The sequence below is a fragment of the Aegilops tauschii genome, chromosome 1 (genome assembly GCF_002575655.3).
Source record: "Aegilops tauschii subsp. strangulata cultivar AL8/78 chromosome 1, Aet v6.0, whole genome shotgun sequence".
NCBI classification, from domain to species: domain Eukaryota; kingdom Viridiplantae; phylum Streptophyta; class Magnoliopsida; order Poales; family Poaceae; genus Aegilops; species Aegilops tauschii.
This window is the reverse complement of record NC_053035.3, coordinates 144,098,875-144,170,963: the sequence shown is the minus strand read 5'-3', so window position 1 is coordinate 144,170,963 and position 72,089 is coordinate 144,098,875.

The following is a 72,089-nucleotide window of genomic DNA, read 5'->3' as shown; positions in this document are numbered from 1 at the left end:
ATGCATTCACTCCGACGCAGGCCCAGTTCTTTTTCTCCCATAATATCGACTCTCCACCCAGCTTCTCTCAGAATCTTGAACCCATATATTTTTACAATCCTAACTAGTTAAGGATATGAACAGCTAGGATTGTAAAAAAAATGGATACAAGATTCTGAGAGAAGCTGGGTGGAGGGTCGATTCTCAAGATTCTTGGAGAATCGCCCAAAAGAACTGGGCTCTAATAGGCCACCTGCATTCACACGCGGGTGCATGGTGTGTGTGTGTGTGTGGGGGGGGGGGGGGGTAGATGGGGTGGGTGGGGTTATCTACGGAAAAGCCTACACCAGTTGCCCTGTTGAAGCTTCGCTGGTCTGCTTGCCCCATCTATTTAAAGTTGGCCGGCCTGCGACGCAAACCCTATCCTGTCACTTCTCCCTCAAAGCCGCTCACACCACCACACCTTCACCACCGGCAGCTAGACCAAAGGTCTGACGTAGTGAAGTGGGCGCTTGACTCCGGATTCGCGGGGGAGGGGGGGAGGGGGCTTCGGTTCCAGTTGGCACCGCCGCCCACAGTTTTTTGGGGCCACCATCATCCACGACTCCGTCCGCCATCAAGGTGAAGCCAATTTGCTCGGATGGTGAGGAGCATAACTCGCCCCTTCTTGTTGTCGCGGCCGTGGCAGACAACGAGTCTATGTAAAGATGGAGATCGTGTTGTGCCGGTCATTGATTGACCACAGTCCGGCGCTGCCGTTCCGACCGCACAATCTCGTCATCAAAATTGGGCGTCCCATGAAGGAGGAGTTGCCCTCCCCACAAGTGGGGCTACCGGTGGCGCTCGATCGTCGTCGCGAAGGAGGAATCCTCCCGGTCGTCTGATGTCGCTTGAAGCTACGTCGGTATTTCCCCAAAGAGGAAGGAATCATGCAGCACAACGGCGGTAGGTATTTCCCTCAGAAATGAAACCAAGGTTATCGAACCAGTAGGAGAACCAAGCAACACAACGTAAACAACCTCTGCACACAAATAACAACACCTCGCAACCCGACGTGTTAACGGGGTTCTCAATCCCTTTCGGGTGCGGCGCCAGAAACGGTGCGTGGACGGGATAAAGTTGTAATAGATTGAAATAATAGATCGCAAATAAAATAAAGTGCAGTAAAGTATTTTTAGATTTTTGGTTTAATACATCTGAAAATAAATGCAAGGAAAAAGTAGATCGCAAAGGCAAATATATGAGAAATAAGACCCAGGGGCCGTAGGTTTCACTAGTGGCTTCTCTCGAGAAAAATAGAAAACGGTGGATAAACAAATTACTGTTGGGGAATTGATAGAACTTCAAATAATTATGACGATATCCAGGCAATGATCATTATATAGGCATCACGTCCAAGATTAGTAGACCGACTCCTGCCTACATCTACTACTATTACTCCACACATCGACCGTTATCCAGCATGCATCTAGTGTATTAAGTTCATGAAAAAACGGAGTAATGCAATAAGAATGATGACATGATGTAGAGATGATCTATCTATGTAGAGATAGACCCCATCGTTTTATCCTTAGTAGCAACGATACATACGTGTCGGTTCCCTTTCTGTCACTGGGATCAAGCACCGTAAGATCGAACCCACTACCGGACACCTCTTCCCATTGCAAGATAAATAGATCGAGTTGGCCAAACAAAACCCAAATATCGAAGAAGAAATACGAGGCTATAATCATGCATATAAGAGATCAAAGAAACTCAAATAACTTTCATGGATATAAAAAGATATGACTGATCATAAACTCGAAGTTCATCAGATCCCAACAAACACACCGCAAAATAGTTACATCATATGGATCTCCAAGAGACCATTGTATTGAGAATTCAGCGAGAGAGAGAAAGCCATCTAGCTACTAACTACGGACCCGAAGGTCTACAAAGAACTACTCACGCATCATCGGAGAGGCACCAATGGAGGTGGTGAACCCCATCCGAGATGGTGTCTAGATTGGATCTGGTGGTTTTGGACTCTGCGGCGGCTGGATGAATATTTCGTCGACACTTCTAGGGTTTCTGGAATATTGTGGTATTTATAGAGCAAATAGGCGGTCCAGGGGGGCACCCGAGGTGGGCACAACCCACTAGGGTGCGCCTGGGCCTCCTGGCGTGCCCTGGTGGGTTGTCCCCTCCTCGGGACTCCCCCAGGTGCAACCAGGGCCCAATATCTTCCTTCTGGTCTAGAAAAAATCTCCGTGAAGTTTCGTGGCATTTGGACTCCGTCTGATATTGATTTCCTGCGATGTAAAAAACATGGAAAAAACAGCAACTAGCACTTGGCACTATGTCAATAGGTTAGTACCAAAAAATGATATGAAATGACTATAAAATGATTATAAAACATCCATGATTGATAATATAACAGCATGGAACAATAAAAAATTATAGATATGTTGGAGATGTATCAGCATCCCCAAGCTTAACTCCTACTCGTCCTCGAGTAGGTAAGTGATAAAAGCAGAATTTTTGATGTGTAATGCTGCCTATCATGTCATATCATATTCTTTTCTTTATAGCATGGACATTTGGACTTTTATGTGATTCAAAGTAATAGTCTAGTTTTGACATAATAATTTAGATACTCAAGCATATCAACAAGCAACCATGTCTTTCAAAATATCAATGCTAAAATAAGTTAACCCTAGCCCATCATGCTCAACCATTGATCCATTCATGAAACACACTCGAATATTAGCTACACCCAATACTTAAGTACGATCATATTGCCTCCTAGTTGGTGCTTTTTATGAGAGAAGATGGAGACTCAAATTCAAAATAAAAATTGCATAAAGTAAAAGAAAGGCCCTTCGCAGAGGGAAGTAGGGATTTGTAGAGGTGCCAGAGCTCAAAGCGAAAAAATTAGAGATAAAAACATTTTGGGAGGTGCATCCATCCCACCAACAAAAACGACTTAGAGTTCCCAACACTTTCCATGTTAGATATGCCCCGGGCGGTTCCTAAACAGAAAAAAAGTTTATTCTTTTTTCCACCATACTTTCACTTTCCATGGCTAACCGTATCCACGGGTGCCCTCCATACCAAGACTTTCCAAGAAATTTATTATTTGACAACATAAAGTAAATTCATTTTTGCATTTCGGGACTGGGCATCCCTAAGACCTTTGCCTTACTCTCGTGCAATGACAAGTGAATAAACACTCATCGTGAGAATAACACATCCAGCATGGAAAATATTAGCTCCGCGAGCGAAACAAACACACAAAAGAGAAGTTTATTTTGAAAATTAGAGATGGCACATGCAAATTTGTTTAGAACGGCAAAAGAATACCGCATATAGGTAGATATAGTGGACTCATGTGGCAAAACTGGTTTAAAGGTTTTTGGATGCACAAGTAGAGGTCATACTTGGTGCAAAGTGAAGGCTAGCAAACGATTGAGAAGCGACCAACCGAGAAACGGATAATCTCATAAGCAAGCATTAAGCATAAATAACACCAAATAATGCACCACAAGTAGGATATAATTTTCATTGCATGACTATTGACTTTCGTACTTGCATAGGGAATCAAAAACCTTAACACCAATATTCTTACTAAAGCATAATTACTCATCAACATAACTCACATATCACATCATCATATCTCAAAACTATTACTAAGAATCAAGTTTATTTTGTCCAATGATCTTCATGAAAGTTTTTATTATATCCTTCTTGGATATCTATCACTTTGATACTAATTTTCATGTGTTGCTTTTCATAAGCTCAAACAAATATGAGTGAAGATCATGAGCATAATTTTTTTTCTTTCTCTCAAAATAATTTAAGCGAAGTAAGAGAGAATTTCTTGAAAATTTTACTAACTCTCAAATAAATCTAAGTGAAGCAAGAGAGCATTTCTTCAAAAAATACTAAGCACACCGTGCTAAAAAAGATATAAGTGAAGCACTAGAGCAAGTCCATTGCTCATAAAAATTTAAGTGAAGCATAGAAAGCAATTCTAACAAGTCATGACATAAATTTGGCTCTCACAAATTGGTGTGTCCAGAAAGGATTGATGACTTAAAACACAAAATAAAACAAGCAAAGACTCATATCATACAAGACGCTCCAAGCAAAACACATATCATGTGACGAATAAAAATATAGTTTCAAGTAAAATACCGATAGTTGTTGGAAGAAAGCGGGGATGCCACTCGGGGGCATCCCCAAGCTTAGTTGGTTGCTCATTTTTGGATAATAGCTTGGGATGCCGGGGCATCCCCAAGCTTAGGGTCTTCCATCCTCCCTTCATCCATCATAAGATAACCCAAAACTTGAAAACTTCAATGACACAAAACTCAGCAAAACCTTCGTGAGATCCGTTAGTGTGAGAAAAATAAATCACTACTATAAGTGATGTATCAAACCAATTCTTATTTTGTTTTTGTATTATATCTAATGTATTCCAACTTTTCTATGGCGAAAACTCATCAAAGAAAACCATAGAGCCATCAAAATAAGCACACAACACAAAGAAAACAGAATCTGTCAAAACAGAACAGTCTGTAGAAATCTGATTTGTTCGAATACTTCTGGAACTCCATAAATTCTGAAAAACTAGGACGACCTGGGTAATTTTTAAATTTATATTCTTCAAAAAGAATTGGCATTTTATCACGTTCTGGTGATTTTTAACAATTATTTTCGTGAGCACAAAGTTTCTATCTTTTTCAGCAAGATCAAACGACTATCACCCAAGAAGATCCTATTGGTTCTACTTGGCACAAACACTAATTAAAACACAAAAAACACAATCATAACAGTAGCATAATTGTGTAAATACTCAAGAACAGAAAGCAAAAAGCAAAAATATAATTTATTCATTGGGTTGCCTCCCAACAAGCGCTATAGTTTTACACCCTTAGCTAGGCATAAAGCAAGGATCTAAGTTTTGTCATCTTTCTTCTTAACTTTCTTAGAGGTATTTTCATCATGAGGCTTTGTAAACACAACATAAAATATGTTTTCCATACAAGCCTTATCAATCCTAAGTTGGTTTTCATCATACCCCTTTTGATTTCCCGCAACAATCCAAGAGTAATGTTGATTAACATTATTGAAAACTTGTTGGATTATATCTAAAACTGGGACTTCCTTTTTAAGATTCTCATCAAAGATTTTATTGTCCCCAAGCAAATGTCTCAAAGCATAGTCACTATTGTAAAGAATTTCATCTATCATAGGTTTTTCACGATTCATACCATAAAAATCAAAGATTTCCCTAGCTTCCCGAATTATGTAGTCAAACTCATTCATGAGAAGGAGAGTGGCCAACTTTTTAGCCCTAGGGTTCTTTATTTCGGGAAGCTCAAAAAATAATCTTTGCAAAGTAGGTTGAGTACGAATAAATTTACTCTCAAGTTTCAGAATTAGTGCTGAAATAGCATCCACATAAGATCTAATAGTTTTAAGTATAGGAGCATCATCACGACTTAGATTCCCAACACAATTGAAAAATTCTTGGATACGTTCTTTTCCCATAACGTCCCCCTCCCCCAAGATAAAAGTTTTAGCATCCAGATTGCCCGTACATCCAATCTTAGGAGTTAGGCCATCATCTGTTGGTGCCATACCGAAATCAATCATGATTGCAAGCAAAGGATAGATCTAACAAGAAGACGGCGAACGGAAAAAGAGAGGCGAATAAAACGGCAAATTTTGTGAAGTGGGGGAGAGGAAAGCGAGAGACAAATGGCGAATAATGTAAATTGCAAGGAGATGAGATTTGTGATTAGGAACCTGGTATATGTTGAAGATCCTCCCCGGCAACGGCGCCAGAAATTCCTTTTGATGTTGTTTGAAGCTACGTCGGTATTTCCCAAAGAGGAAGGGATGATGCAGCATAGTGGCGGTAGGTATTTCCCTCAGAAATGAAACCAAGGTTATCGAACTAGTAGGAGAACCAAGCAACACAACGTAAACAACCCCTGCACACAAATAACAACACTTCGCAACCCGACGTGTTAAAGGGGTTGTCAATCCCTTTCGGGGTACGGCGCCAGAAACGGTGCGTGGACGGGATAAAGTTGTAATAGATTGAAATAATAGATCACAAATAAAATAAAGTGCAGCAAAGTATTTTTGGATTTTTGGTCTAATAGATCTGAAAATAAATGCAAGGAAAAAGTAGATCGCAAAGGCAAATATATGAGAAATAAGACTCGGGGGCCGTAGGTTTCACTAGTGGCTTCTCTCGAGAAAAATAGCAAACGGTGGGTAAAAAAATTACTGTTGGGCAATTGATAGAACTTAATATAGTTATGATGATATCTAGGCAATGATCATTATATAGGCATCGCGTCCAAGATTAGTAGACCGACTCCTGCCTGCATCTACTACTATTACTCCTGTGACGCCCGGATAATCAAGCTACAGTAACCGTCTCCTAATGATGCCACGTCACCACGATTACTGATGTTAATCTCACGGTGATTCAAATCCTGCTCGAATTTAAATTCAAAATCATGTCAAACCGTAAAGTTTTCAGATGACAAAACTAAAATGTTTTGGATGTGACAAATAATTCATAAGTAATATTAGTGGAGAAACCAACCTCTTTGAAAGTGTTTGATTGTCCTAAAGTAAACAAAACTGTAGGAAAACAATTAATTAAATATCTTTCCAATTAATAAAATGTTAAACTACTTTATCTAGTTGCCCAAGTTTTTGTGGCATTAGAATATGTAGTAACACTATTTTAGAAACTAATTATATATTTTGTAAAACTATAGTAAATAGAAAATAAAGTAAACAATAAAAAGAAAATAAATAAAAAGAGTAGACAAAACAGAAAAGTAAAAAAAGGTAAACCCCTAGCCCAACAAGGCTTTAGCCTAGCCGACCCACCCGCGCCCCTGGCCTATATGGCCTGCGGTGCCCAACCCTAACTCGACCGACACCCCACAACCCCCCACTCCACCCCGCTCTCTTCCTCCCGATCTGGATCGAGATCGGGGGCTCGCCTTGGCGCTCGATGCCGCCGCAGCCCGGATCGCCACCTCGCCGGACACCATCATCGCCTCCTCCCCTACGTCGAACCGTCCCCGTCGTCCTCCCCACGCCCCACTGCCCAGTCCCCTACGAACCCCCGTGAGGCCCCCATCCTTCTCTTCCCCGCACCGCTGCTGCATCGTCGACGCTGCGGCCGCCGCACTCCGCCCCGACCGCGACCGCCTCCACCGCACTGCGCTCGTCCCGCTCTCACCCTCCCGCGGCCGTACCGGAGCTCTGCTCCCCCGTGCTCCGGCCACCCCCCATTGCTGCCGCTTGTCCTGTTGGATGCGCACGAGCGCCAGCGCTTGAACGTCCCCTTCAGCGTGCCAATCCATCGCCGGACGGCGAGTCCCGACCCCATCCGCCCGCTCACCGCCGACCCCTGCCGCTGCTCCCTACCGCCGTCGTCGTGCCCAGCCACCACTGCCACAGCCCCGCGACGCCGTTACCCCTGTAGCTTGCCGCAACCCGCTGTTGCTGCTGCGCTCGTCGCGCTCGCCGCACTTCTGGCGCCCTCGTGCCGGCGCACCCGCGCCCGCGCCCCATCTCCAGCCGCCACGGCCGACCGCCACGCCCGCTCGCGCCCCGGCCATCCTTGGTTGCGTGCACCCGCCCGGCGCTCCTCCCGAACCCCCCTCGCTGGCTGCCTCTTTGCCGCGCCCTGCCAGTGGCTCGGGCCGCCGGCGCCGATGTGCGTCATGCGTGCCCAGCGCCCTCTCGGGCTCGTGCCCGTTCCGGCGCCCATGCCACTGTCCGCTAACGTCCGCCCCGCTAGGCCCCGATGTGCCACTGCCAGGGGGGCCCACGCCCCTTTTGATTAAAATGAAAATGAAAAACAATAATAATAAATAACAATAATTAAATTAGTGAATTAATTAACGTAATTAAAACTGTTATGTTAACACTAATAGTCTGTTAGTTAAACAGAGTCAATGACGACCGGGCCCCACATGTCAGGGTTGACCAGGTCAATCTGTGGACCTGCTGACATCATGCTGATGTCACGCTGGCACAATAATTGCATTTTCTAATTTAATTAATTTTGTTAATTCTAAAAATGAAATAAAACTTTTAAAATTAATATAAAATAATCCGTAGCTCGGATGAAAATACTTTGTACATGAAAGTTGCTCAGAACGACAAGACGAACCCGAATACACAGCCCGTTCGTCTGCCACACATCCCTAGCATAGCAAACACGCAACTTTCCCCCTCCGTTTCATCTGTCCGAAAACGCAGAACACCGGGGATACTTTCCCGGATGTTTCACCCCTTCACCGATATCACCTCCTACTGCGTTAGGGCACGCTTGGCACCGTTACTTGTCAGGTCATGCATCGATATGCATCTGTTTGCATTGTATTCATTGTTTCTTCCCCCTCTTCTCTCTGGTAGACTACGAGACCGACGCCGCTGCTACCCAGTACGACTACCGTGTTGACGACCCCTCCTTCTTCCCAGAGCAACCAGGCAAGCCCCCCCTTGATCACCAGATATTGCCTATTCCTTCTCTCTACTGCTTGCATTAGAGTAGTGTAGCATGTTATTGCTTTCGGTTAATCCTATTCTGCTGCATAGCCTGTCATTGTTGCTACAGTTGTTACCCTTACCTGCAATCATAAATGCTTAGTATAGGATGCTAGTATTCCATCAGTGGCCCTACATTCTTGTCCGTCTACCATGCTATACTACCGGGCCGTGATCACTCGGGAGATGATCACAGGTATATACTTACATACATATTATATGATACATGTGGTGACTAAAGTCGGGTCGGCTCGTAGAGTACCCGCAAGTGATTCCGATGTGGGGGCTAAAAGGACAGGTGGCTCCATCCCGGTAGAGGTGGGCCTGGGTTCCCGACGGCCCCCTACTATTACTTTGTGGCGGAGCGACATGGCAGGTTGAGACCACCTAGGTGAGAGGTGGGCCTGGCCCTGGTCGGCGTCCGCGGTTACTTCATAATAACACGCTTAACAAGATCTTGGTATTTGATCTGAGTTGGGTCATTGACCTTATACGCACTAACCGCCACGTGGGACAAGATATGGGCAACCGGCATCGTGGTATCAGCCGAAGCTCTTTTTGACGTCAGCGACTGAGCGGCGCGCGCCGGATTGGACCGTAAGCCCGCGCTTGTATTAAGGGGGATAGGTCTGCTTCCGGCCGCGTACGCAACATGCAGTTGTGCAATGGGCGATGGGCCCAGACCCCTGCGCGCTTAGGATTTAGACCGGCGTGCTGACCTCTCTGTTGAGCCTAGGTAGGGCTGCGACGTGTTGATCTCCCGAGGCCGGACATGACCCAGGAAAGTGTGCCCGGCCAGAGGGATCGAGCGTGTCGGGTAATGTGGTGCACCCCTGCAGGGAAGTTGATCTATTCGAATAGCCGTGTCCACGGTAACAGGCGACCCGGAGTTGTACTTCGACCTTATGACAACTAGAACCGGATACTTAATAAAACACACCCTTTCAAGTGCTAGATACAACCCGGTGATCGCTCTCTCACTGGGCGACGAGGAGAGGATCGCCAGGTAGGATTATGCTATGCGATGATACTTGGTGAACTTACCATGTACTCTCTTCTACATGCTGCAAGATGGAGGCTGCCAGAAGCGTAGTCTTCGACAGGACTAGCTATCCCCCTCTTATTCTGGCATTCTGCAGTTCAGTCCACCGATATTGCCCCTTTACGCTGATACCCATGCATATGTAGTGTAGGTCCTTGCTTGCAAGTACTTTGAATGAGTACTCATGGTTGCTTTTCCCCCGCTTTTCCCCCTTTCCATTTTCTCGGTTGTCGCAACCAGATGCTGGAGCCCAGGAGTCAGACGCCACCTTCGACGACTCCTACTACACTGTGGGTGCCTACTACTACGTGCAGGCCGCCGCCGATGACCAGGAGTAGTTTAGGAGGATCCCAGGCAGGAGGCCTGCGCCTCTTTCGTTCTATATCCCAGTTTGTGCTAGCCATCTTATGGCAACTTGTTTAACTTATGTCTGTACTCAGATATTGTTGCTTCCGCTGACTCGTCTATGATCGAGCACTTGTATTCGAGCCCTTGAGGCCCCTGGCTTGTATTATGATGCTTGTATGACTTATTTTATTTTAGAGTTGTGTTGTGATATCTTCCCGTGAGTCCCTGATCTTGATCGTACACGTTTGCGTATATGATTAGTGTATGATTGAATCGGGGGTGTCACAAGTTGGTATCAGAGCCGACTGCCTGTAGGAATCTCCCTTCCACACTCCTTGGCCGAAGTCGTGTCTAGACATTACAAAACTTTTAATAACATGGCTGTGTGTATTATGGGCCCACGTCGCCGTTTGGGTGGTATTAGGATCTTTTGTTCCTCGTCTTTACTCTGGGATTCTGATCTCTCTTGTATTCGGGTTAAATGATTTTTCTAAAATCTAACTTTTGGTTCTCGAGAATATTTCTCCCGGAGAGCCCCTTCAGTCCAGATGATCGCCTGCTGCACCAGAAAATATTGAAGATACTCTCCGATGTTTCCCCGAGACCCTTGTGCCCTTCGGCGTTGCAATTCCATACCACCGATAAATCCCTATGGAAAGCTACATACACTTGTCGTTCATAACTTCATTTCCAATTGTTCTTGTTATTACAAGATACCCTAGAATACTTCGGATATTTCGAGAATCCTTTGTGTCTGCTGCCTTGCACCTGCTTTTCCTCATGAATACAAGTATGAATAATTCCTCACACTTACTGGGGATTCGTTCATCCCTAGTTGTTCAGGTGTTTCATAAAATTCTTTGAAATGCCATTCGATCTTCCGAAATCCTCAGTAACCTATTGCTCTTGATTTTCTTTACTTGCTTGCATAATGGTTACTTCTATATGTCTAGCAAAATTCATTAAAATACTTTGTGATCGACATTCTGATCATGTTGATTCAACATGTGTGTGTATGCACACAATCATCAGTTATTCCCTGAAAATTATCCTTCCGGCTCGGACATCATTTTGAACATGAGCTGGTTGTCGACCAATCAAATTGCCACCGTTTGTGCCACTAAGTCTATTCAACTTACTTATCTTTTGATCAGAGCATCTGCTTCTGATCCCCCAATTTGGAAATCACAATTCCTTGTATTTAAGCTCTCGAATTATCCAGATTTTTCTATAATCCGATGCCTTTGCATTATTTATTCTTCTGGTTGAACATATATACTCACATCAGATTCTTTGCGGTCCGCCATATCCTTTGGTGGATTATTATCCGACCGTTCCTGCGTATTCTCAAAACCTTGAGTTCTTCCCCTGATACACAATGCCTTTGGTAAATTGTATCCCCTGCGTTTGTCAACCATGCTCTGTTTTCAAGCTTGTGTTAGTTACTCCTAAAGTTCGTGGTATATGTTTCTAAGATGCCCTGATGGGTTGAGCCTATACCTTCCCTAAAATCATATGCACCCGAAAGTTTACACAAGTCATACCATTCTAGTGTTTTACCAGATAATTTTCTGCTCTACAACTTCTTCGAAGACGAGAAGTAAATGATAGGTTAGGCATTGAAGTAGTGGGAGTCGACCCTGAACCGTTGTGTTCATGCCCATGGAACCGATGTGTAACTTGTCGTGGAAGCTTCGTGCAAAACATTTAATCAGTTGGATAATTCTTTCGGTGTCATTAAATTGGATCCCTTGCAGCTATGGTTTCGGCCATATTGATATTACTTGATTCCTTTTCTCGGACAAGTTAAAGTACTCGTCTTCTATAGATAAATACACTTGTCAACTCTCTATTTTGCTCTACCTCCGAGTATTACCCTCTGGTATCTCGATAATATCACCGAACCATGTTGCTTATTATGAGCCTTCATCAAGTATTATTCCTCATCGATTCCAATTCTTCCCGGGTTCCGAGTTGTTAGTCACTCGAGGACACCAATAAGTAAATCGGGTCCGCATCACGATTAAACAACTCTTAGTAATCCCCTTTACTAACGAGTTTGTACTCGACCATGTTATTCCTGGCTTGATCGGCTATATCATTATCGTGTCAATTTTATTTGTGCTACCTATTCCTTACTCCTGGAGCACAACTTTCGACGATGAGCTAAGCTTACGCTGATTTTTCCTCGTCATATCATTTCGACCTGAATAGCAAGCTTGATTTTGAGTTTGTGTCGTACCCGTGGTTCCCATAACCTTTAACTTCACCATTCCTTTTGCTTGATACCGTCATTGATTGATTACATCTTCATGAAACATCTCGACTAATGTGTCGTGATCATCATCAACATTCTGAGCTCTCCTAGCATGATGACTTCATGATGAGAAATACCATCCTTGCCCTCGATGATTTCTGTTATCATTGACAACCTTATTTCCTTCCCTCCAACACAAACTTGTTCATGTAAAGGAGCTCCTTGCTATCCAGCTTATGTTATGTTCTACCTTGGAGTATTACCGTCTTTTATGTCAAGATTGTAGCGAGAATTTCACCACCTCTTATGAATTCTTGACACAAGTAATACTTCTCACCATCTCTGTTCATTCCTTGGTCCCCGTGTTGATTCTAACATGGATATCAACAAGTGAACGGTGGTGCTTGGATTCAGTACTTCTAGCAACCCTATTGCTTTGAAGTTAATGGTCGATATTTCATTCTTAGACCATTGGCTATCCAATCACCATTCTAACTTTGATCAAGCTACCTAAGCCCATATTTCGGGTGCACCTTTCAATCAATGTTAATTGCGTATGTTTTCCTCAAGCATACCTCATTATATCATTTGGTCTGACAAATGTTATCTCCTTGTTCACATAATGTGGAAATCCATCCTTTGGAAATCTCGATGAATTGTTGCTGAGTCCATCAGCCACCTCCTCATCCTCTCCTTGGTTTATTGAAGAACTCTTGTTTTGGAACTCGCTTCCATAGTTCATTTCCCGAGAGTCTTACAGTGCAATCTCGTCAATTTGTGTTGCACCTTTTTCTTCTTAGGCATCCTGAGTCTGAGGTATCCTAACCCATCAAATCCGAATCTCGGTCAGATATGATGTGTCGGTGTACAAAAAGAGGGGCACGCTTTTGTACCCCTTTACCTGTGCACGGGCAGTCAGAGCCGCGCCCACGGCCACACCAAGCAGAACGGGGGAGGTGAGCCAAGGTAAGACCGAAGCCCAAGATAATTAGAGCAACGCCAAGGCCAAGACCACAAAGAGCAGAGGGACGAAGCAGGCTCCCCCGGCAAGATCCTTGCCGGGACAGCTCGCCCCACACCAACAGAGCGAGCCACCCTTGAGCCCATGGTCCCCAACACCATCATCGACGTGGGGCCAGGGCTCTGGAAGGCACCTCTGTGGTGTCATGCAGATCTTTGTGAAGACATATTCAAGATCAGATGAGGATTAGAAGACGACGATTCTCGGCAAGATCCTTGCCGAGGAAGGCCACCAGACCCCCGGCAAGGCCCTTGCCAGGGACGACAGCGCGCCACGGCAAGACCCTTGCCGGGCCACCCGGCAAGGCCCTCGCCAAGGACGCCAGCGGGGCCACCGCCAGGCCCGCGCCAACCAAGCTTCCACCACCGTTCACATGCAGCTGCCAGCCCAACCAGCTGGGTGAGCGTCTGCGTGGCAACATGCAGCTCCCAGGCCAATTCATCGAGCGCCTGCGTGGCGGCATGCAGATCTTTGTGAAGGCTCCGCCACCTCAGCTGTCTGCCTGCCTACATGGCACCACGCACCTCACTGGCCAGGGCGCGTGTCAAGGCGAGGAGGAGCGGCGACGGACGGGACGGGCCTCGCCCCCGTCCCCAATAAAGCAAGGGGACACCTAAGCTACGCATTAAATGCGTCTTGTCCTGTAATACGAACGATAAGCTCAGGGCACTGTACGCCTTTCCACCTCCTGTGTGCCACTGTGGCAGCCCCTTTCGACTATAAAAGGAGGCCCATGGCATACTGGAGAAGGATTCGGCTCTTTCGAACCACGCCCTGACCACAGCTAGTTCGAGAGCTCAAGAACTCTCTGAAATACACCCACCAAAGCAGTACTAGGGTTTTACGCATCCTCGCGGCCCGAACCTGGGTAAACGATTCTTGTGCTGGCTACTGATCCTGCTCTTCTTGCAACCCTGCGCCCCGGCAACCGTAGTAGGGATTCTTGTGATCCCATAGGTGTCGTTCCACACCGACATCTTTGGCGCGCCAGGTAGGGGGCGCAATTGTGAGAATCTGGTCTGGTAGTTAGCCTAGCAGTTCTTCGTCGCCATGGCTCCGAAGAAGAAGACGGCCACGGTGATCAGCTCGTTGGGAGACGAACGGCCCGTGCTGGTGCGGACGAGCAGCGGACCGGTCACAGACAGGACCCGGGCTGCGGCCCGCGAGCACCAGCATCGCCCAGGCAGTCGGAGCCTGGCGAGCGGCATCGTTCGCGCGCCAGACAACCGGCTACACGTCGCCGGATCCAAAGACGGAGCTAGCCCCCCGCAGGCGGCGCGGGGCCCTCCAGGAGTGTTGCCGTGCCACCCCCGGGCGGCGCAGCGACCTCCAGGACGCCCACACCGGCAACCACCGTGCGCTCTTCCCATGGTGTGTGCGCCGAGCAGCGTCACCACGTCGGTGACCCTGGGCACCGCCGTGGGAAGAGCCCTGTGCGTCATCCGCAAGATGAAGGGGTTCAGCACGCTCACCGAAGCGCTGGCAAAAATGGCACGCAGCCGCTGGGTCGTAACGGAGCTCCTTCTAACATAGTTAGAAGTCGAAGCACGCCGCGATCCACGCAGCTGTCGCCGCCGCCCACACCAGCGGAAGCTTTGGCGCGCGCGCAGCTGCTCCTCGACTTCCCTCCTGCTGCGGAGAAGCTCGACGAGTGGAGGGCCACCATCCGGAGCCTCGTCGCAATCGCCAACAAAGACGATCTGCGACCGGCGAAGCCCTCGGGTCGGCGCTCCACCGAGCCACCACATGCTGGCGCTGGGAGGACCGGGGGAGCTGCGGCCACGGTGCACTCTCCTCCTCCTCGCCAGCCGCTGCGGGCGTCGGCCCGTCGTGACGACGCTTGTGATAACATCTCCATAGCGTCGTCCGACCCGCGGACCCTCCGTGACCAGCGCCAGGTCCTTCGGGAACGAGCTCACGAAGACGCTCGAACCACCGTCAAGCGTCGGCGCGAAACGCGCCGCCAGTCGGACAAGCAGGCGGGACCCGCTATGGACCACCCGGCACCGGGGGGCTCCGACGGCCTACCTTACGAGGTGGGCTGCCCGGCCTTTACCCGTGAGCTGCGGCAGTTCCAGTGGCCATCCCACCGCACGTTCAAGCCCGACGTCGGCGAGAAGTACACTGGCAAGACCCATTCGTCCGAGTTCCTCATCATCTACACCATCACGATGCAGGCTGCTGGGGCTCGCGGCGACAAGGTGCTTGCCAACTATTTCCCGCTGGCGCTGAAGCCCAATGTGATGTCTTGGTTGATGCACTTGCCGGTGGATTCCATTTCTTCTTGGTGGGATCTGTGCCATGAGTTCGTTGGCGCATTCATAGGAGGCCACCAAGCTCATGGCCAGGCCAGTGATCTGCATATCATTCCCCAGAAGGAAGGGGAGACCCTGCGCAAGTACATCCAGAGATTCAGCCGGGTGCAGTACAACATCCCCGACGTTCATCCTGCCGCTGTGATTAGCGCGTTCCACCAGAATGTGCGCAATCGCAAGATGCGCGAAGAGCTGGCGATGAACAAAGTTAAGGATGTGGCCGAGCTCTACGTTCTGGCCGATAGGTGCGCCCGGGCTGAAGAGGGAAGGAAGTACCCCGGCGAAGACGCCGACGCGGAAACCGACTCTACCGATGAAGACGCCGCTACCCCGATGAAGAAGGGCCGGCGTCGCAACAGGAAACGCAAAGGCAAGGACGTGCTTGCTGTTGAGGGATGTGACGACACCGGTGTCGGCAAGAAGGTCAAGGCAGACGCCCCCAGCAAGGAGATTGCCGGGTGCGCCGCCTGCCGGGCCTTGGCGGCTACCGACAAGCCAGGAAGCTCCGGCAAGCAATATTGCAAGATCCACCGCACCAAGGGCCACGACCTCCAGAACTGCCGGCAAGTCGAGCTGCTTGCTGAGAAGCAAAAGGCTGAGTACGAGAGGCGGGACAAGGAGTGAAGGAAATATGCCCTAGAGGCAATAATAAAGTATTATATATTTCCTTATATCATGATAAATGTTTATTATTCATGCTAGAATTGTATTAACCGGAAACATAATACATGTGTGAATACATAGACAAACAGAGTGTCACTAGTATGCCTCTACTTGACTAGCTTAATCAAAGATGGTTATGTTTCCTAGCCATTGACATGAGTTGTCATTTGATTAACGGGATCACCTCATTACGAGAATGACGTGATTGACATGACCCATTACGTTACCTTAGCACCCGATCGTTTAGTATGTTGCTATTGCTTTCTTCATGACTTATACATGTTCCTATGACTATGAGATTATGCAACTCCCGTTTACCGGAGGAACACTTTGTGTGCTACCAAACGTCACAACGTAACTGGGTGATTATAAAGGTGCTCTACAGGTGTCTCCAAAGGTACTTGTTGGGTTGGCGTATTTCGAGATTAGGATTTGTCACTCCGATTGTCGGAGAGGTATCTCTGGGCCCACTCGGTAATGCACATCACTATAAGCCTTGCAAGCATTATGACTATTGAGTTAGTTGCGGGATGATGTATTACGGAACGAGTAAAGAGACTTGCCGGTAACGAGATTGAACTAGGTATCGAGATACCAACGATCGAATCTCGGGCAAGTAACATACCGATGACAAAGGGAACAACGTATGTTGTTATGCGGTCTGACCGATAAAGATCATCGTAGAATATGTGGGAGCCAATATGGGCATCTAGGTCCCGCTATTGGTTATTGACCGGATAGGTGTCTCGGTCATGTCTACATAGTTCTCGAACTCAAAGGGTCCGCACGCTTAAAGTTACGATGACAGTTATATTATGAGTTTATGTGATTTGATGTACCGAAGGTTGTTCGGAGTCCCGGATGTTATCACGGACATGACGAGGAGTCTCGAAATAGTCGAGACGTAAAGATTGATATATTGGACGACTATATTCGGACACCGGAAGTGTTCCGGAGAAGTTTCGGATTAAACCGGAGTGCCGGAGGGTTACCGGAACCCCCCGGGGAAGTATTGGGCCTTAGTGGGCCTTGAGGGGTGAGAGAGGGCAGCAGCCATGAGGAGGCGCGCCCCCTCCCAAGGGGAATCCTAGTTGGACTAGGAGAGGGGGGCGCAGCCCTCTTTCCCTCTCCCTCTCCCTCTCTTTCCTTCCCCCCTTCTTTCCTAGTAGGACTAGGAAAGGGGAGTCCTACTCCTACTAGGGGGACTCCCCCTCTCTCCTTGGCACGCCTAGGGCAGCCGGCCTCCCCCTTGCTCCTTTGTATACGGGGGCAGGGGGGCACCTAAGAACACACTTGATATACGATATTTTAGCCGTGTGCGGTGCCCCCCTCCACCAGATTACACCTCGATAATACCGTCGCGGAGCTTAGGCGAAGCCCTGCGTCGGTGGAACATCATCATCGTCACCACGCCGTCGTGCTGACGAAACTCTCCCTCAACACTCGGCTGGATCGGAGTTCGAGGGGCGTCATCGAGCTAAACGTGTGTAGAACTTCGGAGGTGCCGTGCGTTCGGTACTTGATCGGTCGGATCATGAAGACGTACGACTACATCAACCACGTTGTGATAACGCTTCCGCTGTCGGTCTACGAGGGTACATGGACAACACTCTCCCCTCTCGTTGCTATGCATCACCATGATCTTGCGTGTGCGTAGTAATTTTTTTGAAATTACTACGTTCCCCTACAGTGGCATCCGAGCCAGGTTTTATGCGTTGATGCTATGCACGTGTAGAACACAAGTGAGTTGTGGGCGATATAAGTCATACTGCTTACCAGCATGTCATACTTTGGTTCAGCGGTATTGTGAGATGAAGCGGCCCGGACCGACATTACGCGTACGCTTACGCGAGACTGGTTTCACCGTTCGGAGCACTTGTTGCTTAAAGGTGACTGGCGGGTGTCTCTCTCTCTCACTTTAGTTGAACCGAGTGTGGCTACGCCCGGTCCTTGCGAAGGTTAAAACAGCACCAACTTGACAAACTATCGTTGTGGTTTTGATGTGTAGGTAAGAACGGTTCTTGCTAAGCCCGTAGCAGCCACGTAAAACATGCAACAACAAAGTAGAGGACGTCTAACTTGTTTTTGCAGGGCATGTTGTGATGTGATATGGTCAAGACATGATGTGATATAATGTGTTGTATGAGATGATCATGTTTTGTAACCGAGTTATCAGCAACTGGCAGGAGCCATATGGTTGTCGCTTTATTGTATGAGATGCAATCGCCATGTAATAGTTTTACTTTATCACTAAGCGGTAGCGATAGTCGTAAAAGCAATAAGTTGGCGAGACGACAACGATACTACGATGGAGATCAAGGTGTCGAGCCGGTGACGATGGTGATCATGACGGTGCTTCGGAGATGGAGATCACGAGCACGGTGCTTCGGAGATGGAGATCACAAGCACAAGATGATGATGGCCATATCATATCACTTATATTGATTGCATGTGATGTTAATCCTTTATGCATCTTATCTTGCTTTGATTGATGGTAGCATTATAAGATGATCTCTCACTAAAATTTCAAGATAAAAGTGTTCTCCTGAGTATGCACCGTTGCAAAAGTTCTTCGTGCTGAGACACCACGTGATGATCGGGTGTGATAAGCTCTACGTTCAAATACAACGGGTGCAAAACAGTTGCACATGCGGAATACTCAGGTTAAACTTGACGAGCCTAGCATATGTACAGATATGGCCTCGGAACACAGAGACCGAAAGGTCGAGCGTGAATCATATAGTAGATATGATCAACATAGTGATGTTCACCATTGAAACTACTCCATCTCACGTGATAATCGGACATGGTTTAGTTGCTTTGGATCACGTAATCACTTAGATGATTAGAGAGATGTCTATCTAAGTGGGAGTTCTTAAGTAATATGATTAATTGAACTTAAATTTATCATGAACTTAGTACCTGATAGTATCTTGCTTGTCTATGTTAATTGTAGATAAATGGCCCGTGCTGTTGTTCCGTTGAATTTTAATGTGTTCCTTGAGAAAGCTAAGTTGAAAGATGATGGTAGCAATTACACGGACTGGGTCCGTAACTTGAGGATTATCCTCATTGCTGCACAGAAGAATTACGTCCTGGAAGCACCGCTAGGTGCCAGGCCTCCTGCAAGAGCTACGCCAGAAGTTATGAACATTTGGCAAAGCAAAGCTGATGACTACTCAATAGTTCAGTGTGCCATGCTTTACGGCTTAGAACCGGGACTTCAACGACGTTTTGAACATCATGGAGCATATGAGATGTTCTAGGAGTTGAAGTTAATATTTCAAGCAAATGCCCGGATTGAGAGATATGAAGTCTCCAATAAGATCTATAGCTGCAAGATGGAAGAGAATAGTTCTGTCAGTGAGCATATACTCAGAATGTCTGGGTATAATAATCACTTGATTCAACTGGGAGTTCAACTTCCGGATGATTGCGTCATTGACAGAATTCTTCAATCATTGCCACCAAGCTACAAGAGCTTCGTGATGAACTATAACATGCAAGGGATGAATAAGACTATTCCCGAGCTCTTCGCAATGCTAAAGGCAGCGGAGGTAGAAATCAAAAAGGAGCATCAAGTGTTGATGGTCAGTAAAACCACTAGTTTCAAGAAAAAGGGCAAAGGGAAGAAGAAAGGGAACTTCAAGAAGAACAGCAAGCAAGTTGCTGTTCAGGAGAAGAAATCCAAGTCTGGACCTAAGCCTGAAACTGAGTGCTTCTACTGTAAGCAAACTGGCCATTGGAAGCGGAACTGCCCCAAGTATTTGGCGGAAAAGAAGGATGGCAAGGTTAACAAAGGTATATGTGATATACATGTTATTGATGTGTACCTTACCAATGCTCGTAGTAGCACCTGGGTATTTGATACTGGTTCTGTTGCTAATATTTGCAACTCGAAATAGGGGCTACGGATTGAGCGAAGATTGGCTAAGGACGAGGTGACGATGCGCGTGGGAAATGGTTCCAAAGTCGATGTGATCGCCGTCGGCACGCTACCTCTACATCTACCTCCGGGATTAATATCAGACCTAAATAATTGTTATTTGGTGACAGCGTTGAGCATGAACATTATATCTGGATCTTGTTTAATGCGAGACGGTTATTCATTTAAATCAGAGAATAATGGTTGTTCTATTTATATGAATAATATCTTTTATGGTCATGCACCCTTGAAGAGTGGTCTATTTTTAATGAATCTCGATAGTAGTGATACACATATTCATAATGTTGAAGCCAAAAGATGCAGAGTTAATGATGACAGTGCAACTTATTTGTGGCACTGCCGTTTGGGTCATATCGGTGTAAAGCGCATGAAGAAACTCCATACTGATGGAATTTTGGAATCACTTGATTTTGAATCACTTGGTACTTGCGAACCGTGCCTTATGGGCAAGATGACCAAAACACCGTTCTCCGGTACTATGGAGAGAGCAACAGATTTGTTGGAAATCATACATACAGATGTATGTGGTCCGATGAATATTGAGGCTCGTGGCGGACATCGTTATTTTCTCACCTTCACAGATGATTTGAGCAGATATGGGTATATCTACTTAATGAAACATAAGTCTGAAACATTTGAAAAGTTCAAAGAATTTCAGAGTGAAGTTGAAAATCATCATAACAAGAAAATTAAATTCCTACGATCTGATCGTGGAGGAGAATATTTGAGTTACGAGTTTGGTCTACATTTGAAACAATGCGGAATAGTTTCGCAACTCACGCCACCCGGAACACCACAGCGTAATGGTGTGTCCGAACATCGTAATCGTACTTTATTAGATATGGTGCGATCTATGATGTCTCTTACTGATTTACCGCTATCGTTTCGGGATTATGCTTTAGAGACGGCTGCATTCACTCTAAATAGGACACCATCGAAATCCGTTGAGACGACGCCTTTTGAACTATGGTTTGGCAAGAAACCAAAGTTGTCGTATCTTAAAGTTTGGGGTTGCGATGCTTATGTGAAGAAACTTCAACCTGATAAGCTCGAACCTAAATCGGAGAAATGTGTCTTCATAGGATACCCAAAGGAGACTGTTGGGTACACCTTCTATCACAGATCCGAAGGCAAGATATTCGTTGCTAAGAATGGATCCTTTCTAGAGAAGGAGTTTCTCTCGAAAGATGTGAGTGGGAGGAAAGTAGAACTTGATGAGGTAACTGTACCTGCTCCCTTATTGGAAAGTAGATCATCACAGAAATCAGTTTCTGCGACACCTACACCAATTAGTGAGGAAGTTAATGATAATGATCATGAAACTTCAGATCAAGTTATTACTGAACCTCGTAGGTCAACCAGATTAAGATCCGCACCAGAGTGGTACGGTAATCCTGTTCTGGAGGTTATGTTACTAGACCATGATGAACCTACAAACTATGAAGAAGCGATGTTTAGCCCAGATTCCGCAAAATGGCTTGAGGCCATGAAATCCGAGATGGGATCCATGTATGAGAACAAAGTATGGACTTTGGTTGACTTGCCCGATGATCGGCAAGCCATTGAAAATAAATGGATCTTCAAGAAGAAGACTGACGCTGACGGTAATGTTACTGTCTATAAAGCTCGACTTGTTGCGAAAGGTTTTTGACAAGTTGAAGGGATTGACTACGATGAGACCTTCTCACCCGTAGCGATGCTTAAGTCTGTCCGAATCATGTTAGCAATTGCCGCATTTTATGATTATGAAATTTGGCAAATGGATCTCAAAACTGCATTCCTGAATGGATTTCTGGAAGAAGAGTTGTATATGATGCAACCGGAAGGTTTTGTCGATCCAAAGGGAGCCAACAAAGTGTGCAAGCTCGAGCGATCCATTTATGGACTGGTGCAAGCCTCTCGGAGTTGGAATAAACGCTTTGATAGTGTGATCAAAGCATTTGGTTTTATACAGACTTTTGGAGAAGCCTGTATTTACAAGAAAGTGAGTGGGAGCTAAGTAGCATTTCTGATATTATATGTGGATGACATATTGCTAATTGGAAATGATATAGAATTTCTGGATAGCATAAAGGGATACTTGAATAAGAGTTTTTCAATGAAAGACCTCGGTGAAGCTGCATATATATTGGGCATCAAGATCTATAGAGATAGATCAAGACGCTTAATTGGACTTTCACAAAGCACATACCATGACAATGTTTTGAAGAAGTTCAAAATGGATCAAGCAAAGAAAGGGTTCTTGCCTGTATTACAAGGTGTGAGATTGAGTAAGACTCAATGCCCGACCACTGCAGAAGATAGAGAGAAGATGAAAGATGTTCCCTATGCTTCAGCCATAGGCTCTATCATGTATGCAATGCTGTGTACCAGACCTGATGTGTGCCTTGCTATAAGTTTAGCAGGGAGGTACCAAAGTAATCCAGGAGTGGATCACTGGACAGCGGTCAAGAACATCCTGAAATACCTGAAAAGGACTAAGGATATGTTTCTCGTTTATGGAGGTGACAAAGAGCTCATCGTAAATGGTTACGTTGATGCAAGCTTTGACACTGATCCGGACGATTCTAAATCGCAAACCGGATACGTGTTTACATTGAACGGTGGAGCTGTCAGTTGGTGCATTTCCAAGCAAAGTGTCATGGCGGGATCTACGTGTGAAGCGGAGTACATAGCTGCTTCGTAAGCAGCAAATGAAGGAGTCTGGATGAAGGAGTTCATATCCGATCTAGGTGTCATACCTAGTGCATCGGGACCAATGAAAATCTTTTGTGACAATACTGGTGCAATTGCCTTAGCAAAGGAATCCAGATTTCACAAGAGAACCAAGCACATCAAAAGACGCTTCAATTCCATCCGGGATTTAGTCCAGGTGGGAGACATAGAAATTTGTAAGATACATACGGATCTGAATGTTGCAGACCCATTGACTAAGCCTCTTCCACGAGCAAAACATGATCAGCACCAAGACTCCATGGGTGTAAGAATCATTACTGTGTAATCTAGATTATTGACTCTAGTGCAAGTGGGAGACTGAAGGAAATATACCCTAGAGGCAATAATAGAGCTATTATTTATTTCCTTATATAATGATAAATGTTTATTATTCATGCTAGAATTGTATTAACCGAAAACATAATACATGTGTGAATACGTAGACAAACAGAGTGTCACTAATATGCCTCTACTTGACTAGCTCGTTGATCAAAGATGGTTATGTTTCCTAGCCATAGACATGAGTTGTTATTTGATTAACGGGATCACATCATTAGGAGAATGACGTGATTGACTTGACCCATTCCGTTAGCTTAGCACTCGATCGTTTAGTATGTTGCTATTGCTTTCTTCATGACTTATACATGTTCCTATGACTATGAGATTATGCAACTCCCGTTTACCGGAGGAACACTTTGTGTGCTACCAAACGTCACAATGTAACTGGGTGATTATAAAGGTGCTCTACAGGTGTCTCCAAAGGTACTTGTTGGGTTGGCGTATTTCGAGATTAGGATTTGTCACTCCGATTGTCGGAGAGGTATCTCTGGACCCACTCAGTAATACACATCACTATAAGCCTTGCAAGCATTGTGACTAATGAGTTATTTGCGGGATGATGTATTACGGAACGAGTAAAGAGACTTGCCGGTAACGAGATTGAACTAGGTATCGAGATACCGACGATCTAATCTCGGGCAAGTAACATACCGATGATAAAGGGAACAACGTATGTTGTTATGCGGTCTGACCGATAAAGATCTTCGTAGAATATGTGGGAGCCAATATGGGCATCCAGGTCCCGCTATTGGTTATTGACCGGAGAGGTGTCTCGGTCATGTCTACATAGTTCTCGAACCCAAAGGGTCCGCACGCTTAAAGTTACGATGACAATTATATTATGAGTTTATGTGATTTGATGTACCGAAGGTTGTTCGGAGTCCCGGATGTGATCACGGACATGACGAGGAGTCTCGAAATGGTCGAGTCGTAAAGATTGATATATTGGACGACTATATTCGGACACCGGAAGTGTTCCGGAGAAGTTTCGGATTAAACCGGAGTGCCGGAGGGTTACCGGAACCCCCCGGGGAAGTATTGGGCCTTAGTGGGCCTTGAGGGGAGAGAGAGAGGGCAGCAGCCATGAGGTGGCGCGCCCCCTCCCAAGGGGAATCCTAGTTGGACTAGGAGAGGGGGGCGCAGCCCCCTTTCCCTCTCCCTCTCCCTCTCTTTCCCTCCCCCCTTCTTTCCTAGTAGGACTAGGAAAGGGGAGTCCTACTCCTACTAGTAGGAGGACTCCCCCTCTCTCCTTGGCGCGCCTAGGGCAGCCGGCCTCCCCCTTGCTCCTTTATATACGGGGGCAGGGGGCACCTAAGAACACACTTGATATACGATATTTTAGCCGTGTGTGGTGCCCCCCTCCACCAGATTACACCTCGATAATACCGTCGCGGAGCTTAGGCGAAGCCCTGCGTCGGTGGAACATCATCATCGTCACCACGCCGTCGTGCTGACGAAACACTCCCTCAACACTCGGCTGGATCGGAGTTCGAGGGACGTCATCGAGCTGAACGTGTGTAGAACTTCGGAGGTGCCATGCGTTCGGTACTTGATCGGTCTGATCGTGAAGATGTACGACTACATCAACCGCGTTGTGATAACGCTTCTGCTATCGGTCTACGAGGGTACGTGGACAACACTCTCCCCTCTCGTTGCTATGCATCACCATGATCTTGCGTGTGCGTAGGAAATTTTTTGAAATTACTACGTTCCCCTACAAGGAGAAGGACCAGGACAGTGCGGAGGGATCCGGCAAGAAGCGTGGCGGCCAAGGAGGCCGCCCCGGCAAGGACAACCAGCAAGAGAGGCCCGCCCGGGGCCGCGACAAGAAACAAGAAGACGATGATCACAACGGGGACGACGAGTCTGGTGAGCAAGGGTTCCAGAAGGCTATGGAGGCCATGTGCGTTGATGGTGGCACCTCGCTGCATACCTCTCACCGCCAGCTCAAGCAGTGGGCGCGTGAGATTACAGCAGCAGAGTCATCGTTCGACGCTCAGAAGCCGCTTAATTGGTCCAGCATGCCCCTCATCTTTGACGCCGAGGACCACCCTGACCGCACTACCGCGGTCGGGTGTTTTCCATTGTTGGTCTCACCAACGATACGCAACCTCAGAGTGCACAAGATGTTGGTTGTCGGCGGGGCCGACCTGAACCTGATCTCGCCTGTCGTGATCAAAAAGTTGCAAATCCCTGATGGAGACCTCGAGGAAACGGGCACGTTTCAAGGGGTCAATCTGGGGAGGAGCCAGCCGAAGGGAAAGGTCACACTGCCCATGACATTTGGAGGAGAGTTGAACTACAGGACAGCGAGGATCGTTTTCGACGTAGCCGAGATCCCCTTGCCCTACAACGGGATCCTCGGCCGCCCGGCACTAGCCAAGTTCATGGCGGCGTCACACTACGCCTACAACATGCTAAAGATGCCCGGGCCGTTGACCATCATCTCCGTCCCCTCCGACAAGAAGGACGCGCTAATCTGCGCCGACCAGCTCTACCGGGAGGCAGTTGCAGCGGCTGCTACCAAGGCACCTGCTCCTGCCGCTGAAACCTCAGGAGGGAAGAAGAAGCCCGGCAAGACCTCTCACACCCACTCCGGCAAGCGCACCTCCTCAGAGTGTTGTGCTACCATCGAGGACGTGCCAGAGAGCTCTACCGACAAGAGCAAGAGACCCAGGGCCGAGCCGCCGCAGACCAATAAGGTGCCCGTCAGGGAGGATGGCACGGGAGGGGCCTTCACCATAGGCTCCACCCTCGACAGCAAATAGGAAGGCGCGCTCATCACCTTCCTTCGGGCGAATGTCGACGTGTTTGCATGGCAAGTATCCGACATCCCCGGTGTTCCCAGGGAGGTGATTGAGCACCACCTAGTTGTCTGCCCCCACGCGCGGCCCGTCAAGCAGAAGGTCAGAAAGCAGGCTCTGGAAAGGCAGGAGTTCATCACAGAGGAGATCAAGAAGTTGGAAGCGGCAGGTTTGGTGAGAGGAGTGCTCCACCCGACGTGGTTGGCCAATCCGGTAGTGGTGCGCAAGGCGAATGGGAAGTGGAGACTGTGTATTGATTACAGAGATATCAATAAGGCTTGTCCTAAGGACCCCTTCCCGTTGCCGCGCATCGACCAGATTGTTGACTCCACGGCCGGGTGTGACCTGCTATCATTCCTCGACGCCTACTCGGGCTACCACCAGATCTTCATGACAAGAGAGGATGTAGAAAAGACAGCATTCATCACCCCATGTGGTACGTATTGCTTTTTACGGATGCCTTTTGGGTTGAAGAGTGCTGGCTCGACGTTTGCGAGGGCAGTCCAAATTGGTTTTGAACCTCAGCTCCATAGAAATATGGAGGCATACATGGATGACATAGTGGTCAAAACCAAGGACGGGCCAACTCTTGTGCAAGATCTGGAAGAGACATTTGCTAACCTGCGCAAGATCAACCTCAAGCTAAACCCTGAGAAGTGTGTCTTCGGCGTTCCATCCGGCAAGCTTCTTGGGTTCTTTGTGTCGTAGCGCGGGATCGAGGCAAATCCAGACAAGATCAAGGCTATTGAGCAGATTGAGGCGCCCAAGCGGATCAAGGATGTGCGTCGGCTCACCGGCTGCATTGCCGCCATGAGCCGATTCATCTCCAAGTCCGCCGAGCGCGCCCTTCCCTTCTTCAAAATCTTGAAGAAGGCAGGCCCAATAGAGTGGACCCCAGAAGCCGAGGCAGCATTGCAGGATCTGAAGAAGTACCTTTCCTCCATGCCAATACTGGTTGCGCCTAAACCACAAGAGCCGTTGCTGCTGTATCTGGCGGCGACGAATCAAGTGGTCAGCGCTGCGCTGGTGGCACAGAGGGTAGTGACAGCGGCAGAACCAGCGGACGGCAAGCCCAAAATTCCCCCGGCAGGGCCTGGTGCCGGCAAGGCGAGGCCCCCGGCAGGGTCTGATGCCGCCAAGGCAGTGCCCGCGCAGTCGAGTGAGGTGGTGCAGAAGAAGAAGATGATGCAGCATCCGGTTTACTTTGTCAGCTCCCTCTTGGAGGGAGCTAGATCAACGTACTCCGGTGTGCAGAAATTGCTCTTTGGCCTCCTTATGGCCTCGAGGAAGCTGCGTCATTACTTCCAAGCCCACGAGATCACTGTCGTCACCCGCCTCCCATTGCAACGGATACTGCACAACCCAGATGCGACTGGAAGGATTGTGGAATGGGCCTTGGAGTTGTCAAGCTTTGGTTTAAGGTTTGAAAGTACCTTGACAATTCAGAGCAGAGTCTTGGCGGAGTTCATTGCAGAATGGACCTCGATGCCTGATGAAGAAATCCAGCAGACCACTCTCCCCGGCAAGGAAGCAGACCGCGACTGGATCATGTACTTTGATGGGGCTTTCTCGCTGCAAGGCGCCGGTGCCGGTGTGCTGCTCGTCGCACCCACCGGGGAGCACCTCAAGTACGTGATCCAGATGCACTTCCCCAGGGAGATGTCCACCAACAACACTGCTGAGTATGAGGGATTGCTTGCTGGTCTCAGGATCGCGGCAGACCTCGGGGTTAAGAAGCTCATCGTCAGGGGTGACTCGCAGCTCGTTGTCAGACAGGTCAACAAGGATTATCAGAGCCCATTGATGAAAGCTTAGGTAGATGAGGTGACGAAGCTGGAGGAACGCTTTGACGGTGTCCAAGCGGAGAACGACACCTCCGAATACCTGTCAAAGCGTGCTGCATTGAAGCTACCTGTGGAACCGGGTACCTTTTTGCTCCGGCTAACTCAACCATCCATCGAACCATCATTTGGGCAGAACAAGCGGAGAAAGTCAGGTCCCGGCAAGTACTTTCCTACCGAGCCCCCTGGGGCCGCCGGCAAGGGTGCTGCCACGGACGCTGAGCCTGCCCAAGAGCAACTGGCTCCGGCAGGGCGTCAAACCCTGGCCGTAGAGACAACCACTCCCACGGCGGAAGAAATGCCTTTGCCCCTTGCCGTCGAGCCCTAGGCTCCGGCATGGGCATAACACACCGTACAATTCCTCCAAACAGGGGAGCTTCCTGAGGAGCAGGAAGAAGCGGAAAAAGTAGCCGTCGGTCCGCCCTGTACCAGTTCGTCGATGACGTCCTATACAGGAGAAGGCTAAACGGTGTGAAATTGAAGTGCATCCCCTGGGAGGAAGGACTGGAGCTGTTGGTGGAGATACATGGAGGCATATGTGGCTCCCACATAGGGTCGAGGGCCCTTGCCGGGAAGGCGTTCCGGCAAGATTTCTTCTGGCCCACAGCCCTCCAGGATGCGACGGCACTAGTAACCAAGTGTGAAGCGTGCCAGTTCCATTCAAAGAAGCTTCATCAACCAGCTCTAGCCCTTCAAACAATCCCTCTCTCCTGGCCATTCTCGGTCTAGGGGCTCGATATACTGGGCCCTTTCCCCCGCGCTGTCGGGGGCTTTGAGTACTTGTACGTTGCAATCGACAAGTTCACAAAGTGGCCGGAGGTGGACGCAGTGAGAAAGGTGACTGCTCAGTCAGCCGTCAAGTTCTTCAAGGGACTGGTCTGCCGTTTTGGTGTGCCAAACAGAGTCATCACCGACAACGGCACGCAGTTCACAAGCCACACCTTCATGCGGTACATTCAAGACCTCGGTAGCAACGTCTGTTTTGCTTCCGTGGCACACCCACGGAGCAACGGCCAAGCGGAGAGGGCAAATGCTGAAGTGTTGCGAGGCTTGAGAATGAATACCTTTGACAAGCTGCACAAGAGTGGAAGGCGCTGGATTGATGAGTTGCCGGCAGTTCTTTGGTCAATCAGGACGACGCCAAATCGAGCCACCGGCCAGACACCTTTTCCCCTGGTATACAGGGCAGAAGCAGTTCTCCCCACGGAACTCATATACGGGTCACCTCGAGTGCTCGCTTATGATGAGCTTGAGCAAGAGACGTTGCGCCAAGATGACGCGACGCTCCTTGAGGAAGATCGTCTTTGGGCGGCTGTGAGAGCGGCATGCTACCAGCAAGCCTTGTGCCGCTACCATAGCCACAAGGTTCATGCCCGAAGCTTTGAGGAAGGCGACCTTGTTCTTCGGCGCGTTCAGTCGGCCAACAATTCCAACAAGTTGACGCCGAATTGGGAATGCCCTTATCGGGTAATGCGAGTCACCAGGCCCGGCGCAGTCCGCCTGGAGACCGAGGATGCTGTCCCAATGAGCAACTCCTGGAACATCGAGCATCTTCACAAGTTTTACCCGTAAGGCGTGGCTTGACGGGCCTCCCGGCAGGCCACCTTTTGTACAAGCTTTGCCGGCAAGGCATGTGACCCTTTGTACAGAGCTAGGCGCAGACCCTGAGCATAAATAAATGAAGCGCTGGCGCCCTAAGTCATAGCATGCATGCTAGGTCGAGTCTCTTCCTTGGTTAGGGTTGATAGTGCTCAGCAGTGACTAACCCCTAGCTTAGAGGTCGAGTGCGCGTCTATCTGTTTCTCTTCTGTCCTCTTTTGGTTCGCAGGGCACATGAGCACTTCTGCTGAGCTACTTGGAAGAAAGAAAATGGACCGGCGTCCCGACCCCGGCAAACCAGAGTTGTCGGGGGCTGCAAGCACGGGGATCCAACCGCGGCAAGACAAGGTTGCCGGGGGCTGCAGATCCAGATGTCTTTTATCCTCTGTCATGCATTTCGGAACGGGACTGGGGCATGTGAAACCTCGTTTTTATCTCTAGGTTGCCATGCTCCCCTTTTTCCTATACCTAAGGATTATTTCCTGGGTCCGGATTTGGTTGTAGCTGCGGCGGCAAGGAGGTAGAGCGAGGGGCCTAAAGCCCACTTCATCCCTGCCTCCGCCAAGAGTGTGAGAACGGTCGAGTGGAGTGGGGGGACGGCAAGGCCTGTTGCCGGGCGAAAAGCGTTTATCTAAAACAATAACAAGGATTCGCTCCTTGTCGCGGGACTTACCCACGAATGAAAAACACGGCAAGCATCCCTTTTTCATTAAAAACATCCCATACAGGTATAGTTTGTATGAAATGAAAAACATGAACAAAGGGGATTACAAGCTTTAAATTTAACAAGGCCCGCGGGCTTACAGATTAAAAAAGAGATAAGGTGCCCATGATCCCTTTCTTGTCCCTCTCCTCAGGAGGCAGGTCAAGGATGCGAGAGGGCAAAAGGGGCGCCTAGGAAAGCTACGAGTAGCAGAAAGCACCAAGAGAACACCTCGGTGGCCGCCCACGGGCGGGCCGGTGATGACGGTGCCGGGAAAGAAGCTGGAAGACGAGGCGGCAGGACTGACAATACGCAATGAAGGCGTCGGTGCCCGCGTACTCCGAGTTGACGGCCTTGCCGCCCGCCCTCTTCCTCTTCTGCAGCCTCCCGTCGCCAGCCGCCCAAGGAGACGGCCCCGAGAAGTTCAAGGAGCTGGCCCCACCCCCGGCAAAACCCTACCGGAGGAGCGGCCAGGTGCAGATGCTGCTGCCGCCACACCCGCCCAGGCGCGGGGCATCCGACGCCTAGTCGGACTCGTCCCCGCTGTCCTCCTCATCACTTTCGCTCGAGGAAGAGCTTCCATCGTCGGAATCTCCATCAGAGGAGCTCTCCATGCAGCATTTCAGGCAAGTTCCAAACTCTCCGAAGACCTTGACGGAGAGCAAGCCGTCCTCCATTAATTTGAAGTAGAGGACGAGCCCCGCCGTCAGGCTGTGGGTGCGGGCGAACGTCTTCCATCCACGGCGGAGGTACATAACCCGAGGAACCGGGAAGTCGACGTCGACCCGCGTGCCCCCGTTCCCACAGCCCCTTATGTACAACCTGAGGGTCTGGGGCAGGTCGCGCTCCATCACCCGAGCAAACGGGGCAGGGAAATGAAGACGACAATGCGGAGGCCGGCGCAGCCTGATGAAGAACTCGCAAGGCTGGTCTTCAACGTGGCCCTTCATTGGGAAGGGCATCATTCGCGGGGGCAAGGCCAGCGCGCTGCCCCATCCTCCTCTTCCCCGAGCGCTACGGCCTCTGCCCCGGCCTCGCCCACGGCCTCGCCCCCTCCCCCTTCCCCTCGCGGCCGGTTCCACCACCGCGGGCTCAGGTGGAGGAGGGACACGCTATCGAGCGGCGACCCTCGCCGCCACCGTCGAGGGACCAGGATTCCCCTTCTCCATGGCGGGTGAGAGGAAGAAGCAGAAGCAGGAGGAGATAGAAGATGGAAGAATGCGGGATGCCATCCCCCTTCCCCCTCTTTATAAAGGATCGGGGTTGGGGCTCGGCCGCCACACTCGACCAATCCAGACACCGGAGGCGCGGGAATCAGGATCGACCCACTACCCCAACCAGCGACGGCCCGGTTTCCTGCCTCCACCGCTTGCCACCCCAGGCGCATGAAGGACGCGTGGAAAACGTGAAGAACTGAGGGGACGGATGAAGCGACCTCTCCCCACCCCGTGATCATGGGGAGTGGATGCCTTGAAGACCGCGCCCCAGTCCCGCTCAGTAAATGAGCCGCGCATCCACGCCTCCCTCTTTTTACGGGGAAGGCGCGAGCCGCCTCTTTACTGTGATATGACGCATGCATATGGAAACCGGCCCACGCATGCCGCCCATGTCAGGCACACCCCTCCACGCCACGCCGCGCGCACGGGTCGTGGGAAGCGAAGCGCGCGAAAAGTCTTACCGCGGTAAAAACCGCCCCGCCTGCCCGCGCACCGTTTTGGGCCTGGCCCAACAACGTGTCGCGCTTATGTGTGGCCCAGGCCCAGGGGCTCCTGTCGGTGTACAAAAAGAGGGGCACGCTTTTGTACCCCTTTACCTGTGCACGGGCAGTCGGAGCCACGCCCACGGCCACACCAAGCAGAACGGGGGAGGTTAGCCAAGGTAAGACCAAAGCCCAAGATAATCAGAGCAACGCCAAGGCCAAGACCACAAAGAGCAGAGGGACGAAGCAGGCTCCCCCGGCAAGACCCTTGCCGGGACAGCCTCAGCAGCCCCGACAAGATCCTTGCCGGGACAGCTCGCCCCACACCAACAGAGCGAGCCACCCTTGAGCCCACGGTCCCCAACGCCATCATCGACGTGGGGCCAGGGCTCGGGAAGGCACCTCTGTGGTGGCATGCAGATCTTTGTGAAGACATATTCAAGATCAGATGAGGATTAGAAGACGATGATTCTCAGCAAGATCCTTGCCGAGGAAGGCCACCAGACCCCAGGCAAGGCCCTTGCCGAGGACGACAGCGCGCCACGGCAAGACCCTTGCCAGGCCACCCGGCAAGGCCCTCGCCAAGGACGCCAGCGGGGCCACCGCCAGGCCCGCGCCAACCAAGCTTCCACCACCGTTCACATGCAGCTGCCAGCCCAACCAGCTGGGCGGGCGCCTGCGTGGCAACATGCAGCTCCTAGGCCAACTCATCGAGCGCCTGCGTGGCGGCATGCAGATCTTTGTGAAGGCTCCGCCACTGCGCCACCTCAGCTGCCTGCCTGCCTACATGGCACCACGCACCTCACTGGCCAGGGCGCGTGTCAAGGCGAGGAGGAGCGGCGACGGACGGGACGGGCCTCGCCCCCGTCCCCAATAAAGCAAGGGGACACCTAAGATACGCATTAAATGCGTCTTGTCCTGTAATACGAGCGATAAGCTCAGGGCACTGTACGCCTTTCCACCTCCTGTGTGCCACTGTGGCAGCCCCTTTCGACTATAAAAGGAGGCCCATGGCATACTGGAGAAGGATTCGGCTCTTTCGAACCACGCCCTAACCACAGCTAGTTCGAGAGCTCAAGAACTCTCTGAAAACCCACCAAAGCAGGAATAGGGTTTTACGCATCCTCACGGTCTGAACCTGGGTAAACGATTCTTGTGCTGGCTACTGATCCTGCTCTTCTTGCAACCCTGCGCCCCGGCAACCGTAGTAGGGATTCTTGTGATCCCATAGGTGTCGTTCCACACTGACATGATGGTTGGAACATATTTCCAAGAGTTATAACATTGGTCTTTATATGACCTGGTAAGATGATGACATGCCTAGCACACCTGGCCGGAGGACCTATTGTTATAGTTTTCTTTTTAGCAAGGTTATCCATTCTTCCTTGAGAAAATTGTAAGACTTATTCTATGAGTTGTTCCTGATGGATCCTTTGTGTATCGATAGTCTGACCTTTGCCTGAAGACCATGTCTATGCTATCTCGAAGCATGTATGTGGTACTCCGATTTTCAATAAGAACATTTGAAGCACAATGCTAAATTTTCTTTACCAAATTATCCAAACACCGTTGTATGGGTAATGCCATGAAATTTCTCCCCCTTTTCCTAAATGGTTTTCTAAATTATATCCTGTCACGAATATCATTCTCTGCTTGTCCTTGGGAAAGATATACCCCTGAAATATGTGTTTAAACACATTTTCCTTTCCATTGTTCTATTTAACCTGATAATCATATTTTCCTTTCTATTGTTTGGTTTAACCTTTCTTGTGATCTATATGATCTAAGCAGTAATATTCTCCTACTTATGAAAGCACCTTGGTATACAATTATGTCAGCAAGACCCTGTTACTATTGTTGATGACATTCCGGTAGCCACCGATGGACGAGAACTTTGCCTATTGGTCCGCCTCGTTCAACTAGCAGGAAAATGGTTCTCTTCGTCCCTCGCCCTTGGTACCGATGTTGTTGCCGACATAAATGACAGGCTATCCTCTAACATGCCTGGCTTGCATGATCACGCATGACGTCCCCGCCCTTCCTACTTTTAACCCACATGATGGGCCCATAACCCCACAGTTCCACATGATCGAAACCTGACTCTCCTATACCCCCTGTTTCCAAACTTATTCCTCGCGCCTGGCTTCGTATTTAATTCACGGGCCACCTTCCTAGTGCTCTATTCTGGTATCATATGCAATACTTACTCTCGCTGCTCTGAACCCCTTTCTCACTCTGGTTCAAACTTCGAGCAACTATCTATCCGCTTGGAACCTCTTATTGTACCTTCGTACCTTACTCTCGATGTATTTTATATGTTTAACTCGAGAGATAATCTTATGCTCATTCATGGGTTAACCCCAGATTGTTTCCCTCATAAGCATTCTGTCGTAGCCGAGGTGTCCCTTACCTATTCGTAAGTACGTTGGAGTTCCCAAGGAAAAGGACGACTTCACCATGATGACCTGAAGCAGAGAAATGAAGACGTCAATGTAAGGGATCGAACTCTTCGAGAAGAGCAACCAAGGCCGAGAAGATCCGTTAGAATTTCGTAACTAGACCTCCCCCCTTCTCTACCTCTTAAATCTCGGGACAAGATTCCTTGTAGTGGAGGAGAATTGTGACGCCCGGATAATCAAGCTACAGTAACCCTCTCCTAATGATGCCACGTCACCATGATTACTGATGTTAATCTCACGGTAATTCAAATCCTGCTCGAATTTAAATTCAAAATCAAGTCAAACCGTAAAGTTTTCAGATGACAAAACTAAAATGTTTTGGATGTGACAAATAATTCACAAGTAATATTAGTGGAGAAACCAACCTCTTTGAAAGTGTTTGATTGTCCTAAAGTAGACAAAATAGTAGGAAAACAATTAATTAAATGTCTTTGCAATTAATAAAATGTTAAACTATTTTATCTAGTTGCCCAAGTTTTTGTGGCATTAGAATATGTAGTAACACTATATTAGAAACTAATTTTATATTTTATAAAACTATAGTAAATATAAAATAAAGTAAACAGTAAAAAGAAAATAAATAAAAAGAGCAGACAAAACAGAAAAGTAAAAAAGGTAAACCCCTAGCCCAACTGGGCTTTAGCCCAGCCGACCCACCCGCGCCCCTGGCCTATATGGCCTGCGGTGCCCAACCCTAGCTCGACCGACACCCCACAACCCCCCACTCCACCTTGCTCTCTTCCCCCCGATCTGGATCGAGATCGGGGGCTTGCTGTCGGTGTCAAAACCGGCAGATTTCGGGTAGGGGGTCCCGAACTGTGCGTCTAAGGTCGATGGTAACAGGAGACAGGGGACACGATGATTACCCTGGTTCGGGCCCTCTCTACGGAGGTAATACCCTACTTCCTGCTTGATTGATCTTGATGAATATGAGTATTACAAGAGTTGATCTACCACGAGATCGTAATGGCTAAACCCTAGAAGCCTAGCCTATATGTCTATGGTAATGAATATCTCCCCTTCTGGACTAAGTCCTCCGGTTTATATAGACACCGGGAGGATCTAGGGTTACACAAGGTCGGTTACAAAGAAAGGAATCTACATATCCGGTCGCCAAGCTTGCCTTCCACACCAAGGAGAGTCCCATCCGGACACGGGTGCAGTCTTCGGTCTTCGTATCTTCACAGCCCATCAGTCCGGCCCATGGCTAACAGGCCGGACGCCCGAGGACCCCTTAATCCAGGACTCCCTCAGTAGCCCCCGAACCAGGATTTCAATGACAAGATGTTCGGCGCACAGATTGTCTTCGGCATTGCAAGGCGGGTTCCTCCTCCGACGGCTTCCAAGTAATGTATTCAGCTTATAATTCAATGCCGCACCCCTCGGCTTCTGTGCATCCATGATTTCAGCTTCCACGTGTCGGGCGAATGCGGACGACCAGGGTATTTTTTTGCAAATAACACCCTAGCCATGCAAGAAAGAGGGTCTATTTAAAGAGATTGGATCTCAGATCCATTCGGCACCATGCGGAAAAAATCCTCAGTGACTGCCAGGAGAGGCCACTCCAACATGGCCAACATTACCAGCTCCTCTTCCCGCTCCAACCTAGAGAGAGGCGAGTGGGAGAGGTGCTCTGTATCCCACAACCAATTGGAGAAGCTGCAAACGCAGGGATTTCTCCCTCCTACAGATCTGGTCCCTATTCGAGCAGGATTGGCCTCCTTCCACGGCAAAACCCAGGTGGAGGATTTCCCCAATCCATCTGCGGGAGAACGAGTGTGCTTAGTCCCCTATTTGCTGAGGGGCGTGGGATTTCCCATTCACCCATTCCTCCGAGGGCTTCTGGAGTATTATGGCCTCCAGCTGCACAATTTTACCCCCGCCTCCATTCTGCACATCGCGGGTTATGTTGCTTTATGCGAACTATTTCTGGGTATTGAGGCCCATTTTGAACTGTGGAGAAAGTTGTTCTGCCTTGTCCCGCGCAACCACGAAGGATCAATATTTGAAGTGGGGGGAGCCGAAATATGGCGCATTGCCGAGACCGGATACCTCTCCGGCATGCCGAAGAAGGCGTCTGAAGAGTGGACCTATGAATGGTTTTACATTGATGACGTCATACTTCCAGATCCGGTCCGGAGAGGCCTCCCCGAGTTTGCGAGTGTTCCTCTGAATAAGCACCACAGCTGGCGCCCCCGGAGCCCCGAGGAGGAAGATAGTGCGGAAGTTCGCCAACTCCTGAGCAAGATCAGGACCCTTGCCCAGTCCGGGTATACAATAGTCGGAGTGATGGCGACCTCCATAGTACGGGGAGTTCAACCACTCCAATACAGTGGTCTTCCCATGTGGAATTATAATGGGGAATATTACACTTCCCGCTGCGGCAGGAAAGGTCCGGACACCCCTGCCGCCCTAGCCAAAATATTGGCCAAACTGTTCAAAGGTGAGGAAGAGGAGTTCCTGCGCATCACGCACAGAGAAGGATATTCCATGTACAATCCTCCTAGCTGGGTGAGCCCCCAACTTTTTGCTCCACTCATTCCCCTCCCTGAGCTTTATTAACCCGTCTATCTATAACAGCACTGGCGAAAGACTTCTGAGGGGCTCTACAGCCCCGCCCCGCAGCCCGAGGGCCACAATCGAGACCTTGACCCTAGATTCGAAGAGGATCCGGATATATTTGTGGTGCTGGAGAATGGCGTGTTTTACCAGGCGAGCTACGATGGCACCGAAGTGGCCATCATCGCTGATTACCCTGGTCTTCTCCCTGCTTCACACGTAAGTAGTCAGGAGACATCTTCCCCAAAAGGATTCCTCCATTCCGCCTCACCCACCGCGCTGTCTCGTGCTTCGAAGGGGAGGCGTTCGACATACCGTGCTACCCAGGAGCGACTCCAAATAGAGCGGCCCTAGCACCGGGCAAGCTTTCGAAGAGAAAGGTAGGCGAAGACATGGTCGGGCCCTCGTCAAAGAGGTATGGGTTTGCAAATATGTTTTTAATAGTCGCATCCAACTATGACTTGAAGGAAATATGCCCTAGAGGCAATAATAAAGTTGTTATTTATATTTCCTTATATCATGATAAATGTTTATTATTCATGCTAGAATTGTATTAACCGGAAACTTAGTACATGTGTGAATACATAGACAAACAAAGTGTCACTAGTATGCCTCTACTAGACTAGCTCTTTGAATCAAAGATGGTTAAGTTTCCTAGCCGTAGACATGAGTTGTCATTTGATAAACGGAATCACATCATTAGGAGAATGATGTGATTGACTTGACCCATTCCGTTAGCTTAGCACTTGATCGTTTAGTTTACTGCTATTGCTTTCTTCATGACTTATACATGTTCCTATGAATATGAGATTATGCAACTCCCGATTACCAGAGGAACACTTTGTGTGCTACCAAATGTCACAACGTAACCGGGTGATTATAAAGGTGCTCTACAGGTGTCTCCGATGGTACTTGTTGAGTTGACATAGATCGAGATTAGGATTTGTCACTCCGATTGTCGGAGAGGTATCTCTGGGCCCTCTTGGTAATGCACATCATTATAAGCCTTGCAAGCAATGTGACTAATGGGTTAGTTGCGGGATGATGCATTATGGAACGAGTAAAGAGACTTGCCAGTAACGCGATTGAGCTAGGTATTGAGATACCGACGATCGAATCTCGGGCAAGTAACATACCGATGACAAAAGGAACAACGTATGTTGTTATGCGGTTTGACCGATAAAGATCTTCATAGAATATGTAGGAGCCAATATCACCACAAAAAAGACATATCCGTGACATTTTGGGCCAAACGAAAATCTTTTCTGTCATACTTATGACACTTCTATGACAATAATTGTGACAAAACACGGTATCATCATAGATGTGGTGGGGTCCTACTTCTATGACAAAAAATCATGACAGAAAATGGGCTTTTCGTCCTGGGCGGGCCGGAGACGCAGCTGCATGACATTCTTTGGGCCGTCCATGACGGAAAAACCGTGGTAGAAGCGAGGGAGCAGAAAATATCGGGGAGTCCCCGGTTACGGTGGGTGGTCGGGGCCCGAGCGATGCGCGTTTCTCTCGTATATACGCGCGTGTGTGCGAGGCGTTGGGCTCTAACTGAACCTGAGCGAGGCGTTGGGCTCTAACTGAACCCGAGCGATTGCACTGCAGGCTACGCGTTACTGAACCCGAGCGATCGATCGATGGCTGTTAACTGAACCCGATCGAGCGGTTCCTTTGCTACTGCTGCTAACTGAAGCCGATCGATGCTGCCTCTGGATGAACAGTGAGCGTTGCGGGGGGGGGGGGGGGGGGTTGGATGAACAGTTCCCGGAGGGGGTGGATGAACAGGACCCCGTGGTGTTGCCTCTGGATGAACAGGACCCGATCGTTCGAGCCGGTTGGGGCTGGATGAACACGACCCCGTGGAGGGCAGAATGAACAGGACCACCTCATGGAGGGCAGGATGAACAGTAGACGGTGAAGGGTAGGATGAACAGTAGCCCGTGGAGGGGTGGTTGAATAGGAGCCCGTCGAGAGGGCTGGTTGAACAGTAGCCGGTGGAGTAGCGCGCGGTGGAGGCTGGATGAACAGGAGCCCGTGGATGAATAGTCGGAGGTGGAGGCTGGAGGAGGTCGACGGTGGATGAACAGCAGCCCGTGGAGGCTGGAGGGGGTCGATGGTGGAGATGAACATTATCCCGTGGTGTCCCGTTTTGCGGTACGCCACACCCCTCCCGATGAACAGGACCCCCGTTTTGACCGTAGCGCTCCAACACAAGTCCGTTTCCTTCATTTTGCGGTACGCCACACCCCTCCCGATCAACAGGACCCCCGTTTCGACCGTAGGAGGTCCGTTTCCTCCGTTATGCGGTACGCGAGACCCCTCCCGAGGAACATGATCCTGTTTCGAACGTGGCCGGTCGAACACAAGGCCGTTTCCTCCGTTCCGCGGTACGCCAGGCCTCGTTTCCATCGGCTGTTCCGTCCAAGCCGGTTGGCTCCCACACGTTCCGTTTCCTCCCGATGAACACGACGCATTTGGTTGCCTCCCCATGAACACGACGACGACGCTATTTCTCCGTTCTGACCCAGCCATGTACACGAGCCCTGGCCATATGTACGCGCGAGTAGGCGTTCGAGACCCCGCCCGTATGTACGTACGTGGCCGTATTTACTTTCTTGCACCCTGGCAGCTGTACGTACGTGTACATGCTACGTGCGCGTCTCTACTACGACACGTGCGCGCCTCTACATTGACCAGTATGTACGTACACATTCGCGACAAGAATGACAACGCTACCTACGCTTCGACCAGGTGGGTCCCGACTGTCAGGCACTTCCTTGCCTGCGAAGATGTAGCTGGTGGGTCCCACAGTCAGGGGGGCGAATCATATTTTTTGTTTTTTGCCCGGACGCACTTCCTTGCGTGCGAAGATGTCACTGGTGGGTCCCAGCAGTCAGGGGGAAACATTTTTTTTTCGCGAATACGGTGGCCCGTCCGGTGGGTCCCCGCTGTTAGGTGGAGGAATAATTATTTTGCGCGTAATAAGGAGGCACTTCCTTGCTGCGATCGTGGACCCAGCTGTCAGCCTCTCCACGACAGTACTCTTCCGATGGAAGTCGTTCCTTGACCATGTTGACCACGCCGCGCCGAGAGCACCAGGGCGGTGGACGACGGCGAGGCCTAGGAAGGGGACGACGCGGAGCCGGGGAAGACGCGGCAGTGGAAGCCCGCACGGAGAGGAGTACGAGGGTTCACTGGTTCGGCTGCGGTGTGAGGCTACCGTTGCCGCAGGGCCTGGCTAGCGGTGGGAATAGTAGGGGGCGGTGAGGCCTCCGCAGCAGCACAGCCGGCCACGGGAGGCAGGAGCATGCGGCATGACCGGCGCTGCTTTGGGCGGCTGGAGCAACAAGACCAGAGGTTGAAGAAGCACTACGGCCGTTGGATGGACATCGTACGGTCATTGGAGCTAGAATCGTTCATATTGACTAAGTTGACAAAGCACTCTGTCCCCGTCAACTTAGTAGGCCCACAAGTCAGCCTCCCACCAAGGTGGGTCCCAACTAGCAGGGGGAGTATTCATTTTTTTGTGCGTAATAAGGAGGCACTTCCGGTGGGTCCGAGCTGACAGCGGGGGGAACGTTTTTTTCGCGCAGTATGGTGGCCCGTCCAGTGGGTCCCAGCAGTCAGGGGGCAAACGTTTTTTTCGCAAAATACGGTGGCCCGTCCGGTGGGTCCCCGCTGTCAGGTGGAGGAATCATTATTTTCCGTGTAATATGGAGGCACTTCCTTGCTGCCGTCGCGGACCCAGCTGTCAGCCTCTCCACGTACAGTCCACGTCCGATGGAAGCCGTTCCTTGACCACGTTGACCACGCCGCACCGAGAGCACCAGGGCGGTGGACGACGGCGAGGCCTAGGAAGGGGACGACGCGGAGCCGGGGAAGACGCGGCAGTGGAAGCCCGCACGGAGAGGAGTACGAGGGTTCACTGGTTCGGCTGCGGTGTGAGGCTACCGTTGCCGCAGGGCCTGGCTAGAGGTGGGAATAGTAGGGGGCGGTGAGGCCTCCGCGGCAGCACAGCCGGCCACGGGAGGCAGGAGCATGCGGCATGACCGGCGCTGCTTTGAGCGGCTGGAGCAACAAGACCAGAGGTTGAAGAAGCACTACGGCCGTTGGATGGACATCGTACGGTCATTGGAGCTAGAATCGTTCATATTGACTAAGTTGACAAAGCACTCTGTCCCCGTCAACTTAGTAGGCCCACAAGTCAGCCTCCCACCAAGGTGGGTCCCAACTAGCAGGGGGAGTATTCATTTTTTTGTGCGTAATAAGGAGGCACTTCCGGTGGGTCCGAGCTGACAGCGGGGGGGGGAACGTTTTTTTTCGCGCAGTATGGTGGCCCGTCCGGTGGGTCCCAGCAGTCAGGGGGCAAACGTTTTTTTCGCGAAATACAGTGGCCCGTCCGGTGGGTCCCCGTTGTCAGGTGGAGGAATCATTATTTTCCGCGTAATAAGGAGGCACTTCCTTGCTGCCGTCGCGGACCCAGCTGTCAGCCTCTCCACGTACAGCCCACATCCGATGGAAGCCGTTCCTTGACCACGTTGACCACGCCGCACCGAGAGCACCAGGGCGGTGGACGACGGCGAGGCCTAGGAAGGGGACGACGCGGAGCCGGGGAAGACGCGGCAGTGGAAGCCCACGCGGAGAGGAGTACGAGGGTTCACTGGTTCGGCTACGGTGTGAGGCTGCCGTCGCCGCGGAATAACAGGGGGTGTGGGTGAGTAGAGGGATGGCCTGGCCAGCAGTGGGAGTAGTAGGGGGCGGTGAGGCCTCCGCGGCATCACAGCCGGCCACGGGAGGCAGGAGCACGCGGCACGACCGGCGCTCCTTTGGGCGGCTGGAGCAAGAAGACCAGAGGTTGAAGAAGCACTACGGCCGTTGGATGGACATCGTACGGTCACTGCAGCTAGAATCGTTCATATTGACTAAGTTGACAAAGCCCTTGGTACGCGTCAACTTAGTAGGCCCACAGGTCAGCTTCCGAAACGGTGCGCCCCAGATGTCAGGGGGAGGAATCATTTTTTGGGCGGGTGAAGCTAGAATATCCGAGATTGAAGATGAAGCACGGCATCCGTTGGATGGACATCCAACGGCCACTGCTGCTAGAACCGTGTGTTGACTATAATAAGTTGACAAAGCCTTGCATACGCGTCAACTTCTTTTTTTAGGGGACGCGTCAACTTAGTAGGCCCACGAGTGTGTGGGAGAGAACTTATAGCCCATTTGCGATTTGTAAGAATGTACAGCCCAGTTTTGAATTCTAATGGAATTTACTATAGCCCATTCACAGTTTGTTAAAAGTACAACCCATTTTCTAGCTAGGACAACAATTAATAATTTCAACCAACCATTCGAGACATAATTCAATAAAAATTTCCCACATTTTGATGGGATCCGAAATATTTTTATCCCGAAATTTCTAGTCAGATTAAATATAAGTTTGTATTACGTAAAAATCTAACGAAACATTGCGCGCACAACAATTAAAAATTAAGATTTTCAAAATCCATAAATAATATTTTATAAACTAATTCCGTGCTTGGTGCATTTTTTATAGTTACTGCCCAGTTTTTATAATTACATCCCATTTATTATTTTTAAAGCCCATTTTCCTGTTAAGCCTAATGCATCCCTCCTAGGAAAGATTTGCAGCCCAGCGGGGCGGAGAATAACAAGTTGACCTTGCCTGGGTATTCCTAAAAAAAACGTATAGCTGGGCTAGCTATTTTCATCTTGAAAAAAATTAATATCTGGGCTGGATATCTGTCCTGGGCTAGACGGGCCACAGCCCGCCCAGTTAATACCCTGCTCTCCTCTGAACAACAATGAAACCATCGCCAAGAAAAACTCTGCAGTGCTCACACCTCAAAAACACAAATACTGCTCGAGCTGCTTGGTCCCAGCTGTCGGCCGCACCTTGTGCAATTCTCTCGTTTATTGACTACATAGGTTGACAATGGTGTGGGACCGTGATGTCAGGAAACTAGGAGGAAGCAAAAAAAATATAGTTGTACATAATAAGGAGGCACTTGCTTACGTACGACTATGGCCCTAGTGGGTCCCTACTGTCAACCAGTCAAAATAAAGTCATCTCCTGAATCCTCATGTTCATTGACCATGTTAACAATGCTCGGCGCCACGACGAGCGCAACAACTCGAAGGACAACGGAGAGGGCCTCGCGGGCCCTACGGATGGTCTGATACAGCACCCCCTGCTCATTCAGGAAGCCAGGAGCATCGGACACCTATGAGCACCTTCGAGAGACTGAGACGGCATGAAACGATAAGACCGCACTTGGGAGCTCTGGTTTATTTCACAACTGTATTAAGATACAAGTGTAATTTACTCGTCATCGGAAATAACGCGTAAAATACAGGCGTAATGAAACCGAGGGCCCGAGGTCTGTAAGTAAAACCGGCGGGTTACGCGTGTAATTTGAGAGACCGGTGTATATTTTACTAGTCGAAATCAACCAACCAAGCGCTTCGCCCGAGACCATCTGCTTTTATTTACAAGCGTCAGTTTTACAAGCGGTTTTGGTTGGAAAACGACGATCCAATTTCGGCCTAAGATGATGAGTTGGTCGGAAGATCATATGGTTTCACGTCTAACCTACCCGACTTGTCGTATAGGCTATGAATGAAACATAAGACGATGAACTTCTTAAGCACGGAAACAACAGAAGAGGATGATCTACCTAACAAGCAAATCACTGGCATTAGATCGACATGCAAAACAATATGAAGCATTATTCTCAGGAGGCACGGTGAACAGCTCGTGATGCCGCATGCCACAACATTCCAAGCTTAACTTTGCAATCAAACACAAGGCCTGGCATTACATAGACAATATTCAGAACAAACTCTTAAAATATCTTACATAAGTCAACATTCATGTGACTATGCATCTCAGCAGAGTAAATATTTACTTCTGAACTGAAGAAAGGAATAGGAAAAAATGATCGACGTTGCTCACAACAATGGGCTTCCCACTAAAAAATATCAAATGCATGTCTTCTGGCTAACATCAATCAGCAAAAATTGACAAGGTTTTCCAATTCCAATATATTAAACTAATGTCAACTTTGACAAGCTTTTCCCATTCAGAATATGTAATGCCTATGATTGTGGAACGGGCAGGGTTTGTCATCAGTTTGTCATCTGATAGTCCGTGGCTCAAGGTGACGACGAATGATTAGAGAACCATTCGATGTATTATGCATGATGAAGTATTATTATGGAGGACACAAACCATCTGAATATTTTGTGCAGTTCCACTAAAATCAAGCTGAGCATCCCTGTGGATTTCGTATTTATATGCTGCCAGAAAACAAAGACACATCAGCACACACATGAATATTGGCCCCAGTGTCAACCCACCAATCGGTGGACTAACAAATTGAAAGTACGGTAAATAGATTACCATACCCAGATGCCCCATCATTGTTGCTTAGAGTGACATTGACAGACTTGGAGTCCTGTCCTGGCTTCTTGGTACTTGTTTGGGCACTTGTTTGCCTAGTGTTCCGCCGAACCACAATTAAAGCAGCCATCTCTGCAGACTAGTCATGTCACCAGTGTCTACTAATACTCTGTAAAGCTTCTCGATCATTCCTTGTGTAATGTAGCGGAAACAGTGACTGCTTCTTTCTGCAAAGTGGTAAGACCAACTGGACGCACTAATGCAGCAGTTTGCCTTAGACACATTGGCTCCTTTTGTGCAGTTCAACTAAAATCAAAGTCGGAATAAAACCGAACTTTAATTTTGATATCCCTGTAAGCAACAGAAGGTATAAGGGAAACAATTACTGAGAAATAACGGTTGATGACTTGTACTCCTAGAAGAAAAACATCTACTGATCTACCTTCTTAATGGGAAACAAAGCAGGAGAGTAGCAATTTTCAATCAGTGTGATTCATTCATAGTAACTGAGACATTACCTTAACAATGCCTTGTTTCAATATGTATAAAGAGTGACAAAGCAGAAAAGTATCATTCCTAAAACAATGCGGCTGATTCATTTTAACAGAGACATTATCTTAACAATACCTTGGTTAAACATGTAGAAAGAACTACAAAGCAGGATCGTACCATTTGTAAAACACTGTAACTGGTATATAATAACAGATACATTATCTAAACAATACATTTCTTAAACATGTACTCCGGTCGATCCCTAACAGAAATGGTACTCCCGCCGATCCCTAACAAGTGTTGCAGTTTTGAACTAAGATTCAGTAGTTAATTCTGAGGAAAGTCGGTACTGAAAGTCGGTACTGACCTTTCAGGACCAAGATTTGAAACAACTCGTGAGGAAGACCTGAAAGAGATCTCAACACATATATGGAAATCCAAATTAAGCGAAGCAAAATGTCACAATAGCAACAAGTTGAATAGATATCCCTGTTTCAACAGAGGCAAAAAAGGAATCAATTACTGGCCAATAAAGGAGGATGAAACATGCAGCCACAAAAATGGTAATCCCGCCAATCCCTAACAAGTGTTGCAGTTTTGAAATAAGATTCAGTAGTTAATTCTGAGAGTGGCATTGCTTAATTTTACCAGCGGCATTAGATTAACAAAAAGCATAAACAGTTCCAGGGGAGAGGGGGCGCAACAACAACATGGGCTTCCATCTACTTATAAAGGGGGTGATGCAGAGTTTGTTGTAACAAAGCAACAAGCATAATGTCTGGGTTGGTCCCATTTTTTTCACTACATAATAGGAAAAGACAACAATACAATAGCTTCAATTCAACATTTATTCAAAACACACTGCACGATCATGTGGATGGGACATGGGACATGCCAGCACCATGTGCGTCCACATGTATAAATGGGTGATGCAGAGTATGTAGCCAAGCAGCATATCTGCGTTGGTCCCATATTTGTTCTCTTTGAAACTTTTTCCGATGTGAGGGCAGCAAATCTAGTCCTGCACAAACTACCCGACCCCCTAGTTTATTTCGCTTTTCAACAAAGAGTTGGGTTCCTTACAGATGTGTGTACTGGGTTACCCCCTTTTTCCCTTTTCGACCAACAAAGCGGCTGGATAGCTAGTCTATACTACTTTCCCTCCCTCCTTTCCTCATTGAACCACTTCCTAGATTCTTGCTCCACCCCACCGCACCCTTCTTTCCTCTTTGAACCAAGACCTAGATTTGACTACAGAATCGAAAAAGATCAGCATGCAGCTAGACCAATGACGGTTTCAAAGAAACTTATACCTTAGGGTCGTCGGGATGTGGCAAGGCGTGCGGCGGGAGGTCGGATCTGCTCACACTACGTACGACAGCGAGGAAGAAGGGGTCGGTGGCCCTCCCGCACAGGCGTTGGGTGAAAGAGAAAAGCGTAGCCGGCAGTGGATTGCCTCCCTCGCCAAAGGCGATAGAGTGAACGCTGCACCTCCTCCCGTTCCCGGTGCGACGGGATCCGGACGCCTCCTTCGCCAGCTGTCTGTGAGGGGGGTGAGAGAGACAGAGGCCACAACGCAGTCTTGTTTAGATCTGGTGAAGAGGGTAAGAGATAGCGAATATAGCAAACCCTAGCAAAGGAATGCTGAGCCTCCAGCATGTATATATATATGTAGTGCGGCGAGAGTGTGGAGAGTGCAAACCCTAGCGAACAAGCGCTGAGGCTCCAACTTATATATATACTGTAGTACGGACTGCGCTCCGGTGCCTTAACTGCACCTGCTTTTGGCTGTATGACAGGTGGGCCAGCCACATTTTGGGCCCACCTGTCATAAACAAAAGGCAGGTGCACTAAAGTCAATGAAGCTGCGTCCATAGAGTACTCGTGTATACGACTAATATATAGTGGAGTGGTTTTCTTATTCTCTCCATAACAATCGTTTTAAATTGTGTAAGTACGAAACGAAACTCTTTATTTAACGTACCAGTGAAGAAAACTCCTACTCCCTCTGTTCCTAAATATTTGTCTTTCTAGAGATTTCAACAAATGACTACATAAGGAGGAAAATGAGTGAATCTACACTGTAAAAATGTCTATATACATCCGTATGTGGTAGTCCATTGCAAACCACTTAAAAGACAAATATTTAGGAACGGAGGGAGTACTTCCGATGAACTAACGATCCACGCGTCCTGGTCACACTTCCTGTCCTTCACGTGCGGTACACTACCCTCCCTTAAGTGAACAACCACAGATGCGCCAAATTATCAGAAACGTGTGAGAGTGTGTACAAATAAAGAATTTTAATTTCAATTATCGGAAAGGTTTGAGAGTATGTACAGTTTGCCCTCTCTAATAATTATGGTTTGTTGTGTTCGGCCTAAACTTGGTCAAACTTTACAAAGTTTGACTTCAGTCAAATCTAATGTGCGGAGAAAATAAAAATGGAGGGCTACTACGTCCATCCGGGTTTTTAGTCCACACCATTTTTAATCAAAGTTAATAGCTGGACAAAGAAAATTACAGGGGAGCTGGAGAAAAAGTTGTGAGAAGGCTTAGAAATTAATACAAAACTTATGCTCTTAGTACCAACGTCGATCCTTCTTCGAGGAAACATTTGGTTCATAGCCAATTGTGTGATAAAATTGCACCAACGTGAAAGACGACTGCGTCTCCAACGCAACCAAGGTGAACTGACGAAGGATATCATCTTTGTGGTTAACAAGAAAAGAGCACTGATGGAAGACAACTTGTTTTTCATTGAAAATCAACCAGCTTCACCAGCCGACGCAACCATGAGGCGCAACCATGAGCATCGATAGGTCATCGTGGTGATGCATCATCCATTTGGCATCAAGTTTGGGTGAGGCACCTATGAAGTTCGACAAATCCTCACCGTGGTCTGTTTCTTCTCAGTAGTCAAGCTCGAGGAAGGAAGAACCACGTGGCAAAGGACAGTGAGGCGGAACAACAATGGCCATCCAATTTTGTGCAGTTCCACTAAAATTGAGGAAGACATGCCCGGGTATGGAGATACGCATCGCTGTTCCCAAAAATATAAAAAAGGGATATAGTGTTGTTACTTTGTTTTACAAGATTAACAACGACATCTCAATTGTCAATAAGAATTATGAAAAGTACACCAACAAACAGAAGCATCATGATTATCTTGATGGGAACTAAACCAGGATACCCGAGAAAAAAAGCATTTCTTCATTTAACCAGTGATAGTATTAGATTAGCAGCAGTAATAGGAGCATATGGACAATGACCGCACGACCACCATGTACTTTTTGTCGAAACAAAATGTATACCTCCACCGAGGCATAAATCAGGACAACTTTTCGAGTGGCATTTCCTCTATAATAGTAGGTGATGTTGGACCAGCCGGTGAACCCTAGCTACTATACATGGGGAGCTGGGGAGTAGTCGCATAGAAGAAAACCTGCATGCAGCGACCTTTGAGCTGGACCAGTACAAGAAGTTATACCTCAGGTGGGCGAGATGTCGCTTAGGCGGGCGGGATCTGCCCACACGACGGCAACGAACAAGGGCGCGGAGGACCTTCGTCCACGCCAGCGCCGGCTCCGAGAGGACGGTGCGCATCGGCTTCCTCCATCGCCGACGGCGACAACGTCAACGCTGCACCTCCTCACCTCCCGCAGCGGACGGGATTCGACCGGATCTATGACCATCGGTAAGGAGAGAGATAGTGTGGACACTGTCATCTTGTTTTGATATGGAGAGGGTGAGAGAGCGAGACGCGAGAAACTCTATCAAACAAGAGGCTATAATGGAGTAAAACAATCTCTCCATAGCAGTGGTTTTAAATAGAATACGCGCGTTCCCAGAAAAAGAAACGAAAACTGGCGGGCAATTTTTTAAGGTACCAAGAAAGAAAACTCGATCAAAAACACGCCCCCGCTTCCAGGTCACGAGAGTCATCGCACACACACATAGACATAGACATGCATATCCGTGTTTACATAAAATTCTATTTCCATCTCCAATCACATTTGTCCAACTGGCACATTATTTACGTTGTTAATTATATACGCGGCAATATTAATATACATCATCTCTTGTTTGCGGGCGTCCGGACCGCTGCCACGGCCGCTCCTGACCAACCCGAGAGAGCGTCGCCCGCGCCGCTTCCTGGTGCACGCGACTGCTCCACGTTCAAACGCAATAGCCGGCCACAACATGCATGTAAAAAGTTCTTGGGAGTCCGTGCTACAGCTAGCTGTCCTCCCCAACTCGTCAACCTCTTCCAGTAGTACTAGTACTCCATGCCGCGATCCATCGACAGCAGGCGGGGAAGTTATTGTATACTCGGTTTGCGGTGAGTGGCATGCCGAGCGACCGTGTGGACCGTGGAGGAGGGTGAGACACGAACGCGACAGACGTGATTTAAATGTTGGTTTTGCTTGATGGCGCGATCCAACGAAACGAAACGTTGGTTTCTCTCCGTTTCCATTTTTTCTCCGGAAAAACGGAAACTTTCCACTCCATTTTCATTCCTACTCCAAGGTTGCCCCGTTACAACATTGCATCAAATATAAAGGAAAACTAACAGGCATGCTGATGCATCTCAATGATTCACAGATCATATCCAATATTTACTTCACAAGTAAAGACAAAAGTAGCGAGAGCGTGTACGAAAGAAAAACTACTGATGGGGTCACTACGACTCAAACCCTAAACCCTAAACAGGATTTAATTTCCTGGCCAGGTAGAACCTGTCGAAGGAAAGACGACTGGCACCCTCGGATCATACGATGCTTTTGTGCAGTTCCACTAAAATCGAGCCGAGCATCCCTGATGGCAAAGATATTGAAGAAGTGTGATTAGAATAGTAGTACTGGCACTACTTCATGAGACATAAACTCATCACAAGTAGAAGCCGGTAGAAGTAGAGAAAGATCGACATGGAGATGGAGCTACGTGGGGAGCTATGGTAGTGGAGCAAGCCGGCTCCAAAAGGAAGATGGACTACCTGGGACGTCGGGCTCTAGCTAGAAGGGCGGTTGGGACGCGGCATCGGCCCATACCACGGTGACCCCCGATTGGGATGCACCGACTGTGGATTTTCTCCCTCGCCGATGTCGACCGCGTCTACGCAGAACATTGTTTCCTTCCCCCAGCTGCGGGATTAGGCCGGATATGTGACCAGCGGTGTGGCCACCGTCGTTCGATGCTTGTGAAGAGAGCAACCCAAGCAAGGATGCTTGTAGCTTAGGCTCCTGCTAGTGTATATATAGTGGTTTTCTTTTTCTCTCCATATCAACCATTTTATATTGCGTACGTGTCATTGAAGAGTGAAATGATGGTTGCTTCTTCCGACTAACTTACTGTGTGATTTGACTGCTCCTTTAGTGGCCCCTACACGTACTCCCCCTACGTGTATGCAACAGTCACACGTACACATGGACGCAAAAACGCGCGTGACGCCCTAATGCATGCATGTCCGAGCACACGACGGAACACACACGGTCATGCTCAAGTGCTCAACCTACACATGCATGCACACACATACTCAGCCAGGGTGAGCTAGCGACCGTATAAACACCGGAAAATGTATATATTGAGCGCAATGAGCGTATTATGAAGTCCACTGACCGTATTTTTTACAAATATACAGTGATAGACAGTGTATTTATCTCGTTTGAAATTAAGCCATATTAACTGGAGAGGAGGCAGTATGGACTAGCATTACTTTGCTGTGTCCCGTCAACTTGCCGAACAAGGAGAATCTTGCAGGACGGGAGAAGCTTGCGCGCGGTGGCTCGCAGGACAAGGAGAAACTTTTGACTAATGCAAGCTGTCCTTCGCTCAGGCGGTGGACGTGCAACAGTTAATTCGGTATCAGATTGCCAGAAGCATACACTATACTAGTACTATTATTGTTGCACTTCCCGAAGAGGCGAACACCCAAGCGCAAAGTTTACTAGTACTACTACTACAGTCTATAAAGGTACTATACTAGTACTAGGAACCAGATGGAGGAGCGTCTGCACTCTTATTATATTTTTAAAATGTGATAAAGCAATCTTCAACACATTTGGTTCTCTTCGAGGGTTCTCGCATGTGATAATGGAAGTTGATTGCATGGAACACTCACCACAATTCTCGCTTAATTCTGGCTCATATCCTGTTACAAATAGGAGCGCTCGGTAATATTTCCTCTCTTTTTTGTTATTCAGCATGTAAACAGGTCAGCAAACCTTGCGGCGCATCTTTGTGTGAACCGTGCTTGCTGCACTTTGTATGTGGCCGAGAGCTGGCTTGATGAAACACCTCGCTTCCTACTTCTTCTTTTTCGGGGTACCTCGCTTCCTAGTGACCAGTGTCTTGGCTGATCATCCTAAGAATGCTTATATATGAATAAAGCTCTCTCATTTACCCGCAAAAAAGATTAAGCCATATTAACCGGAAAGGAGGGAGTATGGACTAGCACTACTTGTTGGTGTGTCCTGTCAACTCGCAGAATGAGGAGAAGCTTGCAGGACAAGGTGAAGCTCGCTTACGCCTTTTGACTAATGCAACGTACCTCGCCTAGGCGGTGGACATGCATCAGTTCATTCGGTGTCAGATTGCCAGAGGCATACACTGTAGTACCGAACATGCGGAGTAACATCATTGTTCGACTTCACGAAGAGGCGAAGAGCCAAGCGTAAGGTTTAGTAGTACGAGTAGTACTACTACTAAGACCGCATGGGGGAGCCTCTGTATTCTTATTTTTCTTAATCTTTGATAAATTACACATTTATTCCAGAGAAGGGCGGAAAACGGCAGCCCAACATGTAATGATGATATCGATCAACCATGCTCGAATATATCTTGGCCTCCGTGCAAGCCTGTCTGTGTGTTCTCGCTCCTCGTCTCTCTCAGGAACGGCGAGTTGGCCATTTTTCCGTCAATTGAGATCGGTTTGCTCACACTCCGGTCCCACATGTCAGTGATATGCCAAGACGAGTTGCGTTGACCGACTGGCCATACGCGTACTTGGTTTTGCACCTTCATACTACTCCTCCCTCCGTCACAGTTTAGAGGGCGCGCTTCATTATGATGCATTTCTCTCAATGCATTCCCACCACCAGAGAGACTTTAGACGCGTTTGGTTTAATGCTCAATTAATTAGGGCGTGGTAACCGCAATTTTCTCTCGATGTAGTACTACGGAGTGGAGTACGTGCATGCATGTGTCTACCCGGGGTGGAAGCACTGCATGCATGTGTGTACGCATTATTTCCTCTAGTAATAGACGCCATGCTATAACTACCAATGCTATTTTTCAGGCCGACCACTAGTCGCCTTGGTCCCAGAGATTTTCTCCTTTTCTGAAGCGCGCTCTATAAACAGTGGCGGATGGAGTTGTATGAGCGGATTCAAAGAAGAGCGTATTGATGGTTGCTTCTTCCGAGCAACTTACAGTGGGAAAGGTGGGGCTTATGATTTGACTGCTCATTACTCACTATTAATGCGGCGCAACGACCGGTCTGAGTCTCCCATGCGGCTGTGCACTACCCCCTCGGTTCTTAAATATACTCCGGAGTATTTGTCTTTCTAGAGATTTCAATGAGTGACTACTCAAATATTTGTCTTTTTGGAGATTCAAATGGACTACTACATACGGATGTATATAGACATATTTTAGAGTGTAGATTCACTCATTTTGCTCCGTATGTAGTCACTTGTTGAAATCTCTAGAAAGACAAATATTTAGGAACGGAGGGAGTACACATACGAAGCAAAATGAGTGAATCTACACTCTAAAATATGCCCATTTGAAATTTGTAAAAAGACAAATATTTAGGAACGAAGGAGTATAATTTTGTGCATGGCACATGGACCCAGATGCCGAAGAGGCTTCTGGCAATGCTATCAAGCTTCCAGCATTTCTTTACATAATTGACGTACTATGCAAATAATTTTCCAGCGACATGAAATTGTACAATGGTGTGAGCTTTCAGCTTTTGTTTCGTGTGTCTTGCCATCGATGCTCTTTCGGAAACAATAAAAAACTAACTTCCTTGCTAATCAGAGCTAATATTTACATCACAACTGAAGACAAAGTTGTGAGAAGGTGTTAAATTAAAATTGATCCATGATTTCATTGGCAGCAACGTCCCCCCAGCTCTATCTAAATCAACAAGGCATGTTGGGAAAAAAGTAGCTGTCTGGAGCATGCAACATTCCGATCATTTTGTGCAGTTCCACTAAAATAGAGTTGAGCGTCCCTGTTCCAAGGATATTAAGTGTGATTACGATAATAGAGGACTGCTGATGAAACAATAAACGCACAAATAGAAGCCGGTCACCTTTGCAGTCTCTCTTAAGACTAACTAGTTGGAGAAGATTAGGCTCGGAGTTGGATGAGGAGGATAGAGCAAAACCAATCTCCCTTTGTGTAGTCGCAATGAAATGTAGAGACGTTGCCCGTGTGACATTTTGGCAGAACTGCACAAAACACTCTTAAGAAAAAAGTGATTTGTGCAGTTCACCAAAAGGTCGCAATAGCAACGAGGTGAAATGGATAGCCCTGTTTGCGAAAAAGATGTAGAAAGGAAACAATTACTGGCCAATAACAGTTGATGACACATGCGACGATAAAAAAGAAGCATATTCCTTGTCCTAAGGGAAGATAACAACATGGTTGTGTTTGTCTAAAACGGTGTGAGGGCGAGATTGCAATATGGAAAGTACGCCGGACGAGCTATGTTTTGGGCAAAGAACAATGGAAGATCCACATGCAGCGACGTGGGAAGACGGGCAGTGGAGCAAGGCCGGAGGGGATACCTAGAGGTCGTCAGGATGTAACTAGGTGAGTGGCGGCGGGCGGAACCTGCCCATACTGCGGCAGCGAGCAGGTGGCGTAGGCCCTAGCACGCCGGAGCTTGGTCAGAGAGAACGGCATGTGCCGCAGATCAGGACGTGCTGCCTCGGCGCCGTCGAATGGAGAAACGATGCATGTCCTCCCTTTCCGACGGCGGACGGGATGCGGCCGGATCAGTGACCAACGGTGAGAGAGAGAGAGAGAGGCCACCGCAGCCTTGTGTGAGATACTCTGAAGAGAGACAAACCAGGCAGGCATGCTCCATTGTATATAGTGGAGCGGACTACCTTTTTCTCCATAAAAATCGTTTTATATTCTGTGTACGTGCCATTGAGCAATATAACTTTATTTAAAAATAACGCGCTAACGCATCAAGTCGAACTTTGTTTCGTGCACGCGTGGTACACGACCTCCGTAGGTAAACAACCGCTACACGCGTTCAAATTAGCACGTGGGCTGCCATTTCGTACAGAAATGAGCTCCACCCTGTACCTGCGCGGGTGTGGCTGGGCACGAAGCGTGAGTACGTGCATGGTGCACCTATTCTCTTGTATACGTACACCACCTACGTGGGGTTGTGTGAGAGAGATACAAACGTAGAGAGATATAGTGTGTGGGTTCGTGAGAGTTTTTGGGGGGGGAGGGTGGGGTCAATCAAAAATGTAACATATGCAATGTGTGTGAAATAGAGTCCTGGATATATCATATATATAGAGGGGGCGATCCACGAGAAAGAGTGGAGGTATCATCGGCTTGAGGTGTCCATAGAATCTAAGAGAGGGATGATGTGTGTGTGTGCGCGCGCGCGATCGATAAAGAGTGCCATCGAATTTGTGTGTGCCCACGTCAAAGATATAGAGTGGCTGGCCTACTGGAACGTGAGAGGGGACATGTGCAGTTTGTCTCTATGGCATGGATACCTACCTACAGCGCTCGACTATCGGTGTGTGGTGGGGGGGGGAGGGAGGCCTAATTAACTATAGAGGTACAATGGCTGGTATATGTGTGGAGGAGGAGAGAGGCCTACCTCATGTATTAAGGGAGATCGATCTACCTCATGTATTAAGGGAGATCGATCGTCATCCATGCATATGTGTAGGAGAGGAATAAGGTTGGGAGAGAGACAGAGCTAGAGTGTTGGAGGGGGTGGTAGTGGAGTTGCTTCTAACAAATGGTAGGATAGGCTTGCTAGACAACCGGAGGGCATGCCTGCAATATCAATAAGAGAGGGGATGGCTTCCTGTCTGTGCACGTGCGTGTGAGAGACGGGTCAGGAGGCATGCACGAATGATGGGGGCGATATGGATGTGGTATGCAGACATAACTACATAGGAAGATCAATCGTCCTTTGTCAGAGAAAGGAGAGACATAACTTGTGAGGTACATCGATCGATGGGGGGAATAGTTAAAGTCGACCTAGGTATATGTTGGGAGATCGATCGGTATACATGCATGTGTGTGTTAGAAGCAAATGAGGCATGGAGAGAAGGATAGAGAGAGAGGGATGCATCTAGGAGGTGGTGCGAGAGTCATACTATATCGAGGGGGGAGAAGTGTGCGAGTACGAGATCGATGAAAAGAGTGGTGGGAGTGAGGCATGGACGGTGATAAGAGAAGAAGGGAAGCTTGTGTTTTGTGCTAGGCACACCTGGCTAGAGAGGCATATCGATCGATGTGTGCCGTAAAGAAGGAGCTGGGGGGCCTGCACACACCGTGGGTGAACGACCTAAAGTGAAAAGACGAATTTGCGCGATGGAGCTAGAGAATGCTGAGGGAGGGTTAGAGGGATGCGGGCGTCTGCATGCACGAGAGAAAGTTAGCGCTAGCTAGCTACAAAGATAAGAGGATTGTGTGGGTGTAAAATACGAATAGAGATCATACTTCATTATAAAAAGCAAATTCGGATATTTGAAGAATTTATCATAGTGTTTTAAACCGACGCATGTGTGAATATATATAACGGTGATACACATGGTGTGGTTATGAACATGTTATACAACATATGATAGATTTTATCTCTACTCTTATAAAAAAACAGAGTTGTTGATGATGGTGCCATCCTGCAATATAGGCCGTCCGATTTATATATGACGGATAGGAAGGAAATTATGGAAATTTTGAAAAAAGATACCCACCCCTCTCCATATTTGCAAATTAGGCCTCCCCTTGATCATGTTGATGTTCTGTGGAACGCATGGGCATCTTGCTAGTACTACGTATAACATATAAAACATTGATCATAATTTGGGCTAATGTGTGGCTTTTGCAGCTCAGGTCTAAATACTTGTCATAATGTAGGGGGCGGGGCACTATACTATGTGTGATAAACACGGTGTACACGTATGGAACATGGTTTAGATTATGAATATATAGTTAGTACATCAAATTTACTATTATTTGGAATCAACATCAATTGTATTCAAAAAATAGAATTCGAGTTCATGTAGTACACATAGTTCATATCTATCTCTATAGTAATCATGTGGTGTGTTATTAAGATAATACACGAATGATGGTTGAAGTTGGCAACAATCATGATTGTAGATTTGTTATTGAAATAGAGAAACGAATTCAAATTCAGTTCGAATTGCAGCGGTAGTATAGACATTTGGAATGCAATAAAATGTTGGTATGAGTAAGTTACATGCATTATACAGCAAGCGAAAAAAAATTAATTGGACATAACCTGGATTCATACTACCGAATAGCATTTAATTGCACTAAATTGTTGGTATGAGTAGCTTTAAATAGCATTTTTATAGTAAAACGGGGCAAGACTCTTTGTGTGGTGTGAATAGTTTTATTTTTTTCATTTTCTTTTTGGTTGAGGGAAGTCCGAATTGATTTGGTACGTAAAAGTACAATATTACACGTTAGGCTTGTCCCTAAAATTCAACCCGCGCCTTGTTATATCCCGAAAATTCAGATATCGTGCTCCCAAAACTGGCGCCCTCACAACCCACGCCTTGCTATCCCGAAATTACAACACGCGCGAAAACTCCCTCCAGCTGCAAAATCCCGACACGTGAAATCCCCCTTCTAACCCTGAGCCAAAAGGGCCGCTAGTTCAAATCGGTGCGGGGTACTTTTGTAACACACCCTACATTTTGGACAAGCGCGTCCCTTAGTCATGGTTCACCCCCTCCCATCGCCTCCTTGTTGCCATTCGAAATCCCAGGCCGCCATAACCTCTCCGCTCCAGCCGCGAAACCCCACCCTCCTCCGTCCGCCACCTCACCGCTGCCCAGCCGGAGCCTCTTCCCCGACGACGTTATCCACCGCAACAGCTCGACGTCCGTCGTCCACCTCCCCAGATGAGGATCCGTCGTCCATCTTGTCGTCCCGCCGGTTCAGCCGCCCCGTCCTCCACCTCCAAGGAGGTGTTCCGACGATCGCCTCGTCTATCGCGGCTGCTCCATCCCCACAGCACCGCCTTAACCTGCTCCACCGGAACCACAGCATCCTCACCGACTCCTCGGACGAAGCCGAGGCCTACTCGGCGCCACCAAAGCGGTTGTACACTCATCGCATCGCACCTTCTCCTTAGCTCGACCTCCCGGCGCCGACGGTGCTCCATCCCGCACCCCCATGGAGCGGCTACCTTGAAGCCGGCGCCGCGGGCGACGTCTCCACGGCGGCTCACCCCCAGTGTGAGGCCCCTTCGGCGGCGGCGTCCATACCAGCCGGATCTGCTGCTGCTGCTCCGGCTCTCGCTCGATCGCTCGCTTGCCCAGCTGCTGCTGCTCCGGCTCTCGCTCGATCGCTCGCTCGCCCAGCTGCTGCTGCTCCGGCTCTCGCTCGCTCGCGCTGCTGCTCTCCCCCTCGCTCGTGCTGCTGCTCTGCTCCGATTTAGCTATACTTCAGTCGACTGAATCGACTTTTGGGTCAGTCGATTTTCAGGGGGTGGGGGGGGGGGGGCTCGCTAGAGTTAAGGAAGAACCACCCGTAGCGGGGACGGGGGCTCACCGGAGAGCTACCCCACTATCTATCTTAGGGTTTAGGGTAGGGGCGGGGGGCCTATAGGGCTGGCCGGGGCGGCGGCAGACCGGCGGCGGGGAGTTGTTTCGAGGTGGCGCTGGGGCCGGCGGTTTGGCCGGTGGTGGCTGGCGGCTCAGGGGGGGTGCAGGTTGAAGATGAACTGCAGGCCGTCCCTAAACTACATGTCAAGTGCCTCTCTGCTACCATTGCGTTCAGTTTCCACAGTAACATTCAGATTCCATAGTTAATTCAGTTTCGACAGTTAAGTTCAGAGTCAACAGTTTTTACCTCATCTGTTGTAGTCAGGTGGTTTTTGGTGATGTAAATTTTACATCTATTTTACATCATCTATTGGAGATGTTATTAGAATCCCACTTGAGATTGATGATGTCTGTCTTGTGCTGCTTCAGCCTTGACGTCTTACAGCTCATTGGGGCTGCTCCAACGACAGAACGGTCCATCACAACAGAGCAGTGCCCTGGACGTCGTCTACAGATTCCTCAGACCTTCCTCCACACCTCCGACAGCCACCCCTGCCTCAACTGCTTCAGCGACCAACCCAATGATGCTGAGGTCGACACGGCTACGACAAAGAGGTTGTACACTTGTTGCATCACTTATTACTATACATTCATGTCGATCCATTAGGGCTATTTTGGTTCAACGGAAAAACATAGCAATAGGGAATTTTCCAATGGCACTCTACTATTCAATTATTCATGCAATTTGTTGAAAGGAATGAAGCAAAACATCCACCTGGACCTACTTTTCAAAATCCTATGCATGAAAACAAGACCAAGTGCATTAGTGGCAGAATAACATTCTAACTGTACACACTTTCATATGGTTTCACTTTATTTTGGCCATGTTTCTTTGCATTCCTCTGCTCTTCCAATTCCTGTAAACCAAACACTCAAGTTGACAGAAATCCTTTGTTTACAAATGCTCTATTTACCATGTGCATTCCTATCCTATTCCGATGTTTTTCCTATCCCTGCGTTTTTAGAATCATGCAAGCCAAATGAGCCCTTACAGAATTACTTCAGTTACAGGTAGGTGTCGAAGGGAACTTTGTGTGGTTTGTCCTGCTCGTGCCGCGACGTCGTCCACCTCAACTGAGCTGCTCCATCGACAGAAACATCCACCAAACCAGACATCACGACGCTTGGCCGTCTTTCGCCGCCTCAGATCTCCTTCCCTGCCGCCGGCACCCACTGCAACGGCATCACCATCATCGACTCAGCAGATGAACCTGAGGAGTACACGGGTCCACAAGAGAGCCCGCACTCTTTTGTTTCTGCTTATGTTATGCATTGCTTAAAATTACCTGCTACTTTATCGTCCTGTTCACCTCTTGGACACCAAGTCAGGTCCAAATTAGTGTTCAAACTTGAGTTCTAAATTTTTTGTGGGGCACATATCGAGGAAGCAATGAATAGTATCTCTGTCTAATATCTGGTTCACCTAGGGTATGCCTATGTTGTTCATCTTGGGTGGGAAACAAATAGTAAAGCAATCATCATCTGTCTTTTTATTAAATTAAAGCAATCATCAGCCTGCTATCATTATTTTTGGATCCATCCACTGGTTGTTACCATCACTCTAAATTTCTGCATGCTCTCCTTACATAATCTCACCATATTTTTTTCGTATGCATGTCAGATATTGTACACAGTCATGCTAAACATGTAGAGAAAAAGAGAAGAGTTTTGCGCGGCAATACAATGTCATGCAGACATCGCTCCATGGTGGGTTCAATGGCAAACCTTCCCCACCCCTCTCCAGATTGTAATCCAGAGGAAGATATCTATTCTGAGGTGGATTCAGACGCCGCTGACCACTCCTATTTACCCCCCAAGGTGTTTGCTGTACCTTGGCATGATGATGTTAGTCATATCATGCATATGTTGCCTTGCAGTGCCTACTTTTGACATCATATATGTCATCTGCTTAGTTTAGACATGTTCTGTAATGCCACCTATTTAGTTTCTATATCATATATGGGAATTGTGCAGTCTCATGTCTTTTAGCCAGCCATAATAATACGTGAAATGTGCAATGCCATCCTGTTTAACCAGGCATCATATATTTGAATGATATCTTGCCCATCCTTTTCTTCATTACATTTCCATTTGTCGACAATGTTTGTACATTAAACTACTCTTCCTGTGAATCAGCCATTTGGGTGGGAGATTGAAAAATCTGGAGTGAAAACAAGGCCTTCAGCGCAGACAGTGCTACCTGTCGAAGCAGATCTATTGTTGGGTCCCGATAGCTCCTTAGAGATAGATTCAGAGACAGTTGACCAGTCCTATTCCCCCACCGAGGTGTATGCTCTAACTTGGCACGGTTATACTGCTCATATCATGCATATGATGTCTTGCGTTGCATAGATTATACATCATATACACAATATTCAACACCATATTCTCAGTTCAGACATCATATCTAATGCCCCCTGTTTAGCATATAAATCACATATGTGAATTAAATGATGCGATCCTGATTACTTAGATAACATGTAGGTGAATTATGTCATGCGATCCTGTTTAGTTATTCATCATATCTTTGAATTATGTTATGCTATGCTATCCAGTTTAGATAGACATCATATATGTGAAATTATGTCATGCTATCCGCTTTAGTTAAACAATATACATGTCAACTATTTCATGCCCTCTTTTTTCCACACTATCTATTGCATCTGTCTCTCATACAATGTCTGTACATTCAACTATGTTTCCTGTTTATCAGCCATTTGAATTGGAGCGGGTGATGCCAGCATCTAGCGGACTAGAAACACGGTCTTCAAATAAAACAGTGCTACCTCTTGGTGGAGATAGCACCCCGGTTGTACATGCACGAGAACCAGCCCTACCACACATAACCCAAACTCTCGCAGATTGTACCCCTGCCGCGATGGACAGAGAACTAGCTTCACCCAATCTAACCCCAACCCCAGCAGATAGTAACCCAGTTCCGGTTGACACAACACCATCTCCACCACAGAGCTCCCAAACAAGAGCAGTTAGTAAGGCAGCTCCAGTGCCCAAAGGGCCAGTACTACCACGGCGAACCCCAACTCCACCAGTTAGTACGCCTATGCCTGTGGAGGAAGCACAACCAGGTAGTCGTAGTTTAACATCTATCGCATTTGATGTTGTTAAATCGTATGTGCGTATCTTCCCATCGTGGAAATATTATACTGAAGATGAAGGAAAATACCAGCTGCAGGTGTTTGTCCAGGAGTTATGTGTAAGTAATGTTATTCATGGCAATTACTTTGCTTTGTCCCATACATCCTACCTCCATGATGGTTATAATACAGCAAAATTTCCCATTTTTCTCTATAGAGAAGGACCGATTTGGAAACTCAGGATGAGGTAACCTGTGCTAATACCTCTGCTATCTTCAAGAATCCTTGGTGGCAGTATCGGAATTACCTGAAGAAAACGTACTTCACCGGCAAAGAAACTCATCAAATTCCCTTATGTTCTCCTGAGACACATTTACTGGACGATGACTGGGAACGCCTTGTTCTGTACTGGTCCCGAACCAAGAATGTGCTAACGGAACTCTCCCTCGAAGCTCCGCTGGATCGGAGTTCATGGGACGTCATTGAGCTGAATGTGTGCTGAACTTGGAGGTGCCGTACGTTCGGTACTTGGATCGGTTGGATCATGAAGACGTACGACTACATCAACCGCGTTGTTCTAATGCTTCCGCTTTCGGTCTACGAGGGTACGTGGACACACTCTACCCTCTCGTTGCTATGCATCACCATGATCTTGCGTGTGTGTACGATTTTTTTTGAAATTACTACGTTCCCCAATAGTGGCATCCGAGCCGGGTTTATGCGTAGATGTTATATGCACGAGTAGAACACAAGTGAGTTGTGGGCGATACAAGTCATACTGCTTACCAACATGTCATACTTTGGTTCGGCGGTATTGTTGGATGAAGCGCCCCGGACCGACATTATGCGTACGCTTACGCGAGACTAGTTCTACCAACGTGCTTTGCACACAGGTGGCTGGCGGGTGTCTGTTTCTCCAACTTTAGTTGAACCGAGTGTGGCTACGCCCGGTCCTTGAGAAGGTTGAAACAACACTAATTTGATGAACTATCGTTGTGGTTTTGATGCGTAGGTAAGAACGGTTCTTGCTAAGCCCATAGCAGCCACGTAAAACTTGCAACAACAAAGTAGAGGACGTCTAACTTGTTTTTGCAGGGCATGTTGTGATGTGGTATGGTCAAGGCGTGATGAGATATAAGTTGTTGTATGAGATGATCATGTTTTGTTGAAGTTATCGGCAACTGGCAGAAGCCTTATGGTTGTCTCTTTATTTCATAAGATGCAAGCGCCAAATAATTGCTTTACTTTATCGCTATGCGATAGCAATAGTTGCAAGAGCAATAGTTGGCGAGACGACCATGTGACGACACATTGATATAGATCAAGATGATGGAGATCATGGTGTCATGCCGGTGACGATGGAGATCATGACGATGCTTTGGAGATGGAGATCAAAGGCACAAGATGATGATGGCCATATCATGTCACATATATTGATTGCAGATGATGTTTACCCTTTATGCATCTTATTCTGCTTTGATTGACGGTAGCATTATAAGATGATCTCTCACTAAATTTCAAGGTATAAGTGTTCTCCCTGAGCATGCACCGTTGCGATAGTTCTTCGTGCCGAGACACCACGTGATGATCGGGTGTGATAAGCTCTACGTTCACATACAACGGGTGCAAGCCAGTTTTGCACATGCAGAATACTCGGGTTAAACTTGACGAGCCTAGCATATGCAGATATGGCCTCGGAACACTAGAGACCGAAAGGTCGAGCGTGAATCATATAGTAGATATAATTAACATAGTGATGTTCACCATTGAAAACTACTCCATCTCACGTGATGATCGGACATGGTTTAGTTGATTTGGATCACGTGATCACTTAGATGATTAGAGGGATGTCTATCTAAGTGGGAGTTCTTAAGTAATATGATTAATTGAACTTTAATTTATCATGAACTTAGTCCTGATAGTATTTTGCAAATAATGTTGTAGATCAATAGCTCGCGATGTAGCTCCCCATTTATTTTTGATATGTTCCTAGAGAAAAATGAGTTGAAAGATGTTAGTAGCAAAGATGCGGACTAGCTCCATGATCTGAGGATTATCCTCATTGCTACACAGAATTATTATGTCCTTGATGCACCGCTGGGTGACAGAACTATTGCAGGAGCAGATGCAGACATTATGAACGTTTTTGACAAAAGCTCAGCATGATGACTACTTGATAGTTTAATGCACCATGCTTTACGGCTTAGAACCGGGACTTCAAAAATGTTTTAAACGCCATGGAGCATATAAGATGTTCCAAGAGTTGAAATTAGTATTTCAGACTCATGCCCATGTCGAAAGGTATGAGACCTTTGACAAGCAGTTTGCCTACAAGATGGAGGAGAATTGCTCCGCTAGTGAGCATGTGCTCAGAATGTCTGAGTACTACAATCACTTGAATCAAGTGGGAGTTAATCTTCCAGATAAGATAGTGATTGACAGAGTTCTCTAGTCACTATCACCAAGTTACTAGAACTTTGTGATGAACTATAATATGCAAGGGATAACGGAAACGATTCCCAAGCTCTTCATGATGCTGAAATGATGAACGTAGAAATCAAGAAAAACATCAAGTGTTGATGGTTGACAAGACCACTAGTTTCAAGAAAAGGGCAAAGGGAAGAAGGGGAACTTCAAGAAGAACGACAAGCAAGTTGCTGCTCAAGTGAAGAAGCCCAAGTCAGGTCCTAAGCCTGAGACTAAGTGCTTCTACTGCAAAGGGACTGGTCACTGGAAGCGGAACTGCCCCAAGTATTTGGCGGATAAGAAGGATGGCAAAGTGAACAAAGGTATATTGGATATACATGTTATTGATGTGTACTTTACTAGTGTTTATAGCAACCCCTCGGCATTTGATACTGGTTCAGTTGCTAAGAATAGTAACTCGAAATGGGAGGTGCAGAATGAACAGAAACTAGTTAAGCGCGAGGTGACGATGTGTGTTGGAAGTAGTTCCAAGATTGATATGATCATCATCGCACACTCCCTATACTTTCGGGATTAGTGTTGAAACTTTTTTTGACTGTACACAGTAGGGCAAAACCCCACTGCAATTTTTTTATATTATAAAATAAACAAAGGTCCAACAGTACAAAGGCTTGAGATAAGCCAAAAGAAAAAAACTAAAAAAACTAACTACATAAATTACAGAACAAGGTTGTCAAGCCAAGAACAGAAGGCCCTAGCATAGCTCTTCTTAATTCTAAATCTGAGCAAGTTTAGCTCCTCCAAGAAAATGACTTTCCACCTTTGAATACTAGGTTGAATTGCTTGAAAGATCAGATTATTTCTTGAGATCCAAATAGCCCAAGAAGCTAGGATGAAACTAAATAAGTGTTATTTGGTGTTTGCGTTGAGCATGAATATGATTTGATCATGTTTGTTGCAATACAGTTATTCATTTAAATTAGAGAATTATTTTTGTTCTATTTACATGAATAAAACCTTCTATGGTCGTACACCCAATAAAATGGTTTGTTGGATCTCGATCGTAGTGATACACATATTCATAATATTGAAGCCAAAAGATGCAAAGTTAATAATGATAGTGCAACTTATTTGTGGCACTGCCATTTAGGTCATATTGGTGTAAAGCGCATGAAGAACTCCATGCTGATGGGATTTTGGAATCACTTGATTATGAATCACTTGATGCTTGCGAACCATGCCTTATGGGCAAGATGACTAAGACTCCGTTCTCCGGAACAATGGAGTGAGCAACTGACTTATTGGAAATAATACATACTAACGTATGCGATCCGATGAGTGTTGAGGCTCGCGGCGGGTATCGTTATTTTCTGACCTTCACAGATGATTTGAGCAGATATGGGTATATCTACTTAATGAAACATAAGTCTAAAACATTTGAAAAGTTCATATAATTTCAGATTGAAGTGGAAAATCATCGTAACAAGAAAACAAAGTTTCTACGATCTGATCGTGTAGGAGAATATTTGAGTTACGAGTTTGGTCTTCATTTGAAACAATGCGGAATAGTTTCACAACTCACGCCACCTGGAACACCACAGCGTAATGGTGTGTCCGAACATCATAACCGTACTTTATTGGATATAGTGCAATTTATGATGTCTCTTACCGATTTACCACTATCGTTTTGGGGTTATGCATTAGAGACAGCTGCATTCACGTTAAATAGGGCACCATCTAAATCCGTTGAGATGACACCATATGAACTGTGGTTTGGCATGAAACCAAAGTTGTCATTTCTTAAAGTTTGGGGTTATGATGCTTATGTGAAAAAGCTTCATCCTGATAAGCTCAAACCCAAATCGGAGAAATGTGTCTTCATAGGATACCCAAAGGAGACAGTTGGGTACACCTTCTATCACAGATCTGAAGGCAAGACATTCGTTGCTAAGAATGGATCCTTTCTAGAGAAGGAGTTTCTCTCGAAAGAAGTGAGTGGGAGGAAAGTAGAACTTGATGAGGTAATTGCACCTGCTCCCGAATTGGAAAGTAGTTCATCACAGAAATTAGTTCCAGCGATGCATACACCAATTAGTGAGGAAGCTAATGATGATGATAATGTAACTTCAGATCAAGTTACTACCGAACCTCGTAGGTAAACCAGAGTAAGATCCGCACCAGAGTGGTATGGTAATCCTGTTCTGGAGGTCATGTTACTTGACTATGACAAACCTACGAACTATGAGGAAGCGATGATGAGCCCAGATTCCGCAAAATGGCTTGAGGCCATGAAATCTGAGATGGGATCTATGTATGAGAACAAAGTGTGGACTTTGATTGACTTGCCCGATGATCGGCGAGCCATAGAAAATAAATGGATCTTCAAGAGGAAGACGGATGCTGATAGTAGTGTTACTATTTACAAAGCTAGACTTCTCGAAAAAGGTTTTTGACAAAGTTCAAGGTGTTGACTACAATGAGATTTACTCGCTCGCAGCGATGCTTAAGTCTGTCCGAATCATGTTAGCAATTGCCGCATTTTTGAAATCTGGCAAATGGATAAACAAAACTGCATTCCTTAATGGATTTATTAAAGAAGAGTTGTATATGATGCAACCAGAAGGTTTTATCAATCCTAAAGGTGCTAACAAAATATGCAAGCTCGAGCGATCCATCTATGGACTGGTGCAAGCATCTCGGAGTTGGAATGTACGCTTTGATAAGTTGATCAAAGCATATAGTTTTATACAGACTTGCGGTGGAGCCTGTATTTATAAGAAAGTGAGTGGGAGCACTACAGCCTTTCTGATAAGTATATGTGAATGACATATGGTTGATCGGAAATGATGTAGAATTTTCTGGAAAAGCATAAAGTAGTGTTTGAAAGGAGTTTTTCAACGAAAGATGTCGGGTGGTAGGTGCGACATATGCCAACGGGTGGCTTATCATTTTGGGAGTCAGTAAGACATCGCTGGTGCCTGGAAACAGGATAAGGCGAAGACATGCACGCCGGCGAATCTTACCCAGGTTCGGGGCTCTCCGTGGGGATAACACCCCTAGTCCTGCTCTGCGGGGTCTCCGCATGATCACTAGATCAACACAAGTAGCTACAAGTGCTCCTTGAGCTGTTTGGCTAGAGGAGGAAGAAAGGCAAGGCAGCTCTCCTCTTCCCTCTACGTGGTGGCTAAAACTATCTTAGAGATCAACCCTTTGCATGGGTGCCCCGAGGGGTTTACATAGGCCTACCCCCAGGGGTACAATGGTAATCCGGCTGGGTGCGGGTCCCAGCCGTCAGTGTGTGTGCTCGCCGGCTTCTCCGTCGGCCGTTGGGGCCCGTCGACTGGTGGGTCCCGCCGGCTGCCGGCCACTTGGCCGACAGGCCGGCCCCACCGCCTGGGGGCCTTGTCGGCGGCTGGTTACTATTGCCTCGTCCCTGATGACGAGGGCTTTGTCGAGGTAAGCATGGCTACAGTGCCGCCGCCTGGCGGGCTCTCACTGTAGCCTCACCTCGTCTTGTCTCCTTAATGATGCACATACTTCGAGGGAGGGAGGTAGCCGGCTATTGGGAGCCGGCTACGCCCCAGGCCGACTAGGGGAGGCCAGGCCGCCTTCGAGCGTCTCTCTGGCTGAAGGGGCCCGCCGCCCGCGGGCCGTACTGGCGCGTGTCGTGGGTGACGTCGCGGTCAACATGGCTATAGCGCTGCGCCGGACGGGGGATGGCTGACCCGTACGGCGCACTGTGGCCATGCATGCTCCGAGATTCGGGGGTGGCAGGCTGTACTGCGGCCATGCCCCGTCTTATCACCTTTATGTGGGTGCAGCCCTGGTGGGTGCAGTCTTGGCCGGCTTCTGGGAGTCGGCCTTCTTCATGGCCGGCTTCTGGGAGTCGGTCCTCTTGGTGCCGGCTTCCTGGAGTCGGCCATCTCGTAGATTTCTTCGGGAAGGTTTTTGGGGCCGGGTCGCCTTCTGCTAGTCGGCCTTGGGGATAGCCGGCCAGAGGAAGGCGGCCCCGTGCTCTGGATGCTTGAAGGCTCGATTGGCCTGGTAATTTTTCAAAGAGCCAGGGGGAGTCGGTTAGGCTACCCGTGGCCATTTACTCCGATAGTAGTCCCCGGAGCTGGTTGGGCTTCGAGGCTGAGAGGAGGTCGAGAAGCTCGCTCAGCTTCTTATCTTGACGAGCCAGCAGCCAGGAGCCGGCTTCAGTTGGGTGCGCCGTCTTGGCGAAAATTTTGAAGTCTGAAGGCGGGAGTCGGTTGGTGCGCACGCCGGGTTGCGGGCCGGCCGCTCGCCGCCTGCGTACCACGTGGCACCCTCCGGCTGAAAAAAGCCTGCCAACCCATGCGCGTGACAGGACGTCGCCGCAGGCCGGGGGCCAATCACTCCTACGCCTAGGCCCAGGCGCGGATTCTCTGTGGCCCAAAGCGGGCCGCATGCCTTCCGGCGGCAGTTTCTGCACGTCGTTAGGGCGCAGTAATCGCGGGACGTGGGGGAGTGGGCGTAGTTAATCCCACGTTTCCCCCCACGCCTTGCCTCCTCGGCTTCACCGCACGAGGCTATAAGTAGGGGGAGGAGGGGGAGCGGCAGACGCTCGCACGCTCATCCTCTCTCCGCCATCTTCTTCCTCCTTCTTTCCATCGCAGCAACATCTTGCCGCCGCGCCGTCCCACCAATCTTCGCACTACCCCGCAGCTTCGCCGCCGCAGGGCCGTGCTTTCTCCGCCGCCGCACCCTTTCTCGCCAGCTTCTCGCAATCATGCAGTACGGTGGAGACTGGGATGGCTCCAACGTCCACACGGACCACATCGACTTCCTCCGCAAGACGCGGCGGTTGCCCGGCAAGGACCAGGTGCAGGTTCGTCTCGTGCCGGAGAAGGAGATCACGCCGGCGCCGGAGGAAGGCGAGCTGGTAATCTTTCGCTCGCACTTCCTGCGCGGCCTCGGTCTGCCCGCGAGCGCCTTCTTCCGCTCCTTCCTCGACTTTTATCAGCTCCAGCCGCACCACCTCACTCCAAACACGGTGGTGCTGCTGTCCGCCTTCGTCACTCTGTGCGAGGGCTTTCTTGGCGTTCTTCCCACCCTCGAGCTCTGGGGGGAATTCTTCCAATCCAAGCTCGGCACCCGCATGCAGGGCATGCCGGCTCAGAGCGGCGCCTTCATCGCGATGCGGAGGCCGGCAGCCGACAACCCCTTCCCTGTCATCACGCTGATCCAGTCGGTGAAGCGCTGGCAGAAATCGTACTTCTACGTGAAGAATGTCGCCCTGCAAGGCGACTACGTCAACTTGCCGGCTTACGTAGCCGGCCCGCCGGCTGGGAGGCGACCCCAATGGTCCTATCGGGCCAGGACGCTGTCGCCGGCTGGAGCCGCCACCGTCGCCCGACTCCGGGTAATGATCCAGTTGGAGGGCCTGACTGGGTCCGACCTGCTGGCCGCCTTCGTGGTGCGCCGGGTGCTCCCGCTTCAAAGATGCCCTCATTTGATCAGTCAAATGAGCGGCCAACTCGATCCGAGTCGGATGTGCACCAAGGAGATGCCTCATGACAAGGTGGCTCATATGGTGAACTATCTCGCGAACTGCAAGCTCTCCGCAGACTGGCAGTTTGGCAAGGAGCCGTACTCCCGTGCTCATCACCCGCCTACGGTATGCTTTCTTTATCTTCTCTTCTTTTAGTTTTGTCACCAAGTTTTTCTTGGCCGACTCTGACAAGTCGACACGTCTTGGCAGAGCCCTCTCCTTCGACCTGCGGCCGGGACAGCGGGGGCGGATCGCCGATTTCTCCCCGACCGGGCGGAGGATGACTTGGAGGACCCCGACTTGGGGGCGGCCGCCATGGACGACAACACCGAGGCGGGAGGCGGCGAAGCAGGCGGCTCCGGGCTTGGAGCCAGCTTCGATGACTGGCCGAATGACGACGAGGCGGAAATCATCCCACGCCGCCAGCCGGCATCCGACCATGGCGCGGGTTCCTCCGCCGCGCCGCCTGCTCGGGGCTGCGCGCAGAAGCGCCGGGCCGCGTCGGGCTTGTTCGGCAGTCGGCCGAAGAAGCCCAAGGGCGGGGCGGCGGCGACCAGACGGGATGAGGCGGCTGCGATGGCGGCCCTCTTCCGCAAGGTGGTGAAGCAGCCGCAAACGGTTTTGGTGTAAGTGTAGATTCTCTTGCATATTCCTTCTTCTTTTCTTGTCGATTTCTGAATCCTTGTCTTGTCTAAAAAATCAGGGCTCTGCTTTCTCTTGGGCGGGTTGCTGCCGCCTCCGTGGTTGGATCGCCGGGAGGATCCGCCGCGCCGAGCTTCAAGCGGCGACGGAGCACCCGCCGTGTGGACCCCCGCACCGAGCTTCAAGCGGCGACGGAGCAAAATGCACGGGAGGCGCCGGAGGAGCGGGAGGCGGAAGAGCTGAGGGCGGCTGCCGCCAAGGCGGCGCAGGAGTCAGCGAAGGCACAAGTCGACGCGGCGGCCAAGGCCTAGGCGGAGGCTGCAGCCACAGCGGCAGCGGAGGGGCCTTGCTTGTCACCCCCCTGCGTGTCGTGGCGCCCGAGATCCCGGAGCCCCCGCCGGAGGAAGCCGGCGGCGACCTGCCGGTGTTGGAGAGGGAGGACGACGTCGTCGTCCAGGAGAGGGAGGTAGCACCGCCCTCGCCGACTAGGGCGGCCCAAGGCAGCCGGCCTAACACGCCGCCTGCACAATCGGCTGGAGGCGAGCCGGCTGTGAGGACGGACCTGGTGGTCCGGTCGCCATCGCGCCAGCGCGTGGGGAAGGCAACTTCGGCTCCGGACCCGCAGAAGGCCGCGGGCTCCAGCTCGTCGGCCCAGGACGTGGAGACAGCCAGCGCCAGCTCGGGGTGTCGCCGGGTGGTGGGACGGCCGTGGTGAATGTGGCGGCGCAAGAAGTTCGGAACCGGCTTCAGTCCCAGGCCGCAGTGCTGAGGCAGTATAATGACGAGTTCCTCGCGACACGAGCGGCCATTCTGCTGAGTCTTCCCTTTTTTGCTTCTTGATCTTGGTTTCTTCCGTGGGGGCGCGTCAGCGCACCCACTGGGTGTAGTCCCCGAGTTCTGAGTCGGCTGCTAAGCAGGCGGCTTGGAACTTCTTGGTAGGCTTTGTTTGCTATCTTGTTCTCATTCGCTTCTCTGTCCGACTTGCAGGACTACCACAACCTCCATGCGGCTGCCTTCAACTCCCAGGCTCGGGAGCTGACCCAGAAGACTGCTGATCTAACTGAGAGCCGGAGTAAGTGCTTCATCTTTTATCTCACGTGGGGGCGCGTCAGCGCACCCACTGGGTGTAGTCCCCGAGATTCGGGCCGACTGCTGAGCAGTCGAGTCGGATCTTTCCTGATGACTTCTTTCTTATTGCTCTTTTCTTCTCTGCCATATCTGCAGCGGCCAACGCCAAACTGAGGGAGCAGCTGGGTGGGACCCAGGCCGCCCTTCGCGCTAAGGAAGCCGAGTTCGACGCCTTGGCTCAGGAGCGTGACCGCCTGGTCAAGAAGCTGGCCGACCAGGAGGAGAGCCACAAGGTGGCCCTGAAGGCGGTGCAGGATAGCGAGGCCGCCCTCCAAGCTGAATACGAGACCGAGGCGGCGAGCTGGGCTGAGGCGAGGCAGTCATTGATCAACGGCTACGGCCAGATCGAAGACTTGGTTGACGGTAGGCCGCCTTCTTCTTCGTTCCTTGCTTGCCGCTTGCCGTTTGGTTCATTCTCTAACTTTGTATTTTTCTCTTCTTTCTCTTTCTTTCTTTCTTGTGCAGAGTACTTCCCTGGTTACTCTACTGCCGCCAACCAGGTCGTCGAGGCCCACCACGAGGCGCAAAGGCAGGCTGGCGCTGAGATTGCGCCGAACGCTCGCCGGTCGCTTGAGGAACAGCTCCTAGCGATTCAAGCCCGCCTCCAGCCGGCTCACCGCATGCTCCGCCGGCTTCAACGTGTTGGGGCACAAGTGATGGCCGCTCTCTGGCCCGGCGAGGTGATTCCCCGCACCCCCAGTCGGACTACCGACTGGCTGGAGGTAGCGGCCGGCCGCTTCGAGGCCTGGAAGGGTTCTGCAGCTCGGTCAGGCGCCAGGCGGGCGCTGGAGATCGTCAAAGTCTGGTATCCTGAGCTGATCTTGGACCAGCTGGCCACCTGGCGGCAGGAGGCCGACACAGAGCTGGAGCCTACGCGGCCGGCTATCATCCAGCGTGCCTCGGCGATCGCCGACTACATCGACACCAGCGCCTTTGCTCCTGAGGTGGATGATAACGGCGTTGCCCAGCCGGAGGAGTGGTTCGGGCTGAACCCAGCAGATGGCGAGGACTCGGCGGAGGAGATCGACTCCAGCGACGAGGGCGAGGAGGAGGAGGAGGAGGAGGGTGAAGACGCCGTGCCAGATGGTGGAGCAGCCGGCCAGCCTCAGCTTGACCGTGCCTCCAGCAACAAGGCGCGTGCGAGCGCACCGCCTGCAGCCGGCGATGATCAAGCCGAGACTCGCCAGCCGGCCACTCCTCCAGCCGGCGCTGCCGTCTCCACCGACCAGCCCGGCTCCCCTGTTGCGCCCTTAGCCTAATCTGCCGCCTTTACTTTCCTGTTTTATTACTCTTTGAACAATATTTTGTTAAGTTTGCGCAATTCCACCCACTGGGGGTGTATTCAAACTATATTGACTGCCGGCCTGTTGAAGGCCTTATGTGTAAATATAATCATGCATGTGTTTGGCTTTCCATTGTTCTTGCTTTTCATCCTTTGCGGTTTCCTTTGCCGCCCTCCCTTGGTTGCCGCCTTCCCAGCCGGACAGCTGCTCTGCTGTCTGTGGCTGGAGAAGTGCTTGGCCGGTTGGGAGGGTAAGTACTCTAGCTTTCTTAGATTGTAGCGAAGTGGGTGGGATGCCGGCCAGCCGGCTGTTCTGACAGCCGGTAGGTGTGGTGGGAGGCCGGCTTGTGTTATATAGG